This window comes from Miniopterus schreibersii, assembly GCF_964146895.1.
Source record: "Miniopterus schreibersii genome assembly, chromosome: 2".
NCBI lineage: Eukaryota > Metazoa > Chordata > Mammalia > Chiroptera > Miniopteridae > Miniopterus > Miniopterus schreibersii.
Window position 1 is genome coordinate 67461429 of NC_138102.1, and position 72089 is coordinate 67533517.

The following is a 72089-nucleotide window of genomic DNA, read 5'->3' on the forward strand; positions in this document are numbered from 1 at the left end:
ACCGATACACTTTCATACATTCTTTCTATGTCTTTGAATTAAAACTGAACTATTTTCAGAGTTCTTAGAAAAATTAAATTATCTGGTCACAAAAGCAGTTTCAGTTTGGTAATGAGTAAGTCTTTGGTTCTGAAAGGTAGGAACACATGGTGGTTTTAGACCATAGATTTTTCAGTTGGCTTAGGCTCAAACCTAGTGTCAATGCTTAATAACTCTGCAACTTTGAGAAAATTCTTAACTTACCTGTGCTTTAGTTTTCTCATCATAAAATTAAAGAATAATAACGCTAATATCATGAGGTTTTGTTTTGGTATTAGTAACTTGCTTAGAACAGAGCCTGAGTAGACCAAGGGTCATATAGGTGACTATTCATAAACTTGAAACATCTAAAACATCTCTTTTGTTCCAGCTTGGGCTGATTGAAGTCTAAATCTTTAATTGGGAAGATGTAGGGTTACCTTGAGAACTTCATTTCCATTTCCTTGCATTCAGTTTCTCCCTTTTCCAGCTACTGTTTTTGCCATGATCTTGAATGGTGCTGAAAGAGAAGCAAAGGAATAGAAATATCTTACTTGCTTAGATTTGGAATTTGTCATGTGTCTGTGTTTCTCTCATTGTGACTGTATAACTGTAGCTCCTTTGATGTTTCTTTACTGACTGCTTAAGGTAATGTCCTTAAAGTTTTGAAAATGAAACCTCATTGATGATTGAAGTTGTTAAATATTGTTAAATCAGTTTGGAGATAATTTAATTATACCAGAAAGTTAAAATGGCATGTACTCTGCGACCTTTATATTTCATTTCTGAATGTCTACCCTAGAGAAACTCGTGTGTACAAGGAGACTCTTTTGAAGCAATGCCTGTAACAATTACAATGAATAAGCTACTTAACCAGCCTTCAATTGATATTTACAATAGTTTATTCACACACATTACCTGAACTCTCAATATAAGTGGTAATAACTTCTCTACCAATTTTAATAACCCTTCTTTCTATATTATTTCATTTGACAGCATTAACTCCTCAAGTTGTAATGTCTTACCCACACCTGCCTTACTTACGCAGTATGATTGTAATTTGTAAGAATTCATGGAATTTCAATTCCTCAGTTTTAAGTGCCACAATACTTAAAAATGCTTAATCCCTTGTGAACGTTAAAACAGAATGTTCTGGATTAGCATGTTCAATAAAAATTTAGGGCATATCATTTCTATCCATGCGTTCAGTACAATAATATCATTCAATATATTTTTAATGCTTTTATCATGACCTGTGAGTACCAACATGGTTTAGGTTCAGCCTGGATTCTTCATTTTTATATAATATTCTGCCCATATTAATCTTCTATGGTTCTCTGAATTGGCCATTGGTTTTTCATGTCATAGTCTAAAGATACCTTTACATGCCAAAGTCAGCACCCTCATATATTCCCTAATTCATCTCTCTTTCTGTGTCTCTTTCCACCTCCACCATCACACACAGACACACACACACTCATATACCACACACACATCACCTTAATATAGTCTGTATAGATACAAATTTTATGTCAATGTTAAACATTACTTTTTTTAAGAGGTCTCCCTTGATGACTTATATGGCCATTAGTTCTTGTTGGATACGACAATATGTTTTCAAAGTTATCATTGCAACTACAATTGGATAATCAGGTTTCGATTATTTTGTTTTATATCCATCTCTCCCACTACACTGCATGCATATTGTTAAATAAATGGATGAATGCATGCATGAAAGGCTGAATGGATGGAAAAAGGCCAACCTAAATTAGAATTTCTAATTAATGTCACTAAGCTATGGTTTTCTTATCTGAAAAAACTATAGAGTAATACTATGTATTTTGTATATCAATGAGGATTAAAGTGTATACAATGCAGGAAAGTATCCATTGTATACATAGTAAATTGATAATTCACTTTCTCATGGTGAGCTATTAGTATTAATGTCCTTTTCTCTACTTAGAAAACTCTTTAAATATCAAAAACAAAATCATAAATTTACAAGAAAGGTCAATCTGAGAGATTGAATAATCTAAAAACTCTTTTACTACTAACATTTAGAAATGCTTCAGAAAATCCCATTAAATGATTAGGTAGTTTTTAAAGCAGCTAAGGAACTTTTCCGGGTTTAAAATTAAGTAAAAAAAAGAGACTAAATACCAAGGATATTTCATGGAGCATGTTGTTAATTTTAGAAATTCAGAAACTTAAGTCTTGATGCCTCATTGGGGACAGGAATTAAGACTTTGAACATGACAAGTGGGAGGTTAGAATCATATCTATATTTAACATCCTTGAAAGGCTTCATCCTTAGCAAAAAGCTGGCTAGGCTAGAAAAATAAAGAAATTAACACAGAGAGACAATAAGGAAGATATCAAGGCTTGGATAGCAATAAAACAAATAAAGCACACAAACAGAAAACAGAACTATGTCTCTTCTGAGATGACAGAATCTTTTTTTTTTCTTTTTTCTGAGGATGATACAAAATAATGAACTCACAATCTAAAATTATTAAACAAAAAGAGAAAAAATCTACTCTATGTGAGAGTGAGCATACATATCATATAAATCAATGGATAGTTGATTTCTTTAGCAATGCTAACAACATATACACATTTTTGACATGATTTATAAATGAAATAGAGATAAGAAACATAAAAACAATAGTCAGAAGTGAAATGCATGTTTGTAATTCTTGGAATACAGAATTATTAAATACTAAAGAATATATGCCCTAATCCCCAGAACCTATCAATATGTTTTTGTATTACATGGCTAAAACAAATTAGGACTATAGATGGAACTAAGAATTAATTTGTTAAAGCAGAAATAAGAAACTAATACAGTTGCATTTTGCCTTCCCCTTCAAAGTGACACAATGAGATATTTGTGGAGTACCTCAGTTACTTCATATACAACATTTGCATGCAAGATCTTAACCACATCAATTTTCCTCCATGGGAAACAGCTACAATATCACATGGATGAGATCGTCTTCTGGAGAGAATCATTTGGACACTAATTCAGAATATACAAATCTCCGAGGGAAGGGGGAGGGAAGGATGGGAAGAGATTAACCAAAGAATTTATATGCATAAATGCATTGCCCATGGACAATATAACTGATTCAATACCACAATGTTGTAGATATATACTCTATTGTGCTTATTAATATAATACATATTAATATAATATACTTATTAAAACTATTATAAGCACTGAGGCCTAACATTTCCCACACTTTTTATTATTTTCTGGGTGTTAATTAGCATTACTGGTGTCCTCTAGTAAGTGATGCATTGTTTTCTCTCACTGGTTTAAACAGTTTCCCTTTAAGTCTGTCTTTCAACATTTTGATTGTTAAAGTGTCTGAGTTAAATAGCTTTCCAGAAATGTACTGAGTTTTCTGGAAGAATAATGTTTTTCTTCAAATTATGGGACATGTTCAGCCACTGACATTATTTTTTTGCATTTTTTTCTGTCGGTTTTCCTCCCACCTCTCTTTATAACATTCCCATTACTCATATGTTGGTGGAATTGTGTTTCACATATTTCTAAGGATCTGCTCATTTTTCTCTTGTTCCCTGTTTTGCAGATTGTATAATCGTTGTTGCTATCTCCTCGAGTTCACTAATTCTTTCTTCTGCTAGCCAAAATATACTGTTGAGCCCTGGCAAATTTTTCATTTTACTTATTATACTTTAAACTATAAAATTCCTATTCGATGCTTTTTTAATTCAATGTCTTTAATCATTTTTTTTGATTCAACATTGTTTCATATTTTCCTTTATATTTTCACATATTTCAAATACCTGCTTTGAAATATTTGTATCCAAGTCCACCCTTGGGCTCCTTCAAAGTCTGATCTTAACACCTTTACTTTGATTCTTGGGGGGGTGTCTCACACCCATATAATGTTATGTTTTTGTTTATTTGTTTTGCTATCTCTTAATTTTTGGTTTTAAAAAACTTCACTTTTTAATAATATAATGTAGCAATTCTAGATAATGACACCCGCATTCTCCCTACTCTCAATGGCTATTGTTATTGTCATTATTTGCTTAGTTATTTTATTTGTTTGTTTAAGTGACTTGGCTCAACTTACTCTGCAAAATGTAGTTCTCATGTGTGTGCAGCCTCTGGTGGACCTGGTTATATTTTTCTCTGTGTGTTTTTATTTTTCATCTTATCTACCAACATGTCACCTTTGAGAAGTCATAAGCTGTTTACCAATTAAATATTGCTCTTAAATCCTTTAGCTACTTAATTTTTTTCATATATATTTAGTATGTGCATACTTTGCAGTTGCTATCACAGTTTAGGAACTTCAACTATTTGCCCCACTTTCAGCCTGGGACTAGGGGTTTCAAGGTTCCCTCACCCAGTGTTCATGAGAAGGTGTAGCCATGAGGGTGCATAGTCTTTCAGACTGACAGAGATAAGCATGACTTCTTTTTAAGCCTGGTTGCCTAGGAGTTGTGTAATACTGGATCAGGGTAGCTCATTCTCAGCCAGTGTTTGGTCAGAGGTTCTATTTTCGCCGCTTGTGCTAGTAAGATCATTTTTCTGCCTTGTGCTGATTATTGCGGCTGAGGCTTGGGGAATGCTTTCCTGGCTGCCCTGTGTCCTGTTTTGAGTGCTTCTGAGTGGCTGCAGCCTAATGCACATGCACAGGGCAATTCTTGACTATCAGTTCCCCTGATTGCCTGTATTAAACTTTTGGCTACTTATATCAGGGAGCTACCAGCTTCCTCTACTGTTCTCCCCCAAGATTTACATTGTTTTCTAAAATGCCTTTAGTTGTGGAATTCTCTAAGCTTTGTTCCAAATAAAGTTATTCACCTCAGGCAAAGTTGCAAAACTCTTTGCTTTATGGCTTCCCTTCACTTTGGCACAACTTCTGTACCACTGCCTGGGAGACAAAGACAGAGGCCCCCTGTTACCCACTCAGGAAGCGCTGGGGTGAGGCAGGCTCTCCTTTCCCCACTGAAGGCACCTGCCGCTTTAACAATATCGCCAAACCTCACTGTCAAGTCAGACACAGATGCCCTCTCTGCTGGCCAGGACTATTGCTTGTTCATGATCTGAGTCAAGTTGGGGGTGAGAGGAGGAAGGTCTGAGAGAAGCAAAGGCACGAGGAGAGATGACGGAGAGCATGTCCCTCTTGAATTCCGCATCGCTGAAGACCTAACTCTAGCTGGTGCTGGATGAAACAGTGAACTTAAAATCAAATATGAAATTGAATTTGCTTATTTTTTTAATCCTCACCTGAGGACATTTTTGTTTTAATTGATTTTTACAAAGAGAGAGACAGAGAGAGGGAGAGAAACACCGATGTGAGAGAGAAACAAACCATTGCCTTCCCTACACGCTGTGACCAGGAATCGAACCCTCAACCTTTTGGTGTATGGGGAAGACACTCTAACCAAACTAGCCACCCAGCCAGGACTGAAATTGAATGTTTAAAATGCAAAATACTTTATCTTAATAACATAAAATGGCAGAAATTATACAGAATTTCTCTGAGTTATCATTTTTAACCCCATTATTCTGTGGAAGCAGCTAGATGATTTCTCAATAGACTATAGCAGGTAGTATTTACTTAAAAAAAAAAGGAAAAGCATTCTGTGTTTATAATTAAATAAATTAGCAGCAACAATGAGTATTTAATATGAATGTGAAAGTATGTTAGCTATCTCATACTTCTTTGTAATTTCAGATTTCTCTTGTTTGAATAGTTACCTCATGAATATAATAGTAAATATACTTCAAAATGTTATTTAAAAAATGGTTGTGTATTACATATTTTGAGAGAAAGACTGATAAAATAGTATGGCATTTTAGGAGAGGGAGATGCTTTTAAAGTTATAATTATTAGAAAAAATTTTGCGGATGTTGACCTTGAAAAATTAGATTTTGAAATCCTGAGACTTGTAAAAGAATACAACACATATTTTGCCTTATTTTAAAATTTTACATTGGTTTTGGATGTACAGTTTAGTGGTTAGACACTTATATACTTTACATAGTGTCCCCTTCAATAATTCTAGTACCCTAATTGGCATCATACATAGTTATCACAATATTATTGACTATTTTTTATGCTTTACTTTATTCCCTGTGACTATTTTGTAACTACCAACTTGTATAGCACAGAGATTTTAAGTAAAATATATAGTTTGTGTGGGAAATTAATGTTCGTGAAGGAAATATATCTGTTTACTCAGTACAAATTCATGATACTATTTATTTTTTTGTAGTGTAAATAATAGAGTTAAAGATACGTGTGCTGATCTCAAACAACTAATGCAATTTACATGCTATAGCTTTTATTGCACCATAGTAAAAAAAGAAAGGGAAAGTTTTATATGTTTTATTTATTTTTCCTTTTTATTGCTATCTAAATCATAAAACACCAATATTTTTATAATGAAATCTTCTTTTGAATGAACTACTGTGGAAAGCATAACTTTGCTATTAAACTTTAAAAGAGGGCATGAAATCAGATGACAACTACACAGATGATCCAACAATAAAAATGATATCAACAAGGTCACATTTGACAGAAAATCTTCAATCATTCCATTGGTTAAAGAGTTGCCTGCTTTTCTCTCTTTTATGTAGAAACCAGTCTAATCCCTAGGCAACACAAAATATAAATTGTACTATTTCTTCTTACTTCCTTCACGGGATATTAGAAGTTTACTTAAAAGAATCCCTGGGAATGAAAAAAGCAAGAATTCTCAATTATTTTCTAAACGTATGCATAAGAAACTTCTCTAGGGTAGAAATAAGCCGAGCAAAACCCATTCTCCTTGAAAATAATATTTTGCTAGAAACAGGGTAATTTCCTGTGACAAAATAACTCTTTGAAACACACAGAAAAAAAGAAAAACAGTTATCATCTTAATATACTTGCTTTTGTTGATTTAAATTTGTTTGGCAAGCATCTTGACCATATTAGAATTTGAGTCAGTCACAGAATTATTTCAAAATGAAAAATAAATTTTGTCTTTTCACTATTGGTATTTTACAGAAACGTTATAAGAAGATAGAACAGTATCAAAACAGATGTTAGCCTCTTCTTGAGTCAATTGCAAGCTTTATACTTTCAAAGGCTGCTTTCTTATTTCATAATATATGTTTAAAATATATAAAGATCTTATTTCTCTAATTTTCTTTTATTAGCACACAGTAAAGCAGGAGGCATTTAGGTTAAAATTCTAAAATGTTTGTGTTGGCTGCATCTGTGTGGAAAACAGAAAGGCTACCAATCAGACTAACATTTATGCTACATGATAGACATAGGGAACAATGGATAGCTTTTGTTTTTCAAAGTGAGTTTGGTATACATGTATTTCACAGAAGTGTGTCATAATTTTATTTAAGGATATAATTAACTTTTGATAAAAAATATATATGCATTTTTGTATATACAGTTACAATAATTTTCCTGACAGACCTTTGAGTTCACAGAGTTTGCATGAACATAAAGGTTACTTTTGTAGTGAAGAGATAATGCTTAGTAAGTTTACATCACTCTAAACCAAAGATCATAAATTTCTCGAATAAATTGCTGAAATGTGCAAGAATTTCATGCCCAACAGAAATAAGAGTGTATGTTCTCCTTTCTCAAGATTTCTGTGGCTATTTGGAGTCTTTGTGGTTCCATATACAGTTTTGGAACGTTTGTTCTAGTTCTGTGAAATATACCGTTGGTATCTTGACAGGAGTCGAGTTGAATCTAAAGATTGCTTTGGGTAGTATGGATATTTAAATTATGTTAATTCTGCTTATCCGTGAACACAGGATGATTCCACTTATTTGTAACTTCTTCAATGTGGGATTAAGCAAAGAAAAAAACATACAAAAAAATCATAGCCTGGCTGGTGTGGCTCATGAACCAGGAGGCCATGGTCTGATTCCAGGTCAGGGCACAAGCTTGGGTTTCAGGCTCAGTTCTCAGTGGGGGGTGAGCAAGAGGCAGCCAATCAATGACTCTCATCATTGATGCTTCTCTTTGTCTCCCTCTCCTTTCCTCTCTCTGAAATCAATAAAACATGTCAAAAAAAGAAAAGGAAAAGTGGGATGGGGGAAGGTAGAAGAGGGTAAATAGGGCATAAACTGTGATGGAAGGAAACTGGACTTGAGATGGTGAACACACAATGCAGATGGCGTATTATAGAATTGTATACCTGAAACCTATATTATTTTATTAACCTTTTCATGTGTTTTTTAATGATTTCAGTGTCTTTATCCTGAAGTTTCAACTCAAATTTTGCCCATATTTATTGTATTATCCATCCTTTTGTTATTGATTTGTAAACGCTACTTTTTAAAATTCAGAATGTTAAGTCCATATAAGATACACAAGTCAAATATCATCTCTGACTCAGGGGATTAACTTTTTGTTTTGTAACAGTGTTTTTAAGGAACAAAAACTTTTTATTTTAACATGATTTAAATTGTAAATCTTTTGGTTAATTTTTATTGTGTATTATTTGCAATTATAAAATTGTTATTTTAAGTTATGTTTAGAAACTTAAATGATTTTTCTTTCACATTAATCTAAAATTCATCAGGAAATATTTGAATGTGCATGAAGTAGGTTTCTAGATTTTTTATTTTTAAATGGATATTCAATTGACCCAGTTCCGTTTATTTAAAAAGTTATCTTTTACCCATTGCATTATGAATTTTTTATAAACAATATTCTATTCCATTGATTGATGATTATTTACTTCTGCCAACTTTACATAGTCTTAAGGAATATACAAGTTCTTTATACTTGTTATAAGTCCTCTAGATTTTTTTATTTTATTTCTAAAGATTGCATTGGCTATACTTTATCAGTCTGTCTATTTAACTATCCAACTCAATTGATAAATTACACAAAAATCTGCATTAATCACACATGTGCATGTACACATACAAACACATGCAAACAAATATATATTCCTCCATTTCTTTAGAGCTTCTTTAATTTCCTCAGTAATTATTTATGCACTATGGTTTTATTCTTAGGTATGTGTTTTTAATGATATTTAAATTGATGTCAGTGTGCATTTGCTTATTGCTGATATACACAAATATATTTTATCTTTTTCAATTTTTAACACTTTATTGAAATATAATTCACATGTTTAAGATAAAATTTGATGACTTTTGAACTTTATAAATATCCATAAATAATCACTCAAATACCAGATTCAATATTTTTATAACCCACAAAAATACCTTTTGTATTTTTTATACTGTTGTAAATCATGCCTCCCATTTCCTCCCCCAGTCGAACACTGATCTGAATTATGTCACTGCAGATTAGTTTGCATGTTCTAATTTTTTTTTTTTTTTTTTGGTGGCCAGTTTTTTAATCTTTATTTTCCAGAGTATTACAGGTTTACCCTCTTATTTCCCCCCACCACCCATGTCCACCCAGTTCTTACCCACCCCAGGCCTCCACCACCCTATTGTCTGTGTCCATGGGTTATGTATATATGCATATAAATTCTTTGCTTAATCTTTTCCTGCCCTTCCCTCCCCCTTTCTTCTGAGATTCTTTAGTCTGTTTCATGTTTCTATGCCTCTGGTTCTATTTTATTCATCAGCTTATTTTGTTCATTAAATTCCACATATAAGTGAAATAGTGATATTTGCATATTCTACATTTTTATATAAATAAATTTTTTAAAATGTCTTTTTATCTGAGTTCTTTTGCTCAGCTTATTTATTTGGAGGTTCATCCATGCTGTTGCATGTCTCTATAGATCAGTACTCTTAATTGCTGAATATCATTTAGCAATATGGCATTGAATATTATATGTGTACATCATAAACATTTGGTTCATTTACCTGTTGATGGGCATATGAGCCATTTTGAGATTTGTATATTGCAAATAAAGCTGCTATAAACATTTACATTCAGATCTTTTGTAAACATATACTTTTATTCCTTATGGAAAACAATCAATAAAACCAATAATAATACCAATAAATACAGAAGCAGTAGCTAGAGGCCAGATGGCATGGCTCAGCAGTTGAACATCAACCTATCATCCAGGAGATCACAGTTTAATTCCTGGTATGGGCACAGCCCAGGTTGCAGGCTCGAATCTCAGTAGGGGGCGTGCAGGATGCAGCCAATCAATGACTCTCATCATTGATGTTTCTCTCTCTCTCCCTCTCTCTTCTTATCTCTGAAATCAGTAAAGATATAAATCTATACAAAAAAAGCAGTAGCTAGAATACAAGTATTTTTTGTACTAAGCATATAATTTTTATTTTTTAGCCTGATATGGTAAATTACAGTGAGTTATTACCAAAATTACACACATCATTCTCTTCAAAATATACTCCTCCTCATTGTATCCATGTCAAGACAGAAATCTAGAAATCTAGTACAGTTTCATCAATTTTTAATTTATTCCTTACCACCACATATAATGGGTTACTACATCCTAAGAATAATAAAGTAAATTTATTTTTTTAACTACAAACACAATACATTTTCACATTCAGCTAATTTGAAAATAAATTTAAAAGAAAATATAAAATGATCTTACCACCTAGAGATAAAACAAATAAGTTTGATAATTCTTTCCTTTTTTAAAAAAAATATATCTTTATTGATTTCAGAGAGAGGAAAGGAGAGAGAGGTAGAAACATCAATGATGAGAGAGTCATTGATGCAGCCCGAAACCCAGGCATGTGCCTTGACTGGGAATCAAACCCTAATTGCCTGGATCCTAGGTCGATGCTCAACCGCTGAGCCATGCCCGGCTGGGCATTCTTTCCTTTTTTAATGCATATTTTTTCAATAGGTGTGGAAGTAAAGCCACATACTTTGGTATTTAATTTACATTATTTAACATACAATATTTTTTAATTCCACATAGTAACTTATGTAACCACCTCCACTAAATTGAACATTTAGGCAATTTCCATTCATTTTACTATTATAAATAATGTTTTATTGATCTTTTCTAACAAAACGCTTTGATTTACAGTTATTTCTATATGACTAATTCCCAAATATAGAATAACTATCAAAGAGCATCAATAATTTGAAGACTTATTATGCATATTACCAACTTGTTTCACAAAAGAGATATAATAATTTATGCAACTAACAGCAGTGTCCATTTCCCTCTAGCCTGGATGGTATTGATTGTTTTCATTTTAAACAAAGCAAAGCAAATCAAAAATAAAATCTATGCTACCCTGATATATATGTTAAATTAATTCTACTTAGCATTTTCTCAAATCAATCAACCTCTTTTGTTACTAATGCAACTGGCTGGGATTTGGCCCTTATAATTTGTCTACTGTGTAGCACTTGCCTAAATGATGTTTCTGCCTTTGTTTTTTTCTTCTTTCATTCTTTTATCAACATTGTTAATAATGAATCTAAAATTCTAATTTAATTCTCTCTCTCATGTGTATAACAAAATATCTAAACAAACCTATACATACAATAAATGCACAAGATAATATCAATCATATGATAGAGAATTCAGAAGAGACCTCATCTCAACAAAAATATGTTTCTGGCCTTTACATTGCTCTAAAATGCTGCCCTAAATTTATCAGAGCTTTATGTTCTCACACAACATTTTTATTATTATTTGTTTAATACATTATCTGAACCTATATTTATGTTCCTTGTTACTTTGATGATAATTTCTATGAGGATAGGGACATGCTTATCTTATTTGCTCACATATCCTTAATACTAGGCCTAGTACATGACAGAGACATGACATAATTATACAAGTGGATTGTGAATATATTATCTTTATTATCCCTTGCTTACCATTTCAGTTTCATTCCCACAGATTTCCAAAATCAACAATTAATTATATATTATCAGCAATTTACTGTCATGGCTTCCTGGGTATACTATCCTTTGTCAGTGCTCTTTTCTCTGAATGTGCTTTTGTATATATTCTATGTCTAACTAAGATATCACTTCTTACAGTGAAGTCTTAACATGAATCAATTCTTCCTTCTCTGTAAATCTTTCATCACACTACTGATCACCCATTTTAGGATGATTCAGAGTTTACCATTCTATAGTCTCTACAACCGTTCCTGAAAACCTCTGTTTTAGCAACTATCTAGATTTCTTCCATCTCCATACTTGTTAGTTTCTTGCTCTTACTGAGATTTCCTTGAGGAAAATAATTTTTCACATATACACACATATATATATATATCTATATATATCTATATATAGATTTATATAATCAGTTGCTGTTGTGATATTGTATGCTCCATTAAGAAAAATATTTTCTTCTCTTTTATGGCCGAGTATTATTCTTTTTTTTAAAAAAAATATATCTTTATTGATTTCAGAGAGAGGAAAGAAGAGGGAGAGAGAGAGATAGAAACATCAATGATGAGTCACTGATCGAGCCCACAACCTGGGCATGTGCCCTGACCAGGAATCGAACCCGATCGCCCGGATCCTAGGTTGACGCTCAACCTCTGAGCAACGCCTGGCTGGGCTGGCCAAGTATTATTCTATTATGTAAATGTACCACAGATTTTTCATCCACTCATGTACTGATGGACACTTGGGCTGCTTCCAAACCTTGGCTATTGTAAATAACTCTGCAATGAACATAGGAGTGCACATATTCTTTCAGATTAAAAAAAAGAAGGAAATCTTACTCTTTGCAACTGCATTGATGGACCTGGAGAACATTAAGCTAAGTAAAATAAGCCAGTCAGAGACAGACAAGTAACATATGAGTTCATTCATATGTTTTAATGAACAAACTGAACTAACAAGTAAAATAGAGACAAACTCATAGATAGAGAGCAAGCTGAAAGCTCTGGGAAGGGGGATTCCCAGGAGTGGGGGGAGAGATTGCACAAAAGGGGAAAAAAAAGAGAAAGAACTCATGGACTTGGACAAAATGTGGTGATTGTAGGGGACAAGGGGGGGTGTGGGTGGAGGTGGAGGAGGGTATATGGGGATAAATGGTGATGGAAAAAAGTATACTTTTAAGAGACACACAAAAAAAAGAAAAAAAGAGAGAAAAATAACAAAAAAGAATCAACTACTATAAGTGCTTTGTAAAGAGAATGATTAATGAGCTTAAAAAATAAGTGATATGCCCTATAGGAGCAGAAGCTAGAGTGAGTTCTTCTTAGAAAAATGCCCTAACAGACAAGACTATAATTTGAATGAGCCAAGAGGATTACTTCATATTTTTGTATAACATAAGGCTCTTATACAGACAATTTGTTTACTTCACAAGATTCTGGTAAATGAGAAGATGATTATGTGCCAGACTAGTAATTTTAAATTGCATACGGTATCACCAATCACTGGAAATTATTTGAATATTTTATGCCAGTAAAAGTACTTGCAATTTAAGCCATGAAGGCTAATATTAACCATACAGCTAACCCCTGTAAAATTGACCCCTCAATTATTCCTGAATGTCTATTAAATTAAAACTGAATAACTCATAAGAACCATTCCATGTACGATCTCTTTATCTGATTCTATGAACTGTAGTGTGAACTCTTTACGTAACATCATAGTCATGGTTTTAATTAACTAGATGGGCCAGACATCTCAGGTCATTTCTTTTTATTATTTATTTATTTATTATTTATGTATTTATTTATTTATTTATTATTTTTACTTATTGATTTTAGACAGACAGAAGGAGGGAGATGGAGAGAGAAAACATCAATTTTGTTGTTCCATTTACTGATGCATTCATTGGTTGATTCCAATGATGCCCTGACTACAGATCAAACTTGCAACCTTGGAGTATCAGGACTATGCTTTAACCAATTGAGCTACGCACCCAGGGCTTAGGTAATTTCTTACATTAGAACTTTTTAAGGCTTTAACTACTCTTACTATTAACAATTTGGTTTATTCCTCTAAAGTTGGTGCCTCAGGTCATATTAGTTAATTAAAAGACCTTGCTGATGGGTCACGAGTATACACCTATTTCCCTGTCTGAATATTGCTGACCAGTAAAGAGTTAACTCATGTGTCCATTCCCAAATGCTTTTGACCTGTCACAAGATAACTCGTTTCTGAATTTCAGTGCTGACACTTATTTCCACCATCCCCAATTTCCTCTTCATTATGTGTGCAAAATAAATATTTGTTATTCAGTTTATCAGGAAAATTAAAAGATCATGCTTTACAAAAAATAGTAACCAGCAGTAAAAAAATCTCACTAAGACGTGTAAAGTTTGTTCTTCTAAGAGATAGCATAGTGAAATATGAAATGTATGTAAAACTTGTTTAGTAACATTGCATGCAGATATGCTATACAATATGTCACACTTAAAAATATATAAAAAATGTAAAAACATAAATAAAATATTTTAAAATATTAAAATATATGCAATATGCTTAATTTCAACATATGGTAATATAAATAGAAAATATGACAAAATAAAGTACATTTAAGTTTATTCAGATGCTTTCATTTAATATTCAAGTGAGGAAAAGTAGCCTGTGCACAGGTGAGTTTTGATTTGACTAGCTGGTAGGCAAGGGAGAAAACTCAATTCAGGCCAACCAAGCTCAGCTCCACATACTTTTTTAATTAGTGTCATAATGGGTGTGCAGAAAGAATGGTTAGGAAGGGAGGGTGACTTTACCCAGAATCAACTCAACTCCTTATTTTTATTTATTTTTAAATTTATCTTTATTGTTGAAAATATTGCAGGTATCCCATTCCCCCCCCCCCATTTACCCCCTCCACCTCCTTTCCACCCCCTCCCCAGGTCTTCACCCCATTATTGTTTGTGCCCATGGGTTATGCATACATGCATATAACTCTTTGGTTAACCTCTTCCCACCCTCCAACCCCCTTCCCTCTTTCCTCCGAAATATGACTGTCTGTTGCATGCTTCAGTGTGTCTGAATCTATTTAGTTTGTCAGATTATTTTTTTCATTAGCTTCTTCTTAAAGAAGACCCTTCAACCTTTCAGGTAATACTGGTCTGGTGGTGATGAACTCCTTTAGCTTTCTCTTACCTGTGAAGCTCTTTATTTGACCTTCAGTTCTAAATGATAGCTTTGCTGGGTAGAGTAATCTTGGTTGTAGGTTCTTGCTTTTCATCACTTCAAGTATTTCTTGCCACTTCCTTCTGGCCCGCAAAGTTTTTGTTAAGAAATCAGCTGACAGTTGTATGGGTGCTCCCTTGTAGGTAACATTGCTTTTCTCTTGCTGCTTTTAAGACTCTCTCTTTGTCTCTAATCTTTGGCATTTTATTTATGATGTGTCTTGCTGTGAGCCTCTTTGGGTTCCTCTTGTTTGGGACTCTGTGCTTCCTGACTTTTAAGTCTATTTCTTGCACCAGGTAGGGGAAAATTTTTGTCATTATTTTTTGAAATAGGTTTTCAGCTTCTTGCTCTCTTTCTTTCTTCTGGGACCCCCATAATATGAATGTTTGGCTGCTTGAAGTTGTCCCAGAGACTCCTTATATTATCTTCATATTTCTGGATTGTTTTTTCTTTTTGTTCATCTGGTTGGGTGTTTTTTGCTTCCTCATATTCCAAATTGCTGATTTGATTCTCAGGGTCCTCTACTCTACAGTTGATCCTCTGTAAATTATTATTAATTTCAGTTTGTGTAGCCTTCATTTCTGATTGGTACTTTATTATGTCATCGATGATCTCACTTGTTTTCTTAATAGTCTTACTAAGATCCTTGAGTACCGTTATAATCATTATTGTGAACTCTGTATCTGTTAGCTTGCTTGGCTCTATTTCATTTAGTCCATTTTCTGGAGATTTCTTCTGTTCTTTCCTTTGTGACATATTTCTTTGCCTCTGAATTTTGGCTGCTTCCAGATATTTGTTTCTATGTATTAGGTAGAGCTGCTATGTCTCCTGGAATTTGTAGAGTGGCTTTGTGTAGTAGGTGTCCTGTAGGGTCCAGTGGCTCAGCCTCCTCAGTCACCTGAGCTAGACCTTCTAAATGCTCCCCTATGTGGGCTGTGTGCCCTGTCCTGTTGTAGTTGAGCCTTGGTTGCTGTTGGCCTTACTAGGAGGAATTAACCCCCAGGCCAATTGGCTGTGAGGACCAGCTGCAACTATAGCCAAAGAGCTGCTGTGTTGGAGACACCTCTATGGTGCAGGATTTACTTCAGTGGAGCTGTGGTATTCGCCGAGTGTGCCCTTTCAGTGGGTCACTTGTGGATGTGGTAGGGTTGTAATCCAGTGTGGTCGAGTCTGACCACCAGGTGCACTGTCTCTGGGGCCTCCTGGGATGTGCAAAGTCAGCCTGTGCCAGTGCCTTGCCCAGGGCCACCCAGCATGAGCTGCACAGCAAACTGTAGTTGGCTGCTACTTGTGCTGGGCTTGGAGGTTTTCAGGAGAGGTCAAGCTATGAAGGAATGCAGGCTGCCACTAGTGCCAAGCCTGGGGGTCACTTATCGAGAGGTATGAGCCATGTTGAGGCAAGCTGCTGCTTTTTTGAGAGATTTTAGGAAAGTCTTAAGCATGAGGCTCAAGAGGCGACTGCATAGAAAAGCCACTGGAAATGGCTTGGATGAGCTTGCAAGTAGGGAGGGGCGGGGTCTTCTGGGAATCACTAGGGTGGGGCCAAAGATGTAAGTCAGGTGCTGGAGATTCAAATATGGGGGAGGGCTCACCAAAGGAGCAATGCCCTCTGGCAGCTGTTCTGTCTGGGAGAAAGCTGCCCCTCCTGCTCTGGCCCTGATTTCAGGCAAGTTAGTTCCTCCCTGAATGTATCAGGTTCCTTTCAAGCTGCTGCCCAGCCCTGGAGCTCAGAAGGAGCACATCTGAATGAGCCGGTGTGCCAGTCTTTTAAGAGGAGCTCCCTCTGCACCATTCAGCAATGGTCTGCTCTGGTTTTCACAGCCCGAAGTTGTGGGGACTTCTCTCCCCAGCCCTGGGACCCTGGGCTGGGGGCCCTGATGTGGGGCTGGGACCCCTCACTCCTCTGGGAAACCTCCATGGTCAAGATGTCCCTCCTACTTTTAAACAACAGCACCGGGTGTGGGACCTTGGCTGAGTCTCTAAGATTCAGCTCCAATCCACTGGCGTCTCCACCCTTCCCACTGGTCTCATTGCTCCTTCAGTTCCCTGGCTATAGGGCTTCTGTTTAGCCAGATTTCAGGAGGGCCAGAGTGATGATCATTCTGTATTTTAGTTGTAATTTTGATGTGGTTGTAGGAGGTGCGGGTGCCGTGGTTACCTATGCTGCCATCTTGTTGTGTAATGCTCAACCCTTTATTAATGTCCCATTTCAAGAGCTAGGCCTTAAACTGCTAGGACAGAAAAAAAAAGTTTTAATATTATCTATAGGCAATTGCATATCAGACTACTTTAAAGGCTACTTTAAAATTTCAAAGATAATAGTATATACAGACTCAAAATAATAATTCTTAACTATAAATTAAAAATAACATTTTTATTTGAATAGTAATAAGCATATAGATTTTCTTAATTTAAAACATTTCCATTAAACTATTTAAAAACTGTAGAAGATTTTAACATAATGGATTTTTTTTTGTTTTTTTAAATAATGGGGAATAAGCAAAGCCAAGATATGAGAAAATACAAAATAAATGATGCTGCTTCCCAGCAGAGATATTGATATACACATTAATGTGTTACTGGAATAGGACCAAAAGCAACAGAAGAATCAATGGAGTCTGGTTCCATATTTCAAAGATCTTTTTCCTCTACCAAAGTAATGTATAAGCATATATCAAAAACCATCCATACACTCATTACTTTTATGTTCATTTTTCAAGATCTTTATCTAGAATACCCTGGCCTCAGTTAGTTATGAAACTCAGAGTACTTGTTTTACATTGTCTTATTTATTCTCAATAACAGAGAACCTTGCAATCTAGAATGTAAAAAAATTGTTTTATGACAAATGCATACATTATGAGAAGCACAAGGACATGCTGATTTTTATTAAATCCTGTCACTTTATCTGAAGCAAAATCTTATAAGTAAACATTGAACTGGGTTTAATTTGAAAATTCACCTATTTATAGAAAATTTCAGTGACCCCATTTTATGTTTCATACTGCTATCATCATCAGTGTTTTATTACTCATTTCTTCTTTATTCTTTTTTTAAAATATGTTCTTAATGATTTTTTGGAGACAGAAAAAGAGAGAGAGAGAAACATTGATTTGAGAGAGAAATATCAATTGGCTGCCTCAGGCATGCCCCCCACTGGGGATCGAGCCCACAGCTCAGGCCTGTGCTGTGACCATGAATTGAACCTTTTAGTGCATGAGAAGACCCTCAACCAACTGAGCCACACCTGCCAGGGAATGACTTCTTTCATTCTTTGTGTTTTTCACCTATAATATGTCAAAGCAATTCCACCAAAAAATGGTCAATTCTAAGTAGACAGAGGAATATTTTTTAATGGGTATGCAAATATTTTACATCAATGTACCTTTATTAATAATTTTTTACCCAATTTTAAATTTTTAAATATTAAAAATATTCTGTTTTGCTCTTATACAAAGACTATTTAATAATTTTATATATACATTTTAAATACACATATGGAAATATTCTCATGCTAGTTCCAAATGTTTGCCAACATTGTAAAAGTTTTGATACGTAGCCCGCTATCAATGTAAGATGTTATTTTTTTATCTTTATATTCAATATTTTTCCTAATAATCCTAAAAATTAAGATCTTTAATTTTTTTGTGCTACCCTTTCCATACATTTTATTTAAGCATGTAAGTTCTTTAAAAAATTTCTGAAGAGATTTCTTAATTCTAATTCACTTTTGTTTTAAATAGTCAATATTTATTTATATGTACATCTGTATTTACCCTTATCATGGTCCTTATTTCTTGTTGCATGAAACCTTTGCTTCCAGCAAGGATGAGTTTCCTTATGTTGGAAATATGCATGAGGTCAGGCCTTCTGGAGTCAGGTCTGGTGGAGACAAGAAAAACTTTTGTTTGTTATAAAAGTCTCTATTTTACTTTGATTTCTTAAAATATGGTTTATTAAGATGTAGTTTACAGACAGTAAAACTTCATCCTTTAATAGGTTTACAATTACATGAGTGTTAACAAAATGTCACAGTCATGTAAACACCATGATGATTGGGATTTAGGATCTTCTTTTCACTCCCGAAAGTTCTCTCATGCACATTTGTCATGAAACACTTCCCGCTCTAAACTGATGGCAACCGAGGATATAATTTTGTCTCTATAACATTTTCCTTACCTGAATGTGACATTTGCTTTCCTACAAGCAATATAAAAATTTTCATTAATTCTGTTTTTTCACAAGTACTTTATATGTTAGATTTTTAAAATGTTGTCCTTGTTTATTTTAGTGGATATGAAATAGTGTCTCATTATAGTTTAAAGTTTTATTTACCTGATAACTAAATAATTTTAACATTTTTTGTGTTTATTTGACATCGATATTTCTTCTTTGGTTTAGTGTCTGATTGAACATTTTATCTAATTTTAGTAAATTGGTTATTTTGTCTTATTTAATTGTAAGAAGTTCTTTAAATTCTGCATATATCTTTTTTCAGATATATATTCATCTTGTCAGTGATATTTCCTTTATTTCTTTAATAGTGGTTTTAAATAGTATAAATTTTTTTCATTTTCTTGAGGTACAGTCTATAAAGTTTTTTTTTAAATTATTTTATTTTTTTATTTTTTACTATATTTTATCCTAAGAACATTTTGAATTACCCTTTGTAAAAAAGATTTTTCTTGTGTTTACTTTAGAATTTTTTAATATTTTCTATTTAGATATATAATTATTTCCTGTTGTTATTTTTGTGATGCAGGTAAAAGCTGAGGCCTATTTTTTATAATTTTTGCTTAGGATATGTCCCATTTTCTTCTACTAATTTTTGAAAAAACTAGACTTTTCCCTAATTGCTTTAACTTAGTAATTTTGTTAGGAACAATAAATTGACTTTATATGTGTGAAAGTGTTTCTGAATTATTTATTCTGCTCTGTTTTCTATGTTTATCTTTATGCTAATATTAAATAGCCTTGACCACTGTCTCACTTTAAATATAGTAAATCTTGGGCTCAGAAATTTTGTTACATTAATCTCAGAATTTTTAACTAGTTCAATAATAATAACTAATATTTATTTAATGCTTATGTACTGAGTTGTTTTCAAAGTATAATAAATTTCTCCATAATGTCAAAAATCCTATAAAGTGAATGTTATCACCATCCTTGCTTAAAGAAGAGTAAGTGTTGATGGGTTCTTATAGGGCAAAACATACGTGTATATATGCATATATATGTAAAGCACAATAAGATTTACCAGTTAAAACAGAGCAAAATTGATAAATTAGTCTTTATTAAAGTTAAAACTATTGCTCTTCAAATGCTCCTATTAAAAGATAATAGAATGGAAAGTCATACTGAGCTGAAATGTGTACAATAAGTACATAAGACCAGGAATTTTTATCCTAAATATCTAAAGATATATATAACGCAATAATAATAAGAAAAACCAATAAAAATATTTAGAGAGTCAAACAAACCAAACATACACACAGATATGCATATGACTAATATATGCAGAAAAACTGTTAAGTATTTTAGTCATCAGGACAGTCCAAATGCATATTAAAATCATAATATGAGATCATTACACTTTCACCAGAATGACCAAATTTTAAAAGATGGACAATATCTAGGTTTGGTGAAGATGTGCAGATGCCAGGGCATTTATACATTACTGGTGGAAATGTAAAATTTTGTAATCATTTGTGAAAACAGTTTGACAGCTTTTTTAAAATGTATATACACAATTACCATATGCCCAACAATTCTACTCCTATATATTTACCAAAGAGAAATGGAAATATTGTTAACAAAAAAACTTGTATAGGATTGTTCATTGAAGCTTTATTCTTAACAGCTCCAAATTAGAAACATCCAAATATTCATAAATAGGAGAGTAAATAAACAGATCTATATATGAATATAAAATTGATTAGTACAAAGAAATTAAATTTTATAAAACAACTGTAGATATCACATCAATTTATCTCTAAAATATTATACTATTATATAACTATATGATTCCATTCATGTCACTTTTTACAATAGGCAGCACTAATTTAATGTGATGATAGCAATATCAGTGATTTTCTAGAATGAGGACTGTGGAGCTGGCTCCAGGGAGCTTTTGGGGGTGATGGTAATGTTTAATATCTTTATGATGGTAGGTGTTACACAAGTATCTCAAAACTCATCAATCTGTATAGTTAAAATAAATAGATTTTAATGTAGGTAATTTGCATTTTGATGAGATCTTTTCAAACATAAGAAATAAATCTGGACTAAGATAGAATAAAATCCTAATATGACTGTTGTTCAGCAAGCCTAGCATTCATTTGGTTCAATCTAGAAATAAAAGTTAGAGATTTCTAAGTAAATTTTCTTTACAAGATAAATGAGTAAAAAAATGGCACATGTATGTGACTACTTATAATGGTATATAATTATGAATGTAAAAGCATGCCTATAGCTTGTTATATTTGGGAAAAAGACATAGATCTCTTAAGAATATAAAAATAAATTATAAATTACACAACAAAAATATCTACGTTTAAACAAACAGGAAAACTGACATTATTTTGGAAATTTGTAGCTTTTTTTGTAATTGCAAAGCAAGTTATTGTCACATTATAGTTAATGTCCAACTAATACTCTAGGGTTACATTAGACTCTATTTGTAAGAAATTATTTTCCTATTCATTTAAGTTTCATGTATTTGTATAGGGAATGTTTTTGTTATTATATACTTTTATTCTTAAATAGTAATTCTTAAAGAATATTCAAGGCTAAATATATTATTTCTATTTAGGTTAAAAAGAGGAATATTTGATGGTGTTTATTTTTTAACAATTGAAGAAGTCTTCTGGTTTTTATAAATAGATCAAATAAATGTAAAGTCAGATTAGTCATAACACTTAGATTAAAATCCCTCATAAATATTCTCATTCCTTATTAAACTTTAAAATAATCTTTTTTGGGACAAAGTATAATTTCTTAAAGGAAATTATCTGAACTTCAGAAACATCTTTCTTTTATTTCCAGTATTTGTTTCTATTTAAATATGTATTTTGCTTTCAAATTACAAAAAAAAAAAAATCATTTCACTTTAAAGTGCCAAAAAAAATCTTTTGTACACACATGAAATATTTTATTTGGGAAATAATAGAATGCTATTAAAATGTTAGAGAGATGTACAGAAATGCATGATATTTTCAGTTAATCATTGTGTGTTGTCAGTATTGAACGTGTTCTATACTGTTACCAGGAGATGAGGAGGAGGACACCTAAATTCTTGTCTTCTTGAGGGAAAGATTTCAATTAAGAGACAAAGTGTAGGGAAAAAAGCAAGAATTTATTGGCTGCAGTAAAATTATCCTTAGGACAGTGAAACAAGGAAGGTGCATAGAAGAAGGAACAGGAGAGCCCAGGCTGTGCTGCTCTGGCTCCCTGGGAAGTCAGGGAGAGAAGGGGGCCTTGGAGACAGGTTCAGGGGGTAGGCCCGGGAAAAGCTGCTGCTGCCCATTGCTCCCCTGGTTGCAAGTCTTGTGGGGTCCCCTTGGAGAGGAAAAGAAAATGGTGGTGGCGTGCTCCCCTTGGGGGGTGGGGAGAGCAAGCTGAGTCCTTTGTCCTGAGAGTATTTATCTCTCTCTTGAGGGTGGAAATCTTAGGGGAGGTCTCAGGGGAGGGTCTCCATAGAATATCCATCAGCTTTCCAGGTGAGCTCTTTCAGGGTCCTGGTCTCCACTGCTTGGTCAGTGCCAGGGCAGGGGGTCATTAGTCAATGCAGCTGGTCCTGAGGCAGCCACATCACCACTTATCTGAGCCTGGAGCTGAAATACAACCAAGGCCTAGATGTTATCTTTAGGGAGGAAAGCTGAAGGGATCTAAACCACATGACTAACGATATGCTAGGGGAGGATAGGTTGCCCTGGGGACAAAGTTCTTGTTTCCCCAGTTTTGCCCCTTGCTAGGCACCTGAGGCTTCCTGCCTTGGTGAGTTTCTGTGCCCTAATTTCTGTTCCTGGGTTTCCATATCTGGCCCATCTAACACAAAACTTTAACTCCCAACTGTCCTTGGTTTAGGGAAGGTAGGATTTACTAGGTGGCTGCAAACTGGTGTTTAACAATCTGTCTCAGTTTCCCTATTCCACTTTTCCTGGAATTTTCCTAGCTTCATACTTTATATAACAATACCATATAAAAAAGTACCAAAGTCAACATAAAAATCAAAATGATAAATTAACAACAATAATAAGATTGTTTTGCCTATTTGGAGCTGACAAATGTGTGCTGATACTTTCAGTACACAATATCTGTTACTATGAGAAAAGGTCATTGTTTTTTTGTTTGTTGCTGTCTTAGATTATTTCTTTTCAGAGTTAAAGTTAAAGAATAAGTGAAGATATCTTTTTTTCCAAAAAGAAAGACTCAACAAAACTATTAGGTACTGATAAAATGTTAATGGTGTTGGAAAAATTTTGGAAATTTGTGGACAAGAGGGAAAGTTTAAAGTGCAGAAGTGTGGTTAGACTCCAAATTGCATGTTTCCATCAAAAATACAAGGGGAAGGTTATGACAAGGTGTAAATAAAAGCAGGGGATGGAATTTTGTGAAAGGTTTATGAACAGGAAACCTACATTCTTACCCTTCTCCAACAGGTTTTCTTAGTCTCTCTGAATTTCTTTGTACAGTGAGAAGAAAGAAGCTCATTGTAAACAACCTTGAGGGTGTGTAGAACTATGGGCAGAAACAAATAATGCAAGAAAGAAAGCAGAAAGTCCAAGAACAGAAGCATATCAAACAAGTCATGATCCTAAGGAACATGCGTAATCGTTTCCAATATGCCAGGGTTGAAAGCACAAAGGTATGAGACAAAGAAACACATTACATAATAAGAACATTTCCTAAATATCAAAATGTAGTGTGATGCAAAAATTGGATATAGCTTAGAATCGGACAAATTTGAACTTTTAGGTACTTCTAACTGAGCTTTATACCAAAACCCCTAATTCACTTATTTGGTCCAAGAGGGAATATATTTGTTTAAAAGTCAAATGCCTATCCCTAAAACTATAGTAAGTGGTCAGCATCCAATAATATTTTAAGGAATGTATAAATAAACAAATGAATGAAAAATAAAAATTCACATTTGCACCTTTAGGCATCTCTACTTCTAATACTCTCCCTTGTTTTCTCCTTGTTGTACAAATGGCTCCCATATTTGTTATTCAGGCTACTGCCTACTCGCCCTTCAGCTTGCAGCGTAGAAATCATGTGCTTGACATTAATCTACCACAAACCATCCCAGGCTTTGTGAGCTGACTTCCTATGTAATCATATATTATTCCTCACACTATGTTTTATTGTCCTCAGTATCTCATACTAGACGTTGAGAGCATTTGATAACCAGGCCCTGTTATTCTTTGAACATAAGCTTTTAAACATTACCTGGCACATAGTAGGTACTCAAAAATATTACTTGAATGAATATATTAAAAAACAAGTTGGGGAAAATGAGCATGGGGCAGAGGCATATGGAAAAGATAATGAAGTCTGTGAGATAGGGGACAGTAGACATCCATGGAATGGTTAGATAAAAATGGAGTCTCTATAAATCAGCCTAATAACTTAAGTGTTTGCCATGATGGAACCATATCAGTATGTTCATATATTTAGTACAGGAATAATAATGTTTATGATGGAAGGTAACCCTGGTTTTAAAGGTACTAGGTGATGATCTAGGTATCAACATATATATCATATATATGTTGGAAAATTGGAATTACTTTCTTTTTTCCTCTGAATTTTCTTTAAAAAGTCACTCATGTGGCCCTGAGATTCCAATTTTTACTTGTAATGTGGGGATCAATAAGTTAGATTTCATATTTTTGTATTCTTAAATGAGATAGCATATATGAAGTTATAAACAGTGTGCATGTATAGTAGATAGCCAAAAATGATGTCCATTATTTTTATTGCTATTATTAGTATTGTTAACTTTAATTGACACTAGAATAACAAACCTTGAAAATTAATTTATAAATTATTTTGTATTAGAATGATTATTCAGGATTTTTTTTACTAGTTGATCAAGATAGAGTTTAACATGCTTAAAATAAAATTTTACCATAAATGAATAATTTATTTCACTACAAAAGAGTTGTTTTTTTTAAAAGAATTGGTGTTCTAGTTATTTTGTAATTTGTGGCTTACTATGGCTTTCCTAATCTGATTAACTGCATTTCCAAATATAAAGTTTCATGTCCTCATTCATAGTAAATGTCAAAGTCCACTGCACATAAAACTGTAAAAACTGTATTGATATTTATTCCTTAAAGATATTGTGTGGTCATTTTTCATCTAATAGGACTTGTTTCAAATTTACACACATCTTGTCATATACAAATGTGGAGTGACCACTGTCACACAGAATCACAAAATCAAAGTTATTTCATTTCAGCAGACATTATATAATTTAAAGGAAAGGTTATATACTCTTTCTTCTCCTTTGCTTGGGTAGTAGTGTCTCATATAATTACTAAGGAGAATAGCTTATATAGTATCAGCAGAAAAAATTGTCTTCTTTTATTCCTATAGCAAATATGAAACAAAATATCCATCTTATTGAAGAAAAACTGCTCACATAAACCAGAATTTCTTGTATCTAAGATGTCTGAACTGAAATTAAAAATTAACTGCATTACTCTTCAAAACACTTAAGTACAGTTCTTAATAATGCTGTTGTTTTTTCCTCCTGTTGACACAATATTAGAAACAGTTACCTCCAGTTTATATTGACATATTTTCATCAATTATGTTTCACCATCTGTGGATCTAATTAAATTTAACCTTAAATTTGATTTTACCAGACATCCTTCACAAATGAGACATGTTTACTAAACATCCTCTATGCAAAGAGAAGAAACAGAAAATAAGTTAAAATGGACCCCAAATAATGTTGATGTTAGCAAACTGGGTGTTGAATAACACTACTTAAATTAGATTATTCTAAGGGCTCAGTGGCAGCAGGTTGTCCTAGGGTAAGGTGGATGGTATAAGGACACCAATGGATGCTAAGAGCAGTCTTGTCTTTTATTATTTAAAAAGGTCAAATTGATTTTCTTTCTGCTTCCCACTTTAATGTTCATTATAAACAGCTGCAATATGTGTTATATTTTTATTTAGTTTTTGTTTTTTCTATTAAAATTAAATTTATTGGGGCATCATTGGTTAATAAAATTATATAGGCTTCAAGTGTACAATTCTATGATACATAATCTGTATATTGTATTGTGTGTCCACCACCCAAAGTCAAAAAAATATATATTTGACCCCCAGTACCCGTTAGTACCCCTCACCCCCTCTCCTCCGGTAACAACTGTACAGTTATCTGTGCCTATAAGTTTTTGTTTATTTTCCTTTTTAATTTGTTGCTTTTAGTTGTATATCCCACATATGAGTGAAATCATATGGTTCTTAACTTTTTCCCTCTGACTTATTTCACTTAGCATGATATTTTTAGAATTTTCAAAAGTTGCACTTCCTCAGAAATGATGGAAATGTCATATTTCATTTTACATTTTCGAATATATGAACCCAATACCCTACACTAGTAGATTATTAATATAAAATGAATAGTGCAATAAATAATAAAAAGATGAAATGATCTGTTTTTTTCTCCATAGTTTTTTATTTTTATTTATTTATTTATTTATTTATTTATTTATTTATTTATTTATTTATTTTTTAAAAATATATCTTTATTGATTTCAGAGAGAGGAAAGGAGAGGGGGAGAGAGAGAGATAGAAACATCAATGATGAGAGAATCATTGATCAGCTGCAGCCCACAACCCAGGCATGTGCCCTGACCGGGAATCGAACCCCGATCGCCTGGATCCTAGGTCGACACTTAACCGCTGAGCCATGCCCGGCCGGGCTCCATAGTTTATTTTTAAAATGTAACTTAAATATGCTTCTTTTGACTTTTAGTTTTCATCATACTGAAGAAATAAGAAGGCACACAAGCAAACAAAATAGGTCATAAAATAAGCATAGAAGAAGTTATATTATTAAGCATCACCTTTCAATTACTGTTGGATTATGAAAGCTGTATTTCATGCACTATATATCCACGTTAAAATACATTCCTCTTAGAAAGAGTACATTGTAAAGTATTTTTGACCTAAAAAAAAAAGCCCAAGTAATCCAGGAAGGGAAAATGTGGCAGATGATGACAAATAGAAGATTTTTACTTATTTAATTATAAAATAATTTTCCAAAAACTGAGCATAAAACAAAAAACAAAAACAGCAATATTCTATTTAGTAACTTTGCACTGAACTATATTTGCAGGTCACCTCTGCACAGATTAATGTAAATGTAATTATTTTGTAAATATGTAATTATTTTGTAAATATGAGGTTTGTTGGATGACAGTGAACATCTTGCACTGTCAAGAAAATCACTTAGATGTAATTTCATTTTCAGCAAATATACTCTCAGAAATCAGAAGGAAATATACAATTCCATTTAAGGGTATGTCAGTGAATAGATATGTAGAAATAACTTTAATATTAAATAAATAAATAAATATATGAGAAATTGGATGTTTAGAAAACATTACACTATCAAAATGTCATTTGAAAATAATACAGGTTTATAAACCTGTTTACTAGTTTATAAATTTTTAAGTGTTTTTATTGATTTTTTTTAGAGAGAGAAAAAGAGAGAGAGAAAGAAACATTAATGACTGCCTCATGCACACCCCCTACTGGGGATCGAGCCCGAAACTCAGGCATGTGCCCTAACTGGGAATCAAACCAGAGACTTTCGATGCATGGGATGAAGCTCAACCAGCTGTGAGCCGCACAGCTGAGGGCATTAGTTTATAAATTTAATTGGTTCCCAATTATATTCATACTGTAAGAGAATAAGGATCTCTAATCTCCTCCATCACACCATCAATAGTAAAATTAAGAAACGCTAAAAATGAGAGAAGTTAGGCCTAGTGTTAAAAATGTTTTAAAGGTATTAATTTTTATTACAGGTATACTAGATTTTTTCCCTACTTTTTATATCATTTGATAGAAATCAGGAATTATCTACATGAACATAGTTCTTTGAACTAAAATTAAACAAATGGTAAGTACATGAAGTCTTGGGTATTTGAATTACACAATAAAAGATTCTTATAAACCGTATTCCCTTTGAACAATGGGACAGGCTTTGCTAACTGTGTAAAATTGCCAAACAGAAAATCTATATGGAAACAGCAATGTAGTGCCAAAGCTGTGAGCATTTAAAATGACTGTCTAGAATTCCAGGCAAATTCGTATTTCAAAACAAGAACAAATAAAGCAGTGTGATCAATATTGTATTGAAGCCTTTAAATACTATTCCTAAAACTCATAATCAAACCCTAATAACTACACTCTAGTCAATGTACCCTGGAACAATATTTCTCAAAATGAAGGCCTGGTGGTTTATCAAGGCCTATAGAAAAAGTTCCATAGGTAGACACAGGAGAGCTTTATCCCGGCATTTAGAGATGAGAGATCACAGAATCAGACCCTTAGAATTACAGTGGCTGGGGTGTGTGTGTGTGTGTGTGTGTATGTGATTTTTAGTAATGGAATGTTGGTCTCCTCTGTATACTGGGATTTTACATCTTATTTTAGTCTTACTATGTCATCCTGCATTTTGCTTTGTATGTTCATATACCATTATTATTTTAACATCTTTACGCTGTTGGAGTTGGAGAGATGGTGGTGCCCAGTGCACACTAAACAGTGAAAAAGGGTCAGTAGAGATCTGGTGAGAAACATGGAATCATGGGAACTGCTTATTTAGGAGGACTTGAGGATTAACTTCTTAATTTAAGGGGAAAAGGCAAATTAGCACACATGTTACTTAATTTTACATTAGCCTCTTTGGTAATCAGTTTATTCCGGTCCAATTTTGTTTTCCTTCTTACTATTCAATTGCCAAACATCAGACTTTGTGACGTTGAGCATTGTAGCTGCCATAATTACAATTTACACTATAGACTTCTGTTTAGGATTAAAAGGAAAAAAAATTCATTCACTAAAGCCATTTACAACAGCAAATATGTATCCTTTCCAAAAGATTTTGATCTTTGAAGCCATGTCCACGTGACATTTAACCACCCTGCTTACTGCATGCCAAGCCCTGTTTTAGTTTCTTTGATTTACTCTATCGTTGAATCTCCCAGTGGCCTAATGAGTCAGAAGCAACTTTGTGCTAGAAGATATTCTAAAATTAAATAAGTTATCTTTATTTTACAGTCATCATCTACCCATTTTACAAATAAGGGGAGGAAAAACAGGTGTTTTCTTAAATACACACTCATAAGTGGCAGAGTCAGAATGAAAGTCAGGCTTCTTGGCTCCAGAATGAGGCTAGTCAATGTGCAGCATCACCCGGGCATTTTGAACTGACATTGTCCACCTGCGTCAGAAAAGGGTTGGTGGAAGCAGAGTTAAAACTTTTTATTCCTTCCAAATAAAAAACATTTTGGTGAACTTATTTCATCATTCTTAACTGGTTGATAAGTAAACCTAGCTTACTGTTGTGAAAACCAAAGGAAAAAATGCTAGAGAAAGGGAATATTTAATGTTGTCAAAAGTAGCAGCTACACCCAGATAGTGGCTAAAGGATTTTAGCAAAAAGTAAAGTTTTGGAGATCTCAGCATAAGGGGCAGAAATCAGATCTCTCTCAGTGATGGTAAATGAGAGTGTGAGAAAGAGAAAATATGGCATTCAGACTATTTAGGGAGATTTGGATGAAATCTGAATAGCAGCTGGTTCGGAACATGAGTCATGACAGTGAGATCGTAGGCTTGCTTTATAAGCTTGAAAAAGACACAGTTAGAAACTTTTACAATGAAGAGTTTGGTAACTTGATGATCTCAGAATGAAGTAAGGATACTGCATAGTGTTTCTAGATCATATATTTGGGTTGGAAACTACAATCTTAGTACAAACAAATATTTTCTGATTCTAACATAATGCCTGATCCAACTCTCCATCACTTTGAAATCATTAGAGACCTTTCACATGATGCTGCATTCTCAAGTGCATCGTTTTACAAAGATCAAACAACTTTATTATTAATATCAATATTATTAAAATAGCATGTATTATGAAAAACATAGTTCACTTCACTATATGACCTAAGTGTACATAAACAGTTTGCTTGTTTTGAACAAGGTTCCTTTTTAGGAGTGATTCAAAGAGGGACCTGAGGCTTGAATGGCCCTGCTAGTTTTCTTCAACAAAAGTTGTAAATAGAGCCCTGGCCGGTGTGGCTCAGTTGGCTGTGCATCAGCCCACGCACTGAAAGGCTCCCTGTTCAAATTCCAGTCAGGACACATGCCTGGGTTGCAGGCTTATACCCCGTAAAGGGCATGCAGGAGGCAGCCCCTCAATGTTTTGTTTTCATATCAATGTTTCCCTCTCTCTAAAAATCAATAAAAATATTTTTTTAAAGTTGTAAATACAAAACAAAATTCCTGAGAACATAATTTCCCAAGAAGCGGCAGCTATTAAATAAGACTCAAACAGCGCAAGGGTTATATACAATAAAAAACTGAGTAATGATATTGGTAAGTAAAAACTATAGATTCTTGAACATCTGCCTACAGGAGGACAGTGACAGCATTGAACAGCTTGCTATGCATATGTCTACACGTACCTGCAATTATTTTCTTCTTTTTCGTTCCTCTAGTATTTTGGGAAAAGAGTGTTAGTGGAGCTTAACTTTATGATGTTTAGTTCATGACTGATCAGACCCTGAGCAACTACATTTAGACTTGGAAGGAATGATGAAGGTCCTGGACTTTGAGAGGGTTAAAGTGACTGGTGGGATCATGTGTCTCCCCTTATCTGTAGGCATAAGTGCAAATATGAATTACAAATAAAAGGTTTAATTCTTATTGTTGAAAGGGAAGTGCTTCTGCTCTCTCTCTCTCTTTTTAAGAAGATTTACTTTAGAAAATTTGTAATTGTAAATTCATTCTGTTTCTTTGAAATGAATGTAGAACTTGTTCAAGCTTTAGTAAGCCTCTTGCCAGCTTTAAGACATGAGGGCATCTTTCTCAAGGACCTAAGAATCATCTTAAAATATATACGTCAAGGAAGAGAGGGCCTTTATCTCTCAGGTTCAGTGGGTGGGTAGGAGCTTAACTTAGGGGCTACCTTGCTCTGAGTTGCAAAATTATTTCCTATTATAAAGATACAAGAAGCTATTTTCCTTTGGATAAAGTCAATTATCTAACAAAGATGGCCCCTGAAATTTTCAAATGATTTTAGGATAAAGTATGTGTGAGAAACGTTGCTGTCAAGTCCTCTTGTGTTTTCTTGAAAACATGTAACCGGTTGGATCTGTGTGACTATATGTATAAAACAGTGAGATTCTTCCCTGTCCATTCAGTCTCTTAGTGGATTGCCTGTGATGCGCGTCACATTTCTATCCAATGCATAATCAATAATAATTTTTTCTTTCTCACCTAACTTTGTGGGGAGATTTTCTGGGTTGGGAGGAGGTTTTCTTTTTAATTATATTTCCCCAACAGGGGATAAGGTGAGATAATATTATTTTGTGAAAAAGATAATTACTTTAGTTAGAGAAAAGCACAAATTTTGCTGTGCAAAACATGAGCAGAGAGTTTAAAATATGTGCTGATTAACATAACGGGTGGAACCTGACAGGCCATTTGCTTTTATGTTCTGAGGCAGCTACCCCACACCACACGTTTGCCAACCACATTTGGAGTCAAATCCCTTGCTTACCAGTTTCCTCTAGGTTTGGATGACGTGAAGTATTGACAGGAGACTGGAGTACAGGAGAAAGGAGAAACCTAGGGTATTTCTCTCTATGTTTCTGCTGCTGGCAGTTTTTCTGACAATGGTTGCCTTTTTTCACAGACTGGACTCCCATGGAGCAGCCGCAGTTTGGGACCCTGGTACAATAAATACGCCTCCCTTGGTCCCTTCTGTGTTAGGGGCACAAATATCTTCCAGCTCTTGCTAACTCTGAAATTCTATAAAATCCCCTCTTTGACTTGGTATTTATGATATCTTTAAATCTGATTTTCTAAATTAAAGTTTTATGGCACTACCTGGCTTGGGCTCCTATTAGTTTCTCGTATTTAAAACTCTTATGAAGATTTTGAGTACTGTAGAGTTTATGGTTTTTATTTTCAGGGAAATATAAAAATATTTATCTCACATTAAGACTAAATCGTCCACCATCAACATGTATTTTATTTATTTACTTATTTTATTTATTTATTTTGAATCTTCACCCAGAATATTTTTTCCATTGCTTTTCAGAAAGAGTGGAAGGGAGAGAGAAACAGGCAGACAGAGAAACATGGGTGTGAGAGAGACACATCGATTGGTTGCCTCCCACATGTGCCCGGACAGGGGATGGAGCCTGCAAACTAGGTACATGCCCTTGGCTGGAATCAAACCTCCAGGCTGAGGGCCAACTCTCTTAACACTGAGCCAAACCGGCAAGAGCATTAACATGTATTTTAAAACAAATTAGTCTCACATGAAATAATCATTGTGTGTATGTGTTTGTTTATATACGATAAAAAATATAACAAAAGTGGCATGCCCCTTCCTTTTTTAGCAAACAAAATACCTGAATATTTTTAGTCATATTAAAACTACCAGGCTAAAATAAGCAAGACTGGCAATGTCGGTGCTGATGCAGAGGGCAGTGGAGGTGCTGGTCAAAGTCTAAGTTGGCAATTCTACTCAAGCTATAAACCCACGGCCAGCAGGCCATCTCTGGGTATGTGCACAACACAAGTGTGGACAGACATCCCCAGGAGGCATATGCTGGAGGTCACAGCAGCCTGTTCATAAGAGACAAAAACAGCAAATAACCCCGAAGCCCATCAAGAGTAGGATGGACAAATGATATCCATGAGCTCGCTTGAATGAACATCTGACCTTCAAGAGAAATCAACAATCTATAATCACATGTGAAATGGGGTGAATGTCCCAGACCTTCAGCTCAGCAATAGGTGAGATTCATGGAGTGCGTGCAATGTGATAGCATTCGTCACCTAACACTGATGGACGTGCAGGACCAGGCTGTGCTACAGGAGAGGGTGTGGTTTTGTTGGGGGCACACGAGGTTCACGTTCTTGACCTGGTGGTGGTTAAACTGACATTCAGTTTGTGAACATTTTCTGAGCTCACACATTTTGTGGATTTTCTTTTTTATGTGCTTTAATTCACGATTAAAGTATTTTAAACAAACAAACAAAAAACCTATATGACACATTTTGAATTTTATTACAGTATCCTATTATAAGAATAGAATCTCTTCTTTAGAGGCTACTATATATTTTTTAATAATTTATATAGTCCAAAAGTAAACATCCTTCTGACTATAATATTGGTCACTTAAATTAGTTTTTAGAATAACTTTTTAGATGTGTTGTGCACAGATGGTTGGCAAGATGAAATTGTCTTGATATGTGATGCTCAAAGGACTTAATTAGAAGTGACTTAAGAGGATATTATAAAGAATTGATAATAACTGCAAATATACTCTGGATTTAAATACACCTATGGCACAAATAACTTTATCTTAATTATATGTAGCAATTCATAAATGATAAGCAGGTGATAGGATTATTCTTTAAATTTCTAAATGTTGCTTATTAAAATAATAAAATTATACAATAAAATACTGTAATAAATAATATTAAATAATATTTTTTCTCAGTTACCATGTCTCATATTTATTCTCAAACTTTCAAGTACAGAAATTACAGGTATAAAGATTAATTGATAATACAGGTAAATAAATGTGGTGTTTATTGCCATGTCTATAGAATATGGAGAATTAGACTCTAAGTCAGAAAATGAATTCTTCATTTCATCTGACTAGAGAGGAAAATGTGATTCAACTGATGTCACTTGGGTTTGCAGCACTCTGTATCAAGAGGAATATACTATTTTATATTGTGAATGTCTTTCATAGATATTTATGCTTTAAATGCTTTACAGCCCATTCTCATAGATTAGAAGAGTATACATAGCTATCCCTAGGGACAAATGGACTGATTCTGGCACTGTTATCCAATATCTGAGGGAAGTCGGAGAGTTTACTGTATACATGATAATGTATAACAAGGTGATCTAATGCCTTTAGGCAGATAAGATAGCGGGGGAAAAATGACCTCACCAAATCCTCCTGGTGGAAGGTTCTGAACAAATAGTAGGAAGACAACTTAAATTAATGTAATGAACAAACAGGTGAGCAGCACACTCTTAAAAAAAAATCTCTTAATCTAGTTTCGAAAGAGATGACAAGTAGAAACCTGCAGAGCATGATAGCAATTACACAAACCCCCTGCCTTGCAAACTGTCTGAACTTAATCAGGCATGATTTCTTGCATAATAGCAGAAACAAGGTACATGTTAAGTAAGGACATGTAATTCCCAGGGAACAAACTAAAAAGTGCAGATGTATCCCATATATGGTATGTTACCATACACGTTAATTATTCAAACAATTCTTGTGGGGGGAAACCAGAAAAAAGAGATTATGAATATGTGTTACATATCTTTTGAGAACAGGAAATAAAACAAAATATAATATTTTCTACTAGGGCTTAAAGATAATGAGCTCTGTTCACAAGGGCTGATAATCTTTATTTGTTATTTAAGGAATGTGAATAACAGGATTTTATACAATTATTTACAAGAGTACTTATAAAATAAAGAGAAGTGGAATTACATTTTTTGGCCAGCTTTTCTAGACAAACACTGAACAACAGGCCAAGAAATTTCCAGTTAAGGAAAAATAACCCTGTTGTTAATAAAGGACTGCTATCATCATAGATGCAGGCACATTAGGGATACAAAAGGGCTCCTAACTCAGCAAATCTATCCCTCTGCCACATCTGGAAGTCCCTTTACAAATAGTGTAGTTTATTCTATGTCATTTTAAACCTATAGAACTATTTATCTTCACAACATATTTTAAATTAATCCTAATCCTTTTACTTAACTGATATATGAGATGAATTCTACATGTGTAACCTAGGAAATATAATTCTTCTAAAAGATCTATAGAACTATATTATTTAGTATATAATGATCTTATTTTAATAATGTTTACTTTTATTCACTTTTAAAATGTTAGAATATAAAATATGAATAGGAAAAATAAAAAGACCACCAGTAAACTTACAACTCTGAGATTAACAATGTTGGCATTTTCAAGTATTGGCAAGGTTGTAAAGCAACAGGAACTTTCACACTCCACTGGTAGGCATATAAATTGGTACAAACACGTTGGAAGATGACAATATGTACTAAAGTTGAACACAGGCATGCTCTATGACACTGGTATTTCACTACTAAATACACTATACCCAAAAGAACTCTACAAATATGTTGATTTAAGGACATCTATAAGTATATTCATAAGAATATTATTTGTATTATTTGTAAGAACCAAAAACTGGAAAAATATTTTTATATATTTCTCCAAATATTCTGTCTTTTATCATTTACTTTTTTTCCAGTACTAAGGTATTAAAAGTAGATATGTGTTTTAATGTTTTAATATGGCTTTTTAAAATTTAATATTAAACACATACCACTGAATGTGTTTTAAGAATAATTCTTCTATTCTGTGCATATACAATAATATATGTAACTGAGATCAATATTCAGTTACCTATGAATTGTTCGTAAGTTCGCTTGTTAAATTAACAGAAAAATTAATAAATGTAGAAATGTTGGTCATCAATACATAAACACTATTAAGATTTTTGATATACCCTACAAATTTTTTCCCTGTGAATCTTATTTAGAGTTCACTGATACAAAAAAAAAAAATGTTCAAGTATGTCTACATTAATAAAATATTGCTAGTGCTTATAATAATATAATTGAATGTATGATAATATATTTTAATTAATAATAAAGGTTTACTAAAAGTGTAAAGCAGTGTGAAAATGAAAGGGAAAACACTGATTCCCATAATCTCATTTTCTCCTGATAATGATGTAACTATTTAGTTATATACAACACATTATCTATATGTACATATATTGACAATTTCTGAATACATGTGATTGCATTGCTGAGTGTATCGCATAAATGAATAAAAATATTGAAGTTACAGTTCTGAATCTAAAATTAGTTTTATATATATATGTATGTATATATATATATATGAAACATATGTACTATAAAATATATTGAATAACCACCAAGAAGATCTTGATTTAATATGAAAAATATATATATATGTTACCATTTGTTGAAACAGGGTATGTATGTATCAACATGAAAATTTTTTTTCAGTGTTCTGCTTAGCACCAACTTATTCCCTAGCACTCTTTCCTCATCATATATTTAGTATCATTTATCAGTTATTCTCTTTCTTTTCTCCTTCTGAAATTAATAATATAGGCTCTGCATGCTTTGTGTAATTTTTGAACAGTCTTCTTGTCTCACCACCACCCCCCCCCCGCACACACATTTTAATCTTTCTACTTTTAGCTTTGTGTACAGAGTGAATTACTTAAGGTGTTTTAACACACCAAACCATTTTTAGCGATACTCATCTTAAATATACATGTCTACTGAGAGTTTTGAGAATTTTTTATAAATCTACACAATAAATAATAAATGTGTTAAATAGATGAATGTTTAAACATTAAACACTAAGCAACTACAAAATCAGAAAAGTCCCTAAGCTAAACTAATTACAAAAAGCAATGTGCAGAGTATATGGTATGCTCATAATTTGTGTAAGAAAAAAAAACAAACAAAAAAAACTTCTGTTTTTATTTAGCTGCAATATGTAAATAGTTGGAAACTGTCACTCACCCTGAAACAAGAAAAAAGTTTTAATGAATTAAAAATCAAGAAGTTTTTTTTTAAATTCATTATAGAATTGAGTTCACATCAAATGGAAATCTGGGGAGACAGGGAAATACAGAGACCCAGAACTGAAATCAGCTTACCTCAAACAAGCCATTAGAGTCAGTAACTGGTAAGAACTCTGAGTGGTAATTTGACAAATTGCTGGAGACTGAGTAAAGTCTCTTTTAAGAGTTAAAATCTCCTGGGGGCCCAGTATTTGGGGCTTCCCAAGCTTTACAAAGTTTTGTCATTATGAATCATATTAGGGTTTCATGCTGAAGATCTGAAAAATATCCTCTTGAGCATGGAAGGCAAAGGGGGGGAAAATCACCATTTTACAGCATATTTAGAGTGTTTTCCATTAAAAAAGACTTCCCTTTGCAGACAAAGCACCTTATCTCTCCTGGAGTGAGGACAGTTACCAATTCCAGTCCCCTCTAACCTGCCCATCTTAAGTAAAGGGAGGGGGAAAAGGCTAAGAAAGAAAAGGGTCATGGCCTGGGAAATTAGGTCCACACAAACTTAAATTTAATCATAAGATTAAAGAATACTTCTATTCTCAACTCCTTACCACCACTTAAATAGAAGGAATTAAAAGAAAAAGCTAGAAACAAAATACATTGTAACAGAAATAAAGGATGCTTTTGATAGGCCTCAGCAGACAGAGCAAGTCAGTGGGATTCAAGATTCTGTCAATACAAACTTCTCAAAGTGAAGTGATTTTTTTTCCCCAAAGAGTGAAACACACACACACACATACAACAGAATATGAAGGTAATGTGGGATAATTACAAAAAATACACTTTACTAGAAAGACCAGAAGGAGAAGTGAGAAAGGAGAAGAAACATTTAAAATTAAGGGTTGAGAATTTTCCAAAATTAATGATATATCAAAAACAGATCCAGGAAGCTTATAGGATGAAAAGCACCATAAATACTATAACCGTATGCCTAGGCATATCACAATAAATTGCAGAAAACAAAGGCAAAGGGATAACTTTGACAATAGCCAGAAAGGGAAAACAATCTTACCTATTGAGGAAGAAAGACAAGAAGTATATTAGATTCTCATCAGAAACAACATAAGCAAGAATGAAACATAGATTATTGAAGAAAAACCCACATAGAATTCTGTTTCCAGCTAAGTGGCTCCTCAAAAGTGAAGACAAATAAGGACTTTCTCAGACAAACAAGAACTGAGGACATCTGTCACAAGTACATCTGACTTGCAAGAAATGTTGAGTTATTTAGAGAAAATGAAAATGAAATATGTTATAAGTTGTATTACATAAAGAAGAGCATCAGAGAAGGAATAAATATGGGTAAAATAAGATATTTATTTCTCTTATTCTTAATTGATCAAATGGATAATTTTTAAAGTAATAAGAGCAACAATGTATAGGGTGATCATAGCATATTGATAAGTAAAATAATTGACAGCAATATTATAAATGATGGAGAGGAATTTGGAATAACCTAGTGTAAGGTAACTGCAGTAACTGTAAAGACTTACAGTGTTCTCTGAAAGTGGAGTTATATTATTTGTAAATATATATTGCATATTATAGGCAAAAGATAAAAACTTAAAATAAGAATAACTGATATACAAAGGTATAAGAGAAGATACAATCTTATAAAATGATATAAGTGTTTTTTTTAATTTAAACCAGAAAAGGCAGAAAAAAATGGAAGATAAAAGTAACAATAGTGTTGTGAAGGCCTAGGGCAGGTGGAGGAAGTGGGGTGGGAGGGGTCAATGGGGGAAAAATGAGAACACCTGTAATACTGCCAACAATAAAGATGATTTTTTTCAAAAGTGAAAAAAAGAGCAAGTACAAAGGAAAGAAACAGTTATAAACATAGTAAACATAGTATATTTTAATCCAACTCTAATAAGATAAATCTGAAAGTTCTAAATATATCCATTAAAGGCAGAGTTTGCCAGCATGAATTTTTAAAACCAAAACAAAATAAAAGACACAACTATATTGCCATAAAGAAACCCACTTTAATTATAAAGACACAGCTTAAAATTAAAGGGATGGAGAACAATATATACCTGGCTAACACAAATTATAGAAAGCTGGAATCCATGTATTTATTTCTGAAATAGCAGACTTTGAAACTATAGTAACATTGCTGTGATAAAGAAAAATATTACTTAAAGATAAAAGAGTCTGTTCTCCAAAAAGGTATAACAATCCTCCGCATAAATGCACTTAACAACAGAACATCAAAATGTGAGAGGGTAAAATTGATAGAAAGAAAAGAAGAAATTGTCAAATCCACTATCATATTTGAATATTTCAACAGCTCTGTATAATTAACTAGCAGATCCAACTGACAGAAAAAAGTAAGGATATAGTGAAACTGATCAGATCCATTAGTAAACTGTATCTAATTAACATTTCTAGAATAGTTCATCTATCAATGGTAGAATACAATTTCTTCTCAAGTTCTCAGGAAGCATTCACCAAAAGAGACCACATCCTTGCTCAAAAACAAAAAAAAACAAAAAAAAATTAAAGAATATAAGTCATACAAAGCATGCTCTTAAACCACAATAGAATTATCCAGATATCAGTAACAAAAAGAGCTGGAAAAATCTGAAAATACTTTGAGATTAAGCACTACACAGCTAACTACACATAGGTCAAAGTGGAAGTTTTAAGTGATGAATTTGAAATCAAGAAAATGAAAATAAAACTTGTCAAAATTTGTGGGATGCAGTGAAAACATGCTTAGTGGAAAATTTATAGTATGGAATCATATATTAGAAAAAAGATGTGAAATCAATAACCTAAGCTTTACATTAGGAGACTATAGAAAGGACAGAAGTATAAACATAAAGCAAGTGTGAGAAAACATAATAAAAAGTTGAAATTGAAAATAGGAAGTCAATAGAGAAAATAAACGACATAAAAAATCTTGTTCATAAAAAAATAAAAATAAATCAGTAACATGGGTAAGTATCTACACAAGCTAACCAGAAGAAAAAGAGAAAAGACACATATTACTAACCACAAAGTGAAAGAGGGGTTATCAGTGATGAACCTATAATCATTTAAAGAATAATAAAGGGATAATATTTATGACCACAAATATGCCAATATCTGTAATAACAGATGAAATGAACCAATTCCTAAAATACCAAAACTCACACAAGATAAGCAAATATTCTAATATGCCTTTATATAGTAAGAAATTAAACAAATGATTAATAGCTTCTCAAAAAATAAAACACCAGTCCCAGATCTTTTCACTGATGACTACTCCCAAACATTTAAAGATGAAATAATACCATTTTTTTACAATCTTTTTCAGAGAATTGAAGTAGAGGAATCACTTTTAACAATCTATGAGGCTAGCAGACCTCAACATCAAAACCACATAAAGCCATTATAGAAAGAAAAAATTATTCACCAAAAACTCTAGTGGATACAGATACAAAATTAATCAAGAAAATTTTAGCAAATAGAATCAAATGATACATACAGAGCATTACACAAAACAGTCATTTTGGATTTATGTCAAGTACACAAGGCTGGTCAACATTTACAAATCAATTAATGAAATTTATTACATTATTGGGGTTAAGAAAAATCAAATGATTTTAACAAATGATAAAAAAAACATTTGGACAAAAATTCAACTCCATATATCATAAAAACTTTTGGAAAACTGGGAATAGTGGTAAATTCCCTCAACTTGCCAAAGAACATCTACAAAAGCACTTACATACTTAAGTGAGCTCACGCACTTAATGATGAGAAAAAACAGATGGGTTCCTCCTAAAATCAGGAGCAAGGCAAGACTGGCCCATCACCACTCTTATTCAACAGAGTCCTGAAAGCCCTAGGTAATGCAAGCTAATACAAAATATGGAAATAAAGGTATACAGTTTGGAGATAAAATAAGCTGACATTATTTACAAATGATATGATTATGTATGTATAAAATTCCAAATCATAAAGAATCCTGGAATTAATAAGTGATTATTAAAGTTGTAATACAGGATTAAAGTAGAAAAGACATTTTCTTTCCTATATCTTTGAAAGGAGTGATTAGAATTTGAAATTCAAAACACAATATCATTTACCTTAGCACCAAAAAAAAAAAAAACCCACAAAAAACAAAGGAAGAAGAAAATAAAAAGAGATACTTAAGTATAAATCTAACACCATGTTCAGGAATTATTTTTGAAAATTTATAAAACTCTGAAGAATTAAAAGATGTAAACAAATAGAAATGTTATGTGTATGGATGGAAAGACTTGATTTATTAAGATGTTTGTTATTCCCAAATTGATATTTTGATTTAATAGAGTCCAAATCAACATTAAGGAAAATTATTCTGTAGGTAATGACAAAATGAATCTAAAGTTTATATTGGAAAGCAAAACACCCACAATAAACAAACAATACTGAAAAAAGAACAAAATGTGGCGACTGATATAACCTGACTTTTGTCAGCAATCTCAAGACAACATCCAAGTGTGTAGACCTTGTTTAGAGATGAAAAAGATATGTAAGGTGTTTCATCCTGAAAATTACTTAATAAAATGTAGTGGAACAAATGTCCAAGTAGGAGACAATCTACATATATTGAAATGATCATATGGTTTAATGTTTTAGTTTGTTATTAATATTATTATTTTGATTGAATTTAAAATGTTACACCAACTTTGCATTTGTGAGATAAACCTCATTTTATCATGATGTTTTATCCTTTTAAATAGTGTCACATTTTATTTGTTTCTAAAATTGTAAAAGCTACATAATTTACATGTAATTTAAAAGTTATATATTCTATATAATATATATTACATATATTATATATTATATATTATATTATATATTATTATATATGTATATATCAGAATGAACACATAAATAGTTATTTTATACTTTGCATAACAATCTACTACTTCTTTGTATATTTGTTCAAATTCTCTGATCTTTGACCATCAGGTATTTCACCTGGCTCCTGTGCTCCTTTAACATGCTGCCATCAATGAGTGTGTGTGTGTGTGTGTGTGTGTGTGTGTGTGTGTGTGTGTTCTTTTTTGAGCCCCTCCTTTTATTCTAACACCATAATGTGATCCATGTTCATCATATGTATTTTCTGTCCTAGTTCTAGAATAAGCTGCTTCTGCGAGGAACACTCATTTCTTTCATTGGGGAATATAGATGTTAGCAGTGTTTGAAGCTACTGGAGCATCATTTCTTTTAGCCCTGTTAGCTGACAGAACACAGAAATGTGTGTGTGTGTGTGTGTGTGTGTGTGTGTGTGTGTGTACTAAACCATGTATATCCATAGACTTATAATTATGTCTTTACATAGCTGTTACTGGCAAGACGGTGAGACCTCGATTCTTGTCTTTTTGAAGGGAAGATTTCAATCAAGAGAGGAAATGAAGAAAAGGAAGCAAGAACTTATTGGCTGCAGCAAAAATATCCTTAGGACAGTGAAACAAGGAAGAGTGTAGAAGCAGCAGCAGGAGAGCGCAGGCGGGGCTGCTCTGGCCCCCGGGAAGTCAGGGAGAAGGGGGCCTTGGGTTCAGGCTTAGAGTTAGCCGGAGCCCATATGCTGCTGCCCACTGCTCCCCTGGTTGCAAATCTCCGGGGATCCCTCGGAGTTTAGGAAACATGGGCCTCTGGGGGAAGGAGAGGGAGAAGGGAATGGCATGGGCATGCTTTCTGGAGGGGAGCACCCTGGGACCTTCATTTTCAGGGGTTTTAAAGGCTGGTCATTGAAGGGAAGTTCTAGGGGTCAGTGAATATAATATTCATCAGCTTTAGGCTGATGTACAAAAATGAGATTTATTCTAACCTCATTTGTCCTTGAGTGTGGTTGGCAAATGGTCAACCACACCCAAAACTTCTGTTATCTGTCTCCCTGAGTAGGATGATTTAAGGTATTTACCCTCTGGTTTGGGAGGAGAAGCGCAAACTATTTACTCTTTTTTAAAAAATTATTTTTAAAAATTTTATCTTTATTGTTGAAAGTATTACAGATGTCCCCCTTTTTCCCCATTGACTCCCTCACCACACACCCACCCCACCTCCCAGACCTACCCCACTATTGTCTGTGTCTATGGGTTATGCATTTATGCATATAAATTCTTTGGTTAATCTCTTCCCTCTCCATGTCACTGGATCTATTTTGTTGGTCAGTTTCTTTTATAAATTAGATTCCACATATAAGTGAGATCATGTGGAGTGCAGACTGGTGCAGCCACTGTGGAAAACAGTATGGAGTTTCCTCAATAAATTAAAAATGAAACTGCCATTTGACCCAGTGATCCCACTTCTAAGAGTATATGCTAAGAATCCTGAAACACCAATCGCAAAGAATATATGCAAACCATTTACTCTTAAGTGTCCTTGGTTTAGGGAAAATGGGATTTACTAGGTGACTGTCAACTTGTTTAACTCTCTTAGTTTCACTGTTCCACTTGTCCTGAAAATTTCCTATCTTCTATCTTATAACAGTTGCTCAGGTAAACAATTTAAATGTTTAATTTAAATTTCATGAATATATTACACAATGTTTCTAGTAACAGAATGCTAAACTCTATTGCCGTAAATCCTGTCTTATAAATTAAAATTGTTTTTATCTCACTTATACTTATTTTCAAAATATGATTTAAAATCTTCTATTTTTATCTTTCTCACCTAACATTTTCAAAACACTGATAGTGCTTTATTTTTGTTTATTTAGAACCTTAATGATTCTCCCAGTCTATTTGAAAGGTTCCTTCATAACACGATATTTGACAAAAGGCACTGATGTGGTAACTTGGAACACCAACTTAGAAACCCATTAAACTAAACATCCCATGATATTCTTTTAATCAGGGATTTCAGTATAAGCCATTAAGTTGATTATTTATTTTTTATCATTGATTATTTTTTTATTATTAAAAAGTTGATAATATAATTTTAATAAATAAAGAATTTCTATTTATATTTTTAATCTCTAATATGCTGAAGCAGCCCACAGAATAAAAAAATTACATAAATAAAGATAAGATGTAAAAGTATTGAGGGCTCAGGATGTCTCAAGTACTTTTCCAAGAATTTTTCGTACATTGACATGGTCACTTGCCACAAGTCCATTAATATACAATTTAAATTGTGAAACATAGAACAATGGTTCTCCTATATAATTTTCCCAAACTAAACGCTTGTTTAGCTAGGTATTAAAACTCCAATCCTTCTTTGAAAATAGTTACATCTGTTTAATTATGTTCTAACCAGTTGTAATTATTAGTATGTGCTAAACTTGCTTAAAATGAAACTGTTTAATATCCCATTATTCTTTCTAACTTTTTCAGCAAGTTAAAAAGCAGATTATATCAAGTCCAGTTTTGACCATGAGAATGGGGCAATATCAAAGTGGAGAAAAGAACAAAAATATCTTGGTACCATGAAAAACCTGATTGAGCAGATGTGCCATCCATATGGACTGCTCAATAGTGCTCAATTCTAGAATTGTATGTACTTAAGAAATAAACATTATCCTTAGTTAAGTCACTGCAATGTTTTTTACGTTTGTTAGCATATCTTAGTTCCTACATTAATATGTTGCTCTAGTTTACCTAGTGAGTGAGAGAGGTGCAAATGAAAACTCAAAACATAGAAGTTTGACTGGAAAACTGCAGTTCTTAATCAGGACATTAGATTTTCTCTAGTGGTGATGAACAACTGATCATTCTCATACTTGATCACATTCTGGCTTTTTCCTACTCCACTTTGCATGCATATACTGATTTCTAAATGGATCTTAAAACAGATCTTAGCTTCTAAGCAAAACTTGGTGTCAAAATTATAGGATTTGGGGGAAAAAACATATTTTTTGTAATTTTAGAAATTCCTAAAATATTTCATTGATGGGTATAAGTCAATTTCACTTTAATCAGCTTTTCTGATTATACAACATTTTTGATTATTCAGGAAAGAGAAGAGACTTGTGGTTTTCTCACACTGATAAAGCTATACGTCCAAATCAATTTACATCCTGCAACTATGGAAACTTAGCAGGTGCAAATGATTCTCTTTAAATTGGCCTTATTGCTAAAAACTGGCAATATGAAAAGTTATTTTTGAATATATGATAAAAACAATCCCTTTGGAAAATATCAGAACTTTACAAATATATAACAAATGAGTTTTGTGAAATATGTGAATCTAAAGGAAACCTAAGATTCTGTTTTTATACTTTTAAGTTGAAGTTCATATTTTTTATTTTATATGCTTCTGAATATAAACAAAGTTGTACTTTTATGGCAGGTTACTGTGAAAAATTTATTTAAAAAAATACATGTTATGATTCAAATTAATGTATTCTTCAAAACTTGCAACAATATAAAGCATTTTTCTTTACTCTTTCCTCTAAGACATGTTTACATGTAGTTATATTTAATTTATGTTTTATTTTCTTTAGACCAGGGATTTTCAACCAATGTTTGCCACAAGAATTTTTAAAACATGAGATCCTGACCTCTTTTCCCTTAGATTGTCAAATAAAAAAAATTTTTATATGCGTAAGCCATGGACAAAAACAACAGTGTGGTGAAGGCCTGAGGAGGGGGTGGGCGTGTGGTGGAGGGGATCAATGGGGAAGAAAAGGGGACATTTGAAATATTTTCAACAGTAAAGATATATTTTTTTAAAAAGACTCAAAAGAGAAGAAAACAAAAAGCGACAACAACCAACACAATAGCCATCCTGGGTTGAATGAATCAAAAGTATACCTATTTTTTTTTTTTGGTCAAATAGGCAAAAAATATATTTTTGATGTGCCCCAGAATTTTAGTAATTAGTTTATGTGTGCCATGAGATGAAAAAAGTTGAAAATCACTGTTTTAGGCTTGTTTAGAACATGGCTCAGCAAATGTTTTTTAAAGATTGTAATGACCAATATTTTGGGCTTTGCAGTCCACATGGTCTCTGTTGCAACTACTTTATTCTGCCAGTGCAGTGTGAAAGCTTCCATGGACAATACATAAATGAGCATAGCTGTATTCAGCAACATTTTATTTACAAAAATCGATGATGGTCTGTCGATCATAGTTTGCTGACACTTGATTTAGACCAGTGCTGTCCAGTAAAACTTTCTGCAAATGTTCTACATGTGTATTGTGCAATATGGAAGTCACTAGCGACATTTGACTACTGAGCACTTAAAATGTGTGTAATGCTACTGAGAAACTAAGTTTTTAAATAAAGTTACAACAAACACTTTAAATGCAAATGTCAATAACTACATATGACTGATGACTACTTATTGGACAGCACAAGCTTGCACATATATATGTTATATTAATAAACAGCATGCATTTTTCTTTATTACAATTATCTCCATCCTTATTTAATTAAAGTTTATAATCTTCTATTAGATCTTTATTTTGCAAAGGTGTTAGAATCATTTTTGGACTTAAACATCTTTGAAGTCTAAGAGCATTGAATAAAAAGTGTGATTCACTATAGATTACTTAGTTTGGGGATTTTGTCTTTGTCTTGAAACCAGAGATTTTTGTGCTGTAGAATATGTCCTTGTGGAAAAAGGATGGTTGTAAAAAATTATATCTTATTGTAGTATATTTAATGTTCAGCCTCAATAACAAAAATCCAAATGAAATTACTTTAAGCAATATCAAAATTCTGGCAGCCAGAAACTTTCATGATGATTAATACATAGCTCAACATTGTTTTTTTAAAATCCACATTTTTTTTCCTGTCTCTTCATATTAGACTTTGAAGCACTTTTTTTTTCAAGGTAATTTTTCTAACGGTCTAAAGGCAATTACTTCAAAACCAGGAAGGATATGTATATCTGAATATAACTACTCAGAAAAGGAGTGTACCCTATAATGAACAAGCTAAATCAAACTAAAGAATATTGTCAATATATTCCTTGTAATTATATAGCCCAAATTGTTACATATACCTTTGCATGCTATTTTCACTGCCAAGTGCAGTTGGACTTCATGATTACAATAGAACAATTGTAATTCCTTTTTTGAGTTGGCACCTGTGTGGTACATATTCTGAATCCAATGAAATCTGGATACCTGAACAAAACTTGGACTTGGTTAACAAGAAAAAAAGACTAAATTTGTTAATGATCAACCAATATTATTTTCAACCACTGCATATTTAGGAAGCTGAAAGACTTGGAAAAGGAAAAGAAAAAAAAAAAAAGCTATACTATGTAATAAAATTCATTTTAGGAAAACAGATGGAGAATAAGTAATGTCAGAAAAAATAGATTTGATATAAATGATGATCATTAATTCACTTGATGTTATATAAGTTGACTTTAATAAACCAGTAGATACTATGTCTCAAAAATCTTACTAAGAAATTGATATAAATTCCCTTGAATATGAACAGTCACATGGACTGAAACTGACTAGCAGGCCATAAACACACACTCATGATAAATGGCAATGAATGTAGGGAAGCAGGTAGGGAATGTTTTCAGTTTAGAAAAATTAACACCTTTGTGAATAGCATGGGAAGTAAAGGTTTTTACCAATGTGAATTGCAATAAGTTTTCCAAAGAAAATATAAATGCAAGTAAATTAATTCAAAGAGTTCATATATTGTTTTTATTACTTACTCCTTTTTTGGATGCTTGAACTAATGAAAAATTGCACACAATTCCCCCCCCCCCCCCCCAGAAAATGCCTGAAGATCCCTGCAAGACTTATGTTTTTCTGACTTATGATTTAAAAGACATTTCCCTTAAAAGGCTTTACTGATGTGAGTCAACATGTCAGCATCTTTGAAAGAAGAGGTTATTTTAATTTATTAATTGTCCTTTCTTAAAGTTGTTTTCTTATACTTTTATATTTTAGATTCTAATTCTGTTGCCTAATATGTCTTTACAGACTATATGTATGTCTGACCTTTAGTATCTATTTAACTAGCCATGTCAAAATCATTTAGAAAACCTAAATAAATGAGAGGCTCTGTATTTATGGTAATTACAGACAAGTGAAGAAACAGTTTCTTGAATAAATCCTTATTTTATTTATTTTATATTTTCTTGCATAGTGTTTACTTTATGCCCAGAACTGTTCTAAGTGTCTTAGAATATTTCAAATACAGATAAAAATAATAATTATGTTTATATTTGATAAACAGTATTTTTCATTTAAAACAGTTAAAAACTTTCACATTTCCCTATGCTCTTCCTAAACTCAGCTAGACAGCTTGGATTTCTTTTTTTTTTCCCTTTCTTTTCTGTGCCATTTTTTTTCCTTTTTTCTTTTTTTTATTGTTGAAAGTATTACAGATGTCCCCCTTTTCCCCCCATTGATCTCTTCCACCCAGCATCCACCCCCACCCCACCCCCAGGCCTTCTACACATTATTGTCTGTGTCCATAGGTCATGTATATATGCATCCAAGTTCTTTGATTACTCTCTCCCTGCCCCCACTCCCCACCCCCACCTTCCCACTGAAATTCGTCCAACTGCTCTACGGTTCTACGTCTCTGTATCTATCTTGTTCATGAGTTTATTTTCTTCATTAGGTTCCACTTATAAGTGAGACGTGATGTTTGTCTTTCTCTGGCTGGCTTATTTCGCTTAGCATAATCCTCTCCAGGTCCATCCATGCTGCCCCAGAGGGTAAGAGATCCTTCTTTTTTACAGCTGCGAAGTATTCCATGGTGTGACTATCCCACAGCTTTTTTATCCACTTATCTACTGATGGGCACTTGGGCTGTTTCCAGATCTTAGCTATTATAAACTGCACTGCTGTGAACATAGGGGTGCATAAGTTCTTTCTTATTGATGTTTTGGCTTTCTTAGGATATATTCCTAGAAGTGGGATCACTGGATCAAGTGGCAATTCCATTTTTAATTTTTTGAGAAAACATCAGTCACAAAACTGCTGGTGCAAACTTGTGAACCCTGGGTTATTAATGACACATTGGAACTAGCATACTGGCCTGAAAACCTCAGGATGTTTTTACATCAAAGAGAAAAACTTCTGTTTTCTTCAACCCACTATTATTTTATATTTTTGTTGTTGTTGTTATACTGGGTATGGCAAAAGTAGGTCGAACAGTTGTTTGTATGGAAAATAATAGACTAATTAATAAATAATAATACAAGGATAAACTCTCTGTTTCATGTACTCTGAACAGTAAACTTACTTTTGCCCTACCCTATGTGTAAGGAAAGGTAATAAAAAATATACCTATATTTAGAAAAGAGTGACTGTTCAAACTCATACAACACATGCACACCACACACACATATACCCAACTGACACAAAGTCTAATGAATTCCAAATTCAAATACTAAAAAATAAAAATAAATTGAAATATGGTTTTATTTTATTACTTAATTTTACTTCTAGTTCTTGCCTAATAGATATCACTAAATAACATCTTCCTTTCTAAGAACTAACAAAATTGCTTTATATATAATTTAGTTAATTGTTTTGGTAATTCATACAATGTTATTATTATGTAATGTTTAACAATTCCCAATTTTGAGTTACCTTGAGGGTTTTTACTTCTCCTGGATGCACTGTTATCTATCTCTTTCTGACCCACTCCATTTTTCTGCTCAACACACTCCCTGTCTGACCCCTAAATATATTAAAAAATCATATAATCATCGCATAAAACCACCACAATATGAGTAACGTATAGTATTGCGAAAGGAGTTAGTGATGAGTCACCGCATCACAGGGGCATACATGGTACTAGTTCCTGTCCTGGGACCACTTTCACTCACTGCCACAAGATTTTATGTATGCTCCTCAGTAGCTTTTTCTAAAAACAAACAAATAACAAAATAAAAAACTTTAAAAATAATAATAATATAGGGCAAAGTATTTTAAGGACACTTTTTCTTTTTTGCTTTTTAATTTTTTTATCATTTTAAAATTTTATTTTTGTTTAAAATATTACAGATTTCCCTTTTTCTCCCCAATGACCCATTCCACCCCATCCCCTCCCTCTCCCCAGTACCTCTCCCCACCATTGTTCGTGTCCTTGGGTTGTGCATATATGCATATAAATTCTTTGGTTACTCTCTCCCCCTCCACCCACCCACCCTCCTCCATCCCTCTGACATTCATCAGTCTCATCTATGCTTCCATGTCATTGAATCTATTCTGTTCATCAGTTTATTAAGTTCTTTAGATTCCACGTATAAGAGAGATAATGTGATATTTGTCTTTCTCTGCCTGGTTTATTTCATTTATCATAATTTTCTCCAGGTCCATCCATACTGTCCCAAAGGGTACGAGATTCTTCTTCTTTACGGCTGTGTAGTATTCCATGGTGTAAATGTCCCACAGCTTTTTTAGTTACTCATCTACTGATGGGCACTTGGGCTGTTTCCAGATCTTAACTATTATAAACTGTGCTGCTATGAACATCGGGGATACATATATTCTTTCTGATTAATGTTTCAGGATTCTTAGGATACATTCCTAAAGTGGAATCACTGGGTCAAAAGGCAGCTTCATTTCTAATTTTTTGAGGAACCTCCATACTGTTTTCCATAGTGGCTGCACCAGTCTGCATTCCCACCAGCAGTGTACTAGGGATCCCCTTTCTCCACACCCTCGCCAGCACATGTCCTTTGTTGATTTGTTGATGGCAGCCATTCTGGCAGGTGTGAAGTGATACCTCATTGTGGTTTTAATTTGCATCTCTCTGATGATTAGCAATGTTGAGTATTTTCTCATGTGTCTCTTGGCCATCTGTGTGTCCTCTTTGGAGAAATGTATATTCAAGTCCTTTGCCCATTTCTTAATTGGATTATTTGTCTTCCTCTTGTTGAGTAATATGAGTTCTTTGTACACTTTGGCAATTAGCCCCTTATCAGATACATCCTTGGCAAATATGTTTTCCCAGACTGTGGGGTTCCTTTGTATTTTGAGGCTGTTTTCTTTTGCTGTGCAGAAGCTTTTTAGTTTGATGTAGTCCCATATGTTTATTTTTTCTTTTATTTCTCTTGCCCTAGGAGATGTACCAGTGAAAACTCCAATATGTGGGATGTCTTTGACTTTACTGCCTATGTTTTCTTCCATAATTTTTATGGTTTCATGGCTTACATTTAAGCCTTTTATCCATTTTGAGTTTATTTTTTTGTATGGTGAAAGTTGGTGGTCTAGTTTCATTTTTTTTGCAAGTATCTGTCCAATTTTCCCAGCACCACTTATTGAATAGACTGTCTTTACTCCATTGGATACTCTTGCCTCCTCTGTCAAATATTAACTGGCCATAATGGCGTGGGTCTATTTCTGGGGTTTCTGTTCTGTTCCATTGATCGATATGCCTGTTGTACCAATACAAGGACGTTTTGATTACAGTGGCTTTGTAATAGAGTTTGAAGTCCAGTAATGTGATCCCTCCCACTCTGTTCTTTTTTGTCAGGATGGCTGCATCTAGTCAGGGTCTTTTTTGGTTCCATATAAATTTTCAAAATGTTTGTTCTACGTGTATGAAATATGCTGTTGGTATTTTAATAGGAATTGCATTGAATTTATAAATTACTTTGGGTAGTATGAACATTTTAGTGATATTAAATCTTCCAATCCATGAGCATGGTATATTCCTCTACTTGTTTAAATCTTCTTCTATTTCTTTTTTCAGTGTCATGTCTATTGATATGATCATATGATTTTTGTCCTTCATTTTGTTTATGTGATGTACCACATTTATTGATTTGAGAATGTTGTACCAGCCTTGCATCCCCGGAATAAATCCCACTTGCTTATGATGTATGATCTTTTTAATGTATTGCTGGATCCAGTTGCTAGTATTTTAGTGAGGATTTTAGCATCTATGTTCATCAGGGATATTGGCCTGTAATTTTTTTCTTTGTAGTATCTTTATCTGGTTTGGGGATTAGGATGATGCTGGCCTCATAAAAAGAGTTTGGGAGTTTTCCCTCCTCTTGAATGTTTGGTAAAACTCACCTGTAAATCCATCTGGTCCAGGACTTTTGTTTGCTGGGAGTTTTTTGATTACTGCTTCAATTCCATTAGTTGTTATCGGCCTATTCAGGTTTTCTGCCTCTTCTTGATTCAGCTTTGGAAAGTTGTATGCTTCTAGGAATTTGTTCATTTCCTCCGTGTTGTCCAATTTGTTGGCATGTAGTTGCTCATAATATTTTCTTACAATCCTTTGTATTTCTGTTGGGTCAGTTGTTATATCACCTCTTTCATTTCTGATTTTATTTATTTGGGTCCTCTCTCTTTGTTTCTTAGTGAGTCTGGCTAAAGGTGCATCAATCTTATTTACCTTTCCAAAGAACCAGCTCTTGGTCTCATTGACTTTTTGTATTGTTTTTTTAGTCTCTGTGTCATTAATCTCTGCTCTGATTTTTATTATTTCCTTCCTTCTGCTTCCTCAGGGTTTTTCTTGCTGTTCTTATTCTAGTTCTTTTAGTTGTTGTGTTAGATGGTTCATTAGATCTTTTTCTTGTTTCTTGAGATAGGCCTGTAATGCTATGAATTTTCCTCTCAGGACTGCTTCCGCTGAGTCCCATAGATTTTGGTTTGTTGTCTGTTCATTTTCATTACTTTGCATGAAGTGTTTGATTTCTTCCTTGACCTCACTGGTAACCCACTCATTGTTTAATAACATGCTATTTAGCCTCCATGTGTTTGAATATTTTTGAGTTTTTTTATAGTGGTTGATTTCTAGTTTCATGGAATTGTGATCCGAGAAGATGCTTGATATGATTTCAGACTTCTTATATTTGTAGAGACTTGCCTTGTGCCCTAACATGTGGTCTATTTTTGAGAATGTTCCATGTGCACTTGAGAAGAATGTGTATTCTGCTGCTTTGGGGTGAAATGTTCCATAAATGTCAATTAAACCCATTAGGTCTAGTGAGTCATTTAAGGTCTGTGTTTCCCTGTTGATTTTTGTCTTGATGATCTGTCCAATGCTGACAGTGGGGTGTTAAAGTCCCCCATTATGATTGTGTTGCTGTCAATCTCCCCTTTAGAGTCCCCCAGGAAATTTTTTATGTATTTAGGTGCTCCTATATTGGGTGAGTAAGTATTTATAAGGGTTATTTCCTCCTGTTGGATTGATCCCTTTATTAATATGCAGTGATCATCTTTGTCTCTTGTTATGGTCTTTGTTTTGAAGTCTGTTTTGTCAGAAATAAGAATTGCTACTCCAGCTTTCTTTTGCTTTCCATTTGCATGGAATATTTTACTCCATCCCTTCACTTTTAGCCTGTGTGAGTCTTTTGCTCTCAGGTGGGTCTCTTGTAGACAGCATATATTTGGGTCCTGTTTTCTTATCCATTCAGCTACCCTATGTCTTTTGATTGGAACATTTATTCCATTTACATTTAAGGTTACTATTGATATAAACTTATTTAATGCCATTTTCCACTTTATGCTGATGTACCTTTCTCTCACTATTCCTTTTTCTTAAAGCAGTTGTTTTATCATTTCTTGCAATGCTGGTTTGGTGGTACTGAACTCCTTTAGCCTTTTTTTGTCTGGGAAGCTCTTTATTTCACCTTCAGTTTTAAATGATAGCCTTGCTGGATGAAGCAATCTTGGTTGCATGTTCTTGCTTTTCATTACTTGGAGAATTTCATGCAACTCCCTTCTTGCCTGAAGAGTCTCTGTTGAGAAATCAGCTGTCAGCCTTATGGGGGTTCCCTTATAGGTCACTGCTTGTCTCTCTCTTGCAGCCCTTAATCTTTTCTCTTTGTCCTTGACATTTGCCATTTTAATTATGATGTGTCTTGGAGTGGTCTCTTTGGGTCCCTCTTGTTTGGAACACTCTGTGCTTCCTGAACTTGTGTGGCTTTCTTCTTCACCAGCATAGGGAAGTTTTCTATCATTATTTCCTCCACCAAGTTCTCTATCCCTTGCTCTTTCCTCCCCCTCTAACTCTCCTATAATGCAAATGTTGTTTTGCTTCATGGTGTCCCAATGCTCCCTAGACTGTCCTCATGCTTTTTAATTTTTTTTTTTCTTTTTGCTGCTCTGGTTGTGTGATTTTTTTCTACCTTGTTTTCTAAATCACTTATTCTATCCTCTGCTTCATTGAGCCTGCTTTTCATTCCTTCCATTGCATTCTTCATATCAGATACAGCATTCTTTATCTCTGTCTGAGTTTTGTTTATGGTATGTATCTCTTTTTTCATGTTTTCACTAAGGTCCTCAATCTTATTATCTAGTGTCTTCTTAAGTTCCTTGAACATCTTCATCAGCAATACTCTGAACTCCATTTTTGATAACTTGCTTAACTCCATCTCATCAAAGTATTTCTGGTGATTTTCCTTTTCTTTAATTTGGGGGTTCTTTGTCTCCCCATTTTGGTAGGTCTTAGTGTTTGTCTCTATATATTAGATATATTTGCTGTCTCCCAGTCTTATGAGATGGGATTTTGTCTTGTGGGTTCAGTGGAGCCCAGAGGTGTGTTTTCCTTATATTTCTGAGCTCTTTGCTCTAGGCATGTCCCTCTTGTTGGTGTCCCTTTTGTGGTTTCTTTATATTCTCCTGTTGTGGTTGGGTCTAGATTGTGGTTGTTCAGTCCTTGGGAGGACCCTTCTCTCAGCTTGGCTAACTATGTCTCAGCCCCAACCTCATCACATAAGCTGTTGTACAGGTGCTGGGAAGGCAGGACAATACACAACTAAACTTCCAGGAAACAAAATATATTGAAAGTCACAATGAAAACAACCCAAGTGAAAATAGAACTGGGAGAGTGAAGAGAGAACACACACACAGAAACAAAAATGCTTGAAAAAAAGAGAGAAAGAAAAGTAACACTTAAAGAGAGAGAGAGATATTGTTGTTAATACTGGTGAAAATTTAGAAAATAATAATAAATTAAAATGTAAAAAATAGAGAAGGTACTGGAAGATAATAGAAGCAGAGAAAAGATTCTGAAAGAAGGGCCAGCAAAAAATTAAGGGAAAGAATAGGAATAGGATAATAGTTGAAAATGAGAAAAGAAAAATACAATAAAGAGAATAAGAGAAACTAACAATCAAACAAAAAGATAAGAAGACAGAAGGGAGGATGAAAAGAATGAAAGAAAAGTAGAAAAAGACAAAAGAAAAAGAAAAAAAAGTTATGCCAATGGATCAAGAGGAGAGAGAGAGATATCGTCCAGACAGGGAGGGAGTCCGGTAAGAGATTTGGTGGAAACTATAGAGGAAAGCTGTAACCTTGGTTATAATGATAATGTCCCAGTCGTTAAGCAGGGATATCAAGAAAGTCTTGATAGGGGGTGTTAAAAATGTTGTATACTTTTGTAGATTTGTAAAATTTTCAATACCTATTAAACGATACCTTGAGATTCATGCATTTCACCCAATAAAATTTTACTTAAAACAAATACTTGCAAAGAAATATTGAGCTCTAGTTAATTACTAAATTATGTAACTACTTTCTTTGTATTCTAAACTCAAGCTAAAAAATAAATATATTATGGATAATAGAAGCTATACTCTTCTCTATTGGAGAGGGGAGTTCCAAATATAAAATTGAGGAGACTAGACTAAAAACTATATGATACTGAAATGGAATTAGAAGTATATATAAAATCATATTGTATGTCATAGAATCTTTTCACTGCAAAGGCCTAGAAAGAATGACATAAGAGACACTTGAATAAAAGACTGATTCTAGAGCTGAGGAAGACAAAAATAACATATAAGCCTGAAATATCTTATAACACCAGAAAGAATACAAAGTCTCAAAGCCTACTGTGAATATCAAAAAGACAGTAGTGACACTTAGGGAGTCCCTCACTGGCTATATCAGGAAACATTTAAGCATCAAAATGAATAATAAGTTACAAACCCTAGGAAAAATTATAATCACAAGTCTATAACAATACAAATAAATGACTCAACAAGTAAATGGAAAAGAAAGGCTTTTTTGAGAGGATACTGACAAATATTAAATAAAAAATACAGAATTAAAAAAATATCAATAAACTTTAAAACTACTACATGAAAGTTTGAAAAAAGAAAAGGAAACATAGACTTAAGCATATTCCAGAGATGATCAATCATAAGGGAACAGTAGTAGCTGGTAGTCACCACTTTAACCATGTGATCACCAACACTGAAGCAAGGATAAAACAAAACAAAGGAAATAACCAAAACAAAACTAAAAACAAGCTAAGCAAGACAAAATTCTTTTATAAAAAAGAGAAAAAAGAATTGTTAAAAAATGTTTAAAAAAAAATTATTATAAAATTTAAAAAAGAAGAATGAACAAAATTTCTCCCCTTTCTCTTCTTCCTAAGGATAAAAGAGAAAAAATAAACAAACCCACAAACAGAAAACAAACAAAAAAACCTGGAAACAAAAAAAACCAAAACCAAAACCAAAACCAAACCAAACAAAAAAAAACAGATGAAAAAAAGGTAGTCAATCAGGTGGGTTTCTTCTGGGCAGCTTGTGTTGTCTGCGGCTCAGTTTTGTGGGCTGATTTCTGTTCTCCTGGGAGGTACTTCTGTATCAGCCATTGTTAGGAGCTATCTAGGTTTGGCTCTGGTGTCCTTAGGTAGATGGTTGATCTGAGGCTCTCCATGGGCCACCTCCTCTTGTCAGCTATTTTGCAACCTTGTAGTTGCCTGGTCTTACTCCAGAGTCTTCTGTAGAGTCTTCAGGGTGCAGGGTGGCTAGTGTAGCTCAGGGTATCACTCCCCTTAGAGGTGTCGCTGTCAGGAGCTCACTCTGCGGGAGTTAGTCTCTGCTCACAGCCAGCTCCTCAGTCCCTACCTTGTCCTCTGATTCTAGTTCCCCAGGCTCTGGCCTGCTGCAGCTTCAGATTGATTTCAGCCTGTTGCCTAGGGGCCGTTTCGGCAGCCTGGGCTCAGTGGGTTCAATTAAAAATACATTCTGGTGAGCCCTCTGCCTGCCCAGCCCCCAGCAGGGGTTTTCAGCATTTCCTCCAGTTCCCAAACAACAGTCTCTGAGAGTCTCATTCTTGTGATGTCCTCCTGTGAGCTGCTCTCCCTTCCCCCTGAGAGCTGTGCCTTGCGGGGGTGTCTGGGGCCTCAGTGAGCGGGACCCACCCCTTTCCTGTTGGGGGCGGTGCTCCTGGCTGCAGGAGAGGCCGGCGGGCTCCGCCCCTCCCTGCTCAGCTCTGGTTGGCTGGTCGCACCAGGCCCGCCTCTCAGACAGTCCACTGTGCAGACCCCAATCCCAGCCTCGGCTGGTCTGTCTGCGCAGTGCATGCCGGGAAGGTGGGAGCCAGTTTCCTGATCAGACTCACAAACGCACAAAGCAACACACAGGCAGAGAGTCCGCCCTGCAAGGTCCCGCAGCCCTCGCTCCAAGGCACCCAGTGAGAGGGGACCCAAAGTCAGCTCCATGCAGCTCCCTGCACCGCTAGTCTCTGCACAGTTGGGGAGGCTTCTCACGCCACCACGGGACCCCTCAGGGCTGGTCGCAGATCCCAGCCTCTTGGCACCGGGAGCTCAGGCAGGGAGGGCTCCTCCCCTCCCCCGCGCCACGCAGATTCAGCATTTTCTGGGGCTCAACACAGTGCCCCACAGGGAGGCAGAGGGTCCCCGTGTGCAGCTGCTAAGTGCAGTCCTCTGGTCCCTTACCCCTTTGGTGCCATAGACCTTGGGACAGCCTTCCCTATGGTCAGCACCCCGAGCACTAGATATCAGTTGCAGCCGCCACTAGAAGCTTTGTTTCCTTGGAAGGCGCCGTCCACCATTAGAGGCCTTGTTTCCTTGGAAGGTGTGGTCCCCTCCTCGTGGACTCACCGCTCCCCTGGGTCCCTCTGCCCTGTGTGCGGGGCGCTCCTTCCCCTCTTGTGGCTCCGGGTGTGGGGTCCCGGCTTTTGGATGCCGTCCGCACTCCCGATGGGGGAGCTTTGCAGCCTCCAGGCCTCAGGGCTCGGCGCCCAGCACAGGCTTCAGGGGGGATCCCCCTTCTGACGCCCCCCCTCTCTTACCGGACTCCGTGATGTGTCTTCAGTGCTCCCCACTTGCACTCCGTCCACTCAGGTAGGTTTCTCTGGTTTTTCCAAGCTGGTTACGTAGGATTTTAGGAGTAAATCCAGTCCGTGGCTGGGAGCGGGGGTGCTGCTGCTTCTCACAGGGCTGCCATCTTCCCTCCTCCAGGACACTTTTAATTGTGCTTTTTTTGGTAACTTTTTGTTTGATATAATAATCAACATATGTAAGTTCAATAATACTTTAAAAAATTTGTGCATACTTTACATGCAGTTCATTTTTTAAAAAAGGGTTGCCCTATTTGCTTTACTTTCTTAATAGACAGATAGATAATAGATAGATAAAATTAGAGACTTATAGAATTATAGAACTAGATATATGCACATATATTTCCTAAACTATTTAAGAATAATTTGGGGGAAATTGTGCCCATTTTTTCTTAAATACCTTATTATGGATTTGCTAACAGCAACCCTATTATTTATATAATAGTATCATTTAATGCATAGTCCATATTGTAATAGAATCAATTGTCTGAATAATTGCCTTAGAAGCTATTTTTTTTTCTTTGCCAGAATCTAATCTAAGAACAAACTTTGAGTTAATGTCTCCTTATTTTCTGAATATCTGTAACGTTTCTCAAACTTTTTCTGAATTTTTTTAGCCTGGTAATCTTTCAAGAGTACAAGTCATTATTTCATAAAATGCCTATTAACTTGGGTTGATTTAATATTTCCTCCTGATTATATTCAAGCTACATATTTTTGTCAGAAAGAGCACAAATGCAATGGTGTATCTTTCTCAATGCATCATCACAAAGCACGTGATGAAGGTTTGTGCCAATGTTGGTGATCACATGGTTAAAGTGGTGGCTACAAGTTACCTACTGTTCCCTTATGATTGATCATCTCTGGAATATGCTTAAGTCTATGTTTCCTTTTCTTTTTTCAAACTTTCATGTAGTAGTTTTAAAGTTTATTGATTTTTTTTAATTCTGCATTTTTTATTTAATATTTGTCAGTGTCCTCTCAAAAAAGCCTTTCTTTTCCATTTACTTGTTGAGTCATTTATTTGTATTGTTATAGATTTGTGATTATAATTTTTCCTAGGGTTTGTAACTTATTATTCATTTTGATGCTTAAATGTTTCCTGATATAGCCAGTGAGGGACTCCCTAAGTGTCACTACTGTCTTTTTGATATTCACAGTAGGCTTTGAGACTTTGTATTTTTCTGGCGTTACATGATATTTCAGGCTTATATGTTATTTTTGTCTTCCTCCGCTCTAGAATCAGTCTTTTATTCAAGTGTCTCTTATGTCATTCCTTCTAGGCCTTTGCAGTGAAAAGATTCTATGACATACAATATGATTTTATATATACTTCTAATTCCATTTCAGTACCATATAGTTTTTAGTCTAGTCTCCTCAATTTCATATTTGGAACTCCCCTCTCCAATAGAGAAGAGTATAGCTTCTATTATCCATAATATATTTATTTTTTAGCTTGAGTTTAGAATACAAAGAAAGTAGTTACATAATTTAGTAATTAACTAGAGCTCAATATTTCTTTGCAATTATTTGTTTTAACTAAAATTTTATTGGGTGAAATGCACGAATCTCAAGGTATCGTTTAATAGGTATTGAAAATTTTACAGATCCACAAAAGTATACAACATTTTTAACACCCCCTAAAATTCCACCATATCCAATTCCCATTAGAGGAGCAACTACTATCCTGATTTGTTCTCAGCACAGATTAACTTTGCCTGTTCCAAATCTTTACATAATAATCATTCACTAGGTACTCTTGTGTTTAGCTTCCTTCCCTCAAGTGCAATTTCCATGAGAGATTCATCCCTGTGACTCTAGGTGACATCAGTTATTTTTATTGTCTAATTATTATTCCGTTTTATACCACCATTTGTTTATTCATTTTCTTGAGGGCATTTGGAGTGTTTCCAGCTTTTGACTATTATGAATACAGTCACTATGCACATTTTATACAATCTCTTTATGGACTTTCATCCTTTCCCTTACCTTCAATAAATCCCTGAAAACAATTATTTTATTTTTATCTGCAGGGTAAGTGTATATTTTACTCTGTAAGAAACACTTTACAAAGTGTGCTCTTTTACATGCCCACCTTATATATACAGGAGAGTTTCAATTACTCTATATCCTTACTGTCACATGGTATCATTTTAAATTTGGCCATTAAATTTAAATTTGTGGTAATAACGCACTTTAAATGCAATTATAATTCCTCTTATGGTTAATAATACTGAGTACTTTTTTATGTAATACACTTTGCAAAACATATTTCAATTCTTTTCTCTCTTTTTCATAGCAGTTTGTTTGTTTTTGCTCTCTTTTTTTATTGAGTTGTAAATGTTTCTTGTAGATTCTGGATACAAATGTTTTGACCAACTTATTCTTTAAGAATATATTCTCTCAATCTGTGAATTAGCTGTTCTTTTTCCTGTTGGTACCTATTTAGTAGAAGTTGTTCATTTCAAAGAAGTCTAAATTACCCAGTTTTTCCTTTGTGATCATTGCCTATTATGTTCTATCTAGATTTTTTTGTCTACTCCCAGGGAGTAAAATATGTACCTTTATGGTTTTCACTAGATGATAAAATATTAGATTTTAAATCTGTCTACTCATATCAACTTAGTATTTTTTATACATTCATTTCCCCCCCAAAATGCATATCTAGTTGTTCAAACACTATTTTTAAAAAATACCTTTAGATTTATATCATTTTGTTCTATAATTATGCTTTAATCATGTCTGTTTTAACTATTTTTTTAAAATATATTTTGGGATTGATTATCTGAATATACCTTTGTCCAATTAGTGTGATTCTGTTTCCAGAACTTATTTCATTCTCCCTCATTGGAGTCTATGGCAGTTTAGGTGAGATGGAGTTGATTCACTTTCCCAGGCTGGGCCATGATTGGCTAAATAAAGCAGGTTAATACAAATTGCAACATTTTTCTTCTGCTGTACATAGTCTAGGGTAATTTGTTCAGCAATGGATAGGTGACAATTTATCCAAACTGCTTTAAACCCAGAACATATGTTGGATGAAAGAGGAAGAGAGGCTTTCTCTCTCCCATTTGGACCACAAGACATGTAGTCACAGGGGACATTGTAGGATTATGCCAACCTTCTGGGAGCAGATAGAACAGGCAGAGAGAAACCTGGCTTTTGATGACATTGTTGAAACAATGGATTAACTTATACCTGAAGAGACTATCATGCATACACTTTTATGCTAGTATCTGAGCATCTGTTTTAATGATAAAGTAACTTTTCAAGCTATCAGAACTTCAACACTTAAAAAAATAGTGTGTTTTAATAAAAGCCATTTACCAAGATGGGTAGAAAGTTTAACTGATTCATTATATATTTGTTTTAAAGCTTGTCCCAGAAATTTAGGCATATTTTGAGACCTAGCTAAATGTGTGGAAATAATATTGATAAGGCAGCAATAACTCTTGTTAGCCCTTAAATTCCATTTGCATTTTCATAATATTTCTGTTGGGAACAAATGGGAAAACTGTGACATAATATTGAAATATTAAGTCTAAGACAACCATACATCTAAATGTAAATTCCAATCAAACAATACTAAAATCCTAACTTACATATAAATTATTATAAAACAAAGTATGATGTTTCTGGGTATGGAGAATGAGCTATTAAAGTCAGTGATCCAAGACTGGATCTCTGTTTTTAAAAGTTTTCTCTTCAAGGGACAGTCTTTATAATTTTTTTATTAATGAGCAAGGCCAAGATTAGGGTTATTTATTTCACTTTGGTTTTACTGTGTTGCTTTTTTAAAAATAATACTTTTCATATATATCATAGATACAGACACCAGAGAGCCTTAAAACAGCAACATATTGTCATCACAAAAATTTTTTATATAATTAAAGCTTTTAATATTCTTTCACATTTTAAAAGGTGATAGGATTTGTCAATTTAAAAAAGTTACACGAACATCTTCAAATACAAAATTAGAGATTGGTAGAATAAACCATCGCACATACATCATCTAGGTTTATCCCACAATGTAAGTGAGATCCCATCTTCCCCAGCTTTGTTCTTCTTCAAGATTGTATAGCTCTTTCATTTAAACATTGCTGTAAGTGAATCCCATACATTTTATTCGCCTCAAATTATGTTCTAATTGTATTTTAGATGTCTTCTTTAACTCACAGATAATTTATAAATATCTTTAATTTTCACATATTTGTGAATTTTCAAAACATTTTCAGTTATTTTTTATTTTATTCAGTTTTGGTCAGAACATGTATTTTGTATGTTTTCAATTATTTTAAGTTTCTTAAGACTTATTTTTATGGCCTAATATGTGGTATAGTATCTCCTGGAGATTATTTCATATACATTTGAGAAGAATGTGTATTTTTGTTTTGGGACAGAATGTTGTACAGATGCCCATTAGCTTTAATTGATTTGTAATTTCCTTCAAGTCTTTTATTTCATTTTGGTGTTCTATCTAGTTGCTATATACATTATAGAAATGGGGCCTTGATATTTCCAAATCATGAAACCTAGACACTACATGTAGCATTACAATGTACAGCTACATGTGAGGGGGGGAAAAAATCTGAATTGTGCTACTATAAAGCTATAAAGCAATGTTCTTGGATCCTGCTGCTATAAGAACTGTTTAGTCATATTTTAAGACATAGGTACTAAAATTGAGAGTAACAATAGATATGCTTTGATAAAAATTAAACAGGATAATTTATTTGTGTTGACAATAATACATGAGTTTTTATCCTATATATCTCTGATTTTGCTATTTTTCTATTACCTTTAATTGTATTTTCAAAAATAATGGTTTATGATAGATTAAATAAATGTGTTTTTTTCCTACATAGACAACTTGAAAGTTTTAACATTACAATTCTCATGAACAGCAGCACTTTATCACACCTTTAATTAAACAAAACAAACAAATAAAAACTGTAAAGTCATATTTAATTACATTAAAATATGAATAACCTCTATACACATAAATTTAAGAGGCACAATCTGTTAAGCTCAATAACTATAATCTATCTTCAGTACTTTATATACAGTAGTATCTGTAAATATGTTAGTGGTTTGAGCAAAAATACAGTATCAAAATATTCCTGATACAGAGTAAATTACTCATGCACAGACAATATTCTAATCATACAAGACAGTTGATATTTTAAAAGTTATGTACTTCAATAACTACTAGCTAGATGTACAACCAAAATGTAGTAAGTTTATTTTATGAAAAATATATTTAGATTATTATGTATAAATGATCCCTTTCAAGAATCATTTTATCATTTAAATAAATAAACTACATTTATTTTCAGTCTGTTTATATATAGCGTCCTAAATATATAATTGAAGGCAGACCTTACTTTATTTTTTAAAGGTGTAACTATACTAAAGAATATGCTAAACTATTGTTCCCATATTCTATCACTGCAATTATTTTTTTCCAGATATAATCAAATTATTTAAATTCCAATTTTAGAATATGAGATTTGTTGCCATATTTTGAAAATTGTTTCTCTATAAAGTGTTAACAGATTGTCCTAAACTATCCCATATACTGGAGAAATTCAAGTTTAAAAAATAAAAAAAAAACTTAAAATGCTTTAGGTTCAAGATGATACTATATGTGAAGATTTTGATAAACTGAACACTTTTAAAGACTTTCATAAAAAGTTATTTTTCAATTCTAAAATCTATTAAAGATTTATATGAAATCCAAGAGAACACTTGAATATTTTCATAATGTAGTTATGTTTAGAAAAGACACCTTTATCTTTCTGTCACCGCTGAGATCTGTCACTATAGGAAAAAGCTAAAATCTATCACTATAAGTAGGTGGGTAGGTAAACAAAAGGATTGTAGATAGGACAAATTTTTTGAGAAATTTTCAATTTTGTGTGTTTATTCTATACCACATATCAGTTCTAACTTATGTAAGAAACTAAAATGGCCACATGAAAAAATGAATTCTTAGATTCTGATATGTCAAGAATTAATCAGGAGGTGAAGAAATAGTGAGAATGTCTAAGGACCTTAGTGTCAAAAGTTGCTGCTTCAGTGTTTGAATGCATTTCATTAGGTCATTGGTTTTTATAAAGTTTTTTTCATGTTATAAGACTTAGGACAGTAGTCAATGGAGATGGTGCAAATGAATATTGAGAGCAGAAATAATTAACAGAAATGGGATATAGTGGAAGTTACAAGTGGGGTAAATTGACCAATCTTGAGCAGCAAGAAGGAAACACATCCACTAAGAACGTTGTTATGATCATAGACACAGACATGAGTATGTGTTTGTATGTATATTGAAGTATATATTGTTAGCTCATATGTCATATGAGATTTATTCTTGAATATATTATTCAAATGATGTTGAGATTGGCAGATACAGTTTGTTAAATGGCATTATCTTCAAAACCTCATGCACAAAATGTAGATAACATTAAAAAAAGAACAGAAAACTCCACTGTTCACTAGGTAAGTGGAATGTTCATTCATATGAAACCAAACAATTACTTCAGGACATTTGTACTTTTTATAAGTTGTCATTAGCAAAATGTTTATTTTGTTTACTGAAATAATTTGTTAAGTGTGCAGGAATGAACATTTTAACTCATTAATTGTTTAATGTCTCATGATATTTACTCCTGTGACATCATCTGAAACTTTAAACACTGACATATGAAGAGAAAAGTGCAAATTTCTTCCCATTTCTACTTAAATGTGTGAAGTGTAGATATGCTTTGTATTTTTTTCTTTCTCTGTTTTTGGATAAGGTATAATCTGTGTTTCAATGTTTATTGTCATCCCTTAAGTACTTTTTAATAAAATTTTAAGTACTTTTCAAGCATATTCAAGCATATTCTTTGTGGTGTCTTTATCTGGGTTTGGAATTAGGCTAATGCTGGCCTCATAAAAAGAGTTTGGAAGTGTTCCTTTTTCTTGGATATTTTGAAATAGTTTGAGGAGGATAAGTGTTAATTCTTTTTTGAATGTTTGGTAAAACTCCCACGTGAAGCCATCCGGGCCAGGGCTTTGGTGTGCTGGGAGCCCTTTGATTACTGCTTCAACTTCGTCAGCAGTTTTTGGCCTATTCAGGCTTTCTAACTCTTCCTGATTGAGTTTTGGAAGGTTGTATTTTTCTAGGAATTTATCCATTTCATCCAGGTTGTCCAGCTTGGTGGCATATAGTTGTACATATAGTTGTACATAGTATTTTTAAAAAATCTTTTGTATTTCTGTTGAGTCAGTTGTTATTTCACCTCCTTAGTTTCTGATTTTGTTTGAGTTCTTTCTCTTTGTTTCTTGATGAGTCTGGCTAAAGGTTCATTAATCTTGTTTATCTTTTCAAAGAACCAGCTCTTGGTTTCATTGATATTTTATATTGTTTCTTTAGTCTCTATGCCATTTATTTCTGCTCTGATCTTTATTATTTCTTTCTTCTACTTACTCTGGGCTTTTCTTGTTGTTCTCTTTCTAAGTTTTAAAGTTGTAGGGGTAGAGAGTCTATTAGAAGTTTTTCTTGGTTTTTGAGGTAGGCTTGTAGTGCTATGAACTTCCCTCTCAGGACTGCTTTCATTGTGTCCCATAGACTTGGGGTTGTTGTGTGTGTTCATCTTCATTTGTTTCCAGGAAGTTTTTGACTTCTTTCTTGATCTCTTTGGTAACCCATTCATTGTTTAAAAACATGCTTTTTAGCCTCCATGTGTTTGAAAGTTTTTTAGTGTTTTTATTATAGTTGATTTCTAATTTCATGCCACTGTGGTCTAAGAAGATACTTGATATGATTTCAATCTTCTTGAACTTGTAGAGATTTGTTTTGTGTCCTAACATGTGTTCTATCTTTCAGAATGTCCCATGTGCACTTGAGAAAAATATATTTTCTGCAGCTATGGGGTAGAATGTTCCGTAAAGGTCAATTAAATCCATCTGCTCTAGTGTTTCCTTTAGTGTCACTGTTTCCTTGTTGACTTTTTGTTTAGAAGACCTATCCAGTAAAGTCAGTGGGGTGCTAAAGTCCCCTAGTATGACTGTATTGCTATTGATATCTGCCTTAAAGTCCTCTAGAAGTTTCTTAATAAATTTAGGTGCTCCTCTATTGGGTGCATATATGTTTATCAGAGTTATATCCTATTGTTGGATTGATTTCTTTAGTATTATGTAATGACCTTTCTTATCTCTCGTTATGGTCTTCATTTTGAAATCTACTTTTTTCCAATATGAGTATTGCTACCCCAGATTTTTTTCATTTCCATTTTCATGGAAAATTTTTATCCATCCCTTCATTCTCATCCTGTGTGAGTCTTTTGTTCTGAGGTTGGTCTCTTATAGACAGCATATCTTTGGGTCATGTTTTCTTATCCATTCAGCCACCCTATATCTTTTTATTGGGGCATTTTATCCATTTACATTTAAGGTTATTATTGAAAGATACTTATATACTGCCATTTTATTTCTTTATGCCTATGTTTCCAATTCTGTTTCTACTTCTAATTATAGCAGTCCCTTTAATATTTCCTGTCATTCTGGTTTTGTAGTGATAAACTCTGTTAGCCTTTTTTTGTCTGGGAAGATCTTTATTTCACCATCTATCTTGATTGATAATCTTGCTGGATAGAGTAGTCTTGGTTTCGGATCCTTGTTTTGCATTACCTTGAATACTTCATGCTATTCCCTTCTGGCTGTAGCGTTTCTGATGAGAAGTCAGCTGACAGCCTTTTGGGGGCTTTTTTGTAGATAACACATTGCTTTTCTCTAGCTTCCTTTAAGATTCTCTCTTTGTCTTGAATTCTTGGCATTTTAATTATGATGTGTCTGGGCATGGGCCTCTTTGGATTCTTCTTGCCTGGAACTCTCTGTGCCTCCTGAACTTGCGTGGCTTTTTCCTAGACCAGGTTAGGGAAGTTTTCTGCCATTACTTCATTATTTTTCTAACCCCTGCTTACTTTTGACCTCCTCTGGCACTCCTATAATACAAATATTGTTACATTTCATGTTGTTCCACAGCTCCCTTAGACTGTCCTCCTGTTTTTTAATTGTCTTTTGTTTTTAGTTCTCTGATTGAGTGATTTTTTCTGCCCTACCTTCTAATTCACTGATCCAATCCTCAGCTTCCTCAAATCTGCTATTTATTCCTTCCAGTGTATTCTTTTTTTTTTTTTTTTTTTTAATATATCTTTATTGATTTCAGAGAGAGGAAAGGAGAGGGAGAGAGAGAAACATCAATGATGAGAGAGTCACTGATCGAGCCCACAACCGGGGCATGTGCCCTGACTGGGAATCGAACCCCAATTGTCTGGATCCCAGGTTGAAACTCAACTGCTGAGCCACGCCCGGCCGGGACTTCCAGTGTATTCTTTATTTCTGCTATGTCATTCTTCATTTCTGATTGGACATTTTTCATAGATTCCATAACTTTTTTCATGCTGTTGAGCATCCTTACAATCACTATTCTGAACTCTATATTTGAGAGATTTCTTATCTCCATTTCATTTAGCTCTTTTTCTGGAGACTTCTCTTGTTCTTTCATTTGGGGCTTGTTTTTTGGTCTCCCCATTTTGGCTACTTTTTTTTTAGTTTGTTTCTAAGTATTAGGTAGATCTGCTAGGATTCTCAGTCTTTTTGGAGGGTCTCTGGAACAGGCCAATGTCAGGTGCAGGTTGTGACTGGCCCTGAGTACCCTGTTTGGAGCTATCAACAACCCTAGGCTTGAGGTCTACACTACTGGGGCTGGGTGCATTTGGACAGGACCAAGATGCACACCAAAGTCTGCTTTTTCAAGGCCAGGTCCTGCAGCAGATCAGGCAAAGACTCAAAGCACCCTGAGGTCTGTCTCTGCCGGCAGACTGATTAATCTGATTCTCTTAATAAGCCTCAGGCTATAGAAGCTCCACTGGGTGAGGTCCCTGGTTCTTATCAGTCTCTTAACAAGCCTCAGGCTGTAGAAACTCCTCTGGGTAGGGTGAGAGGCTTTTCAGAAGGGTGGGGCAATTGCTTTCCCCCTCAGGCAAAACCTGAAAATTTGTCACCCAAGAAAGATGTTCTCCACAATCTGGGGAAATGGCTTGGCACAGGAATCCAGATGGGCATCCTCTGATATCACTCTCCAGAGCCCATAACTCCAGAATCTCCCCACACAGCTCCAGTCCACTCCACTCCCCCTCCACCAGAGCCCAAGGTGAGTGTCTGCAAGTGAAAATTTGTGCATTGGCTCTTTAAGAGAGTGATAGCACTTCCAGATGCCTCTCCCTGGCAGACAGAAACCCAGCTGCTTTTCACCTCCAGCCGTTATGTGGGCACCATTCTCAGTTCTGGTGCTCTTGGCTGGGAAGCCCAGCCTGGGATTGAGGCCCCAGAGTTCTCAGTGGGAACCCCCCACAGCTGAGATATTCCTCCAGACTTTCAGCTGCTGCCTGTGGGAGCCCAGCCAGCCCTCTTGTGTCTGCACATCTTACCAGTCCCTGTGTGGTCTCCACTTTTCCCCCTCAGTTATGAGGGTGCTCTCCAGCCAGTCTTTAGTTGGTTTTCAGGATGGTTTTTCTATGTTTTATTTGTAAATCGGGATTGGTTCCTGGAGAGTGTCAGTGTAGCTTCCACTCAGTCTGCTGCCATCTTGGATCTCAGGCCATCTAGAATTACAGGCCAGTATCTCTGAAGAACTTAGATGCTACACCCTCAACAAAATATTAGCAAATAGGATCCAGCAATATATTAAAAAGATCACACACCATGACCAAGTAGGATTTGTCCCAGGGATGCAAGGCTTGTACAATATTTGCAAATCAATAAATGTGATATGTCACATAAACAAATTGAAAGACAAAAATCACATGATCCTATCAATAGACACAGAAAAAGCATTTGATAAAATCCAACACCCATTTTTGATAAAAACTCTCAGCAAAGTGATAATAGAGAGATTATATCGCAACACAATAAAGGCCATATATGACAAAACCACAGCCAACATCATACTCAATGGGCAAAAACTAAAACCATTTCCCCTAAAAAGAGGAACAAGAAAGGGGTGTCCACTTTCACCACTCTTATTCATCATAGTACTGGAAGTCCTAGCCACAGTGATCAGGCAAGAAGAAAACATAAAAGGCATCCAAATTGGAAAGGAGTAAACAAAACTGTCATTATTTGCAGATGACTTGATACTGTACATAGAAACTGTTAAAGACTCCACCAAAAAACTACTAGATTTAATAACTGAATTCAGCAAGGTAGCAGGATACAAAATTAACACCCAGAAATCGATGGCATTTTTATGCACCAATAATGAACTCTCAGAAAGAGAAACTAAAAAAACAGTCCCATTTACCAGTGCAACTGAAAAAATAAGATACCTAGGAATAAACTTAACCAAAGATGTAAAAGACCATTACTCAGAAAACTACAGGACTGAAAAAATAAATAGAGGATGATATAAACAAATGGAAAAATATACCATGTTTGTGGATTGGAAGAAATAACATCATTATAATGTCCATACTACCCAAAGCAATCTGTAAATTCAATCCAATCCCTATTAAAATACCAACAGCATATTTCACAGATCTAGAACAAATACTTGGAAATTTATATGGTGCCAAAAAACACCTCGAATAGCTATGGCAATCTTAAGAAAGAACAAAGTTTGAGGGATCACAATACCAGATATCAAGTTATATTACAAAGCCATTGTAATCAAAAGAGCCTGGTACTGGCACAAGAACAGACATATCAATCAGTGGAACAGAACAGAGAACCCAGAAATTGGCCCACACCATTTTGCTCAATTAATATCTGACAAAGGAGGCACGAACATACAATGGAGTAAACACAGTCTCTTCAATAAATGGTGTTGGGAAAATTGGGCAGGTACATGCAAAAAAAATGAAACTAGACTACCAACTTACACCATACACAAAAGTAAATTCAAAATGGATAAAAGACTTAAATGTAAGACATGAAACCATAAAAATTCTAGAGGAAAACATAGGCAGCAAAATCTCATACATCTCTGGTAGCCATATGTTTGCTGATACATCTCCTAGGGCAAGAGAAATGAAGGAGAAAATAAACAAATCAAACTGCATCAAAATAAAAAGCTTCTGCACAGCAAAAGAAACCATCAACAAAATGGAAAGGGAGCCCAGTATATGGGATAACATATTTGCCAAGGACACATCTGATAAAGGGTTAATACCCAAAATATATAAGGAAATCATACAACTTAACAAGAGGAAGACAAACAATCCAAATAAAAAATGGGCAAAGGACTTAAATAGGCACTTCTCCAAAGAGGACATACAGGTGGCTAAGAGATGTATGAAACAATGCTCAATGTCACTAATCAGAGAGATGCAAATTAAGACTACAATGAGGTATCACTTCACAACTGTCAGAATGGCTGCCATCAACAAATCAAAGAACTACAAGTACTGGCGAGGGTGTGGAGAAAAGGGAATCCTAGTACACTGCTGGTAGAAATGCCGACTGGTGCAGCCACTATGGAAAACAGTATGGAGTTTCCTCAAAAGATTAAAAATTGATCTGCCATTTGACCCAGTGATCCCACTTTTAGGAATATATCCTAAGGAACCTGAAACACCAATTGCAAAGAACTTATGCACCCTTATGTTCATAGCAGCACAATTTACAATAGCTAAGATCTGGAAACAGTCCACTTGCCCATCAGTAGATGAATAGATAAAATGCTGTGGGACATTCACACCGTGGAATACTATGCAACTATAAAAAAGAAGGATCTTTTATACGTTGGCACAGCATGGAGGGAACTAGAAAGTATTATGCTAAGTGAAATAAGCCAGTCAGAGAAAGTCAAGTACCACATCATAGCACTTATATGTGGAATATAATAAACAAAAATAAACTGATGAACAAAATGGAACCAGAGACATAGAAGCATGGAGCAGACTGAAGGATCTCAGAGGGAAGGTAGGACGGGGGGAGGGGGTGGGGAGAGATCAATTAAAGAACTTACATGTTTATAAGGATAACCCAAGGACACAGACACTGGTCTAGGGAAGGCCTGGGGTGGGATGGATGTGATGTGAAAGGGATCAATGTGAGTAAAAAGGGGGCATCTCTAATATTTTCAACAATAAAGATAAAATAAACAAAAACAAAAACAGGTGCTAAACAAAAATAAAGAAAAGAAAAAGAAATAAAATAATAAAAATGTAATTCACTTTTAGCATAATACACAGTGATGTCATGTAGAACATATATGTGATTCATTGGCTTTAACCAGATATTTTTAGGATTCAATTAGATATTTATTTGTCACAATACAAGAAAGATTATATTTCTGTAGTTACTGTAGTTCATCAACTCTGATTGTAGAGTAGAGACTGAGAAAATATATTGTGACAAAAGGCATCTCAAAGCAGAGGCTACTTAGATACCACACCTTTGAGGTTAATTAAAGTTGTATTTCAAATACTCTGATCATGCACATGAATACTGAAGTGTGCTTCTCTTCTTTCCTTCTTTCTTTTTCTCTCTTTCTTTCTTCTTTCTTTCTTTCTTTTTCTTTCTTTCTTTCTTTCTTTCTTTCTCTTTCTTTCTTTCTTCTTTCTCTCTTTCTCTCTTTCTCTCTTTCTTTCTCTCTTCTTTCTCTCTTTCTCTCTTCTTTCTTTCTTCTTTCTTTCTTGTTTTTTAGAAATCTATTTGCTTTTTAAACAGATTTATTGAGACATAATTTGCATATTATAAAAGATACTCCTCATAAGTGTACAATTTAATGATTTTTAATAAATGTAAACAGTTGTGCAGCCATCACCACAACCCAGTTTGAAAACATTTCACGGCCCCATGATGTTCCTTTGTGCCTGTGTGCAATCATTGTTTGCTATCACCCCCAGGCCTAGGCAACTACTGTTCTATCTTTCTCTATAGTTTTGAATTTTCTGGAGATTTCATGTAAACAGAATCATATGTGGTCTTCTGTGTCTGGCTTCTTTCACTAACCCTAATGATTTGAGGCACACCCATGCTATAGCATTTATACATAGTTCATTCCTTTTTATTGCTGCCAGGCATTCCCCTGTGTGAATGTTAAAAAACA